At 36.3% G+C, this 72,089-nt stretch overlaps 4 protein-coding genes and 1 long non-coding RNA gene across 5 annotated transcripts; all 5 read right to left on the bottom strand.

The window, feature by feature from the left end:
• Positions 1-10,866: 10,866 nt before the first annotated feature.
• On the bottom strand, positions 10,867-18,656 carry LOC125263953 (macrophage mannose receptor 1-like). The gene is made up of 5 exons (XM_048183153.1): positions 18,626-18,656; positions 17,620-17,991; positions 15,168-15,506; positions 11,747-11,835; positions 10,867-11,234 (listed from the first exon to the last, which is right to left on the bottom strand). The coding sequence occupies exons 1-5, from the start codon at positions 18,654-18,656 to the stop codon at positions 11,097-11,099; spliced, it is 969 nt and encodes a 322-aa protein (XP_048039110.1). The 3' UTR covers positions 10,867-11,096.
• Positions 18,657-42,324: 23,668 nt separating this feature from the next.
• LOC125263952 (macrophage mannose receptor 1-like) lies at positions 42,325-45,365 on the bottom strand. The gene is made up of 4 exons (XM_048183152.1): positions 45,107-45,365; positions 43,825-44,178; positions 43,473-43,567; positions 42,325-42,650 (listed from the first exon to the last, which is right to left on the bottom strand). Exons 1-4 carry the CDS (start codon positions 45,363-45,365, stop codon positions 42,519-42,521), a joined length of 840 nt encoding a protein of 279 aa, XP_048039109.1. The 3' UTR covers positions 42,325-42,518.
• A 5,200-nt stretch (positions 45,366-50,565) lies between these two features.
• On the bottom strand, positions 50,566-55,053 carry LOC125264279 (sterile alpha motif domain-containing protein 3-like). The gene is made up of 4 exons (XM_048183500.1): positions 54,930-55,053; positions 54,059-54,211; positions 53,697-53,789; positions 50,566-50,911 (listed from the first exon to the last, which is right to left on the bottom strand). Exons 1-4 carry the CDS (start codon positions 55,029-55,031, stop codon positions 50,609-50,611), a joined length of 651 nt encoding a protein of 216 aa, XP_048039457.1. The 5' UTR covers positions 55,032-55,053; the 3' UTR covers positions 50,566-50,608.
• Positions 55,054-55,761: 708 nt separating this feature from the next.
• On the bottom strand, positions 55,762-59,152 carry LOC125264280. The gene is made up of 4 exons (XR_007184048.1): positions 58,740-59,152; positions 58,602-58,627; positions 57,151-57,227; positions 55,762-55,913 (listed from the first exon to the last, which is right to left on the bottom strand). It is a non-coding gene; the product is annotated as an uncharacterized LOC125264280 (long non-coding RNA).
• A 1,036-nt stretch (positions 59,153-60,188) lies between these two features.
• On the bottom strand, positions 60,189-69,916 carry LOC125263951 (macrophage mannose receptor 1-like). Its single transcript, XM_048183151.1, has 5 exons — positions 69,859-69,916; positions 66,252-66,665; positions 64,578-64,931; positions 64,359-64,459; positions 60,189-60,506 (listed from the first exon to the last, which is right to left on the bottom strand). Exons 1-5 carry the CDS (start codon positions 69,914-69,916, stop codon positions 60,348-60,350), a joined length of 1,086 nt encoding a protein of 361 aa, XP_048039108.1. The 3' UTR covers positions 60,189-60,347.
• Positions 69,917-72,089: the final 2,173 nt, after the last annotated feature.

Here is a 72,089-nt window from a genome sequence, read left to right as displayed (position 1 = left end):
TATTAACACACTTAATAACTAATTCTATATGTCTAAATAATAAGATGCATAAATGTACATTTTAATATTTTATTAATCATTTACTTACACTTCCTAAATGATCTTATGAACTACTGACAACTCCTAAATTACTGGTTTGTGAATAATGTAATACATAATTTAGAAATGATAAATTGATCATTAATAAAGTATGAAAATACAATTATTAAACACATTATAGATATGCTTATAAATCAAGAACAAAGCATTTATAGCTGTATTTATAAACGCTTACTAATGTCTATTAATGTTTTATAAATGATGAATTGACTATTTACTAATGCTTAACTAATGCTTCATAGCGTGTGTTATTCTAAAGTGTTAACTAAAATCTTCCACCAGTCTACCTGATTATTTAAAGGTCAAGAAAATAATTATAAAGGGAAAATAATATATTTTTAATGCATTTAATAGCCATTTTATTGTTGGAACATAAAATAAAAGGGAGTGTTGAAGCAGACACGTTGTCCTATTTTATTTTCAATTTATATAAATGATCTAGGTCATGAGACAACCACATATGCTGATGATGAATCAAGCCATAGAGCTATTACATGACTCTTTTTGGTCATTACAATTTTCATTGTTTTAAATACAAAAAAATAACGACGGTTGCACTAAAATAGCTGTTCCACCTATTTTAACCTTAGAAGGGGACTGTATAGAAAGAGTTAACTATCTGGACATATGCTTGATGAAAGGCTGGATTTTATTATAGATATTGAAAACCCTTTAAAAAAAGCTCAGACCTGAATTGGGTTTTCTCTTTTATAAAAATAATTGTTTTCCCTTTGAAGCTAAAAAGAGAATCATCCAGGGCTGTTTCCTGTCAGTGTTGGATTATGGACTCTTACTCCCTGCGATCAAACGATCAGCTGTTGCTCTCTGTTCCTTTTGCCCGCACTGAGTTGGGGAAGAAAGCCTTTGTCCACTCGGCTCCTTTTGCTTGGAACATGTTGCAGAAGGACTGGAAACTGACCGAGCTCTTGTCCTTAAACGCTTGAAAGCAATAGAGACTGCCTCAACAATGTGCAATTGTTTTTTTATAACCTGTGTTATTTTAATGTTTCTTTGTATGTTTATAATTGTGTAAATGTTGCTGCCCCTTGGCCAGGACTCCCTTGAAAAAGAGGTTTTTAATCTCAATGGGACTCTCCTGGTTAAATAAAGGTTAAATAAATTGAAATAAAAAATGGTGATGTGATTTATATGCATGCAAAACTATCTTTACTGAAGAAGTTGGACTGTATATATCGTGCTGCATACGATTTGTGACAAATGCTTCTTCACATCATTGCACTTTGTATGAAAATATGCTGCTGCTTATTGCCAAGCCATTATTTAGGCAAATTGCCAACTTATATCTAATCTCTTATATTAAACTTGTAATTATAGGACTATCTTCTTTTAATTGTTCCTAGAGCATATTCTGAGTTTGGCAAGACTCCCATTTTAAATATTTTTAGAAACCTTTTGGAGTCCTATAAGGAAACGTGAGGATGTTATGTCATTTTTTTTTTTTATATGACTGCTGGATAAGACTTTCCTCTTATATGTCTGGTTTTATGAGTTTGTAATCTGTTTATGTGAAACTCCCTGGTAGAAGAGATTTTTATCTAAATGGTATTATTCCTGGTAAATAAAGGATAAATAAATTAAAAAACAAACAATGAACAATACATTTGTGACAGATTTTATTTAATCTTTAATAATGTTAGTGAATACAAATGCAACTGTTCATTGTTTTATCTCAGGACCCTTCAACATTGACACACACAACTTTTGATTTTAATATATTAGTAAATGTTGAAATTAACACAGTTAAAGTATTTATCATTGTTAGTTCATGTTAACAAATTGAAAAGCCTTAACGAATTTCCTCAAGGCAGAATCACAAAGATTAAAAAACATCCACTAAATTTTGCTTAATTGCAAGAAATGTGTTTGTGGTGCATTTCCTAGAAATGGGTTCATTTCCTCCTTTTCCACCCAATATAAATCAGTCAAATGAGCATTTCAGACACTTTCTGAACTCCAGCTCAGACTCAACAGACTCTTTCATTTCATACTGTACAAATATAAATACTAATATCATCTTTATAATGCACACTGTCTTTAATCATCTCGTTTTAATCTTACAACTTGAGGACTCTTTACATCAAAATATTATTATTGATATGAAGATCTTTCAAATTAATTTCAGAAAGTGTGTTGATGTTTTCAAATAGCTTACATCTGTATTCTGACGAATGTTGTAAAAATATATGGAAAATTATTTCGGACAATAATGTGCAGCATAAGGTTTGTTCTTTGTAATTATTGCACAGAAATGTTATGTTTTGCAGTTAAACCCTGGCAATGTGTAAGCAGAATTAACCATTAAACTAATACCTGTTTTAGCTAAAAACTTTTGAACCAAATGGACTCTATCATTTTAAATTTAGTTGAAAAAGTCCTATTTTTAACTTTTTAAGATCTGATCTGCCACAAATTCAGCACAGATCAGCTCATTTTCAGACTGTGCTAATCAAAATCATCATCATCAGGCTAAAATTAAAAGGATCAAATAAGATATTTATCACAGTCACACTGTTGAGCTTACAGAAGGAATGCCTTGACACAAATTAACAGCAACTCTTTAATTGAGAAATAACACTGTAAAACTGGCATATTTCACTGTAAGTTGCCTGTATTGCTTGCATTAACTATAATGAACATTAAAGAAACAATAACAGGATGGCAGAATTACTTAGATAATGCAGAGAGACAGAACAAATGTATGGCACTGGATGCACCTGAATTGAGTCATATTTCGATAAGAACTAATAAACACACTTGTATGCACACACACTATAATACATCAGTAAACTCAGGCTGTCAACTTGCTGTCAGTAAACATAAAATGAAGCAGATTAATCAGGGAAACTGATTATTTTGCAGTGAAATATTGCCACATTAATATTTCTTATTAACTAGCCCATTTCAGCTCTAAGTGTCTGTCGCTCTCTCGTTCTCAGGATGAGATTGGCGGTTCTCCTCATACTCCTCGTCACTCTGATGTTCACTGATGCCACTCGGCCCTGCCAGGAACAGAATAACAACGGTTATGATACATTCGAACGCAGACATATTCTCTCATATGATTTCGACAGAAACTCTCGAGATGCTTGGGCAGATTACATAAGAGACAAGGGACTTTGTGGCAGATCTTTCCAGTCCTTCCTCGAAGAAGACGACGAAAATAAAGTTAAAAGAATCTGCAATGGACGAGGCATCAAAGACAGAGGCAACTTGTGCATCAGCAAGGAAAAGTTCACAGTGTACATTGTTCAAAGCACTGTAAGAAATAACCAGTGTGTAGTTCAGAGTCTAGAAAATAAAGAGCGCTATGTGGTTGTAGCTTGTGATCTCGTTGGCAACCAGTGTTTGCCTGTTCACTATGAGACACAAACTACCAGCCGACCATCCCGAAATGGTGAGATCTGCCAGCCACGGACCAACAGGCCTAGTTACAGAAAAAATAGAGTGGTTAAAGCGTCTCTGCTCTCCAGGAGTAGGGTTGAAAAGTGAAAGTTAGTAGACGAGTAATTTCTACTTAATCTCTATAGGACATTTCACATAGGCATCATTATCAAAACAAAGTCGAATGGAAATGTTCATAAGCTTCACTTCTATCCTCTAACATCACTTCTACAGCTGCCTTTAGGTCTTTCAGGTCTGAGATTGTCATTTATTTTTGTGAACGCTTCATTTAATCTGTCTATTAGTGAATCAGTGAATGTGATGAAAAATGATCAGTGATTTTTTTTAATTTTGATTTTTTTTTTTTTCCAGTGATTTTTCATGTTTCAAAAAACTGAAGAATTTTGTTAACGATTGCTGTTTATTACTATTTTTTAGATAAACTATAGCAATTTCTATGCTTTTCCATGTGTAATTTTGAGAATAAAAAAAAAAATATTTCAAGATTTTTTTTTATTATTATTCTTAAAAAATACAACTGTGTAAATGCATGTGTTGTTATGGTTTGAACACTTGATAATGCTTATGCATAATGAAAGAAAAGTAATGATGGGTATAGCTGACACGACACATCAAGCAGTGTGACATACAAAACCAACCAGGGGCCTCAAAATGACTCATTAAAGTGAGATAAAACAGCTACAAATCAAGATATTTCTATTTAAATTCACCCTCTCATCTACTTCTTTTCTATGAAGAAAAACCAGCATATACTGTATGAGGGAGTCTAATTTTAAAAGTGTGATTTCTTAATCGGGAAAAGTCATGGAAATGAATGAAATCTTAAAACACCATATGCATTTTTATAATGAACATTTATTTTTATAGTTATTCCAATCTCTAGAATATTCTATCACACATAAATGGTGTGTAAAATGTTTTAAATATTTTTATCCATTAAATCATGAGTGTAAATTCATTGGTTAAAAAGAGCCGGAATCCTAAAGAACATTCAGCTTTTAAAACCGTAAAATGTAATTATTGCAGTTTTAATTGTAACTATTTTAGTTTTTTTTTATCTGTGATGTTGTTATTTGACAAACTAAAACACAGTAAAACTGTACCATACTGTATATATCTTTGGAAATAAAGCATCCAACTGAAGCCCAAAAATGCAAGCAGAAGATCATAGAAAATAGTGCTAAATTACCACAAAAGGGGGAAAAATTCATCACTGTTGTTTCCATCGCCGTTTGTAAGGTAGCCAAGACAACAGCAAGATTTGATGCGCTGTGTTACTGTTAGCGGATATGTGCCGAGACAAATAAATATGTTCGGTCTTTGCTGAGACATTATTATTGTTATTTATATTATTATATATTGCCCAAATGTATTTACTCCATCTTCAGCTCTGCTAATGGTCAGCTACCGGAATGTCTGAAGTTCTTTTCGAAATGTAGCCTAGCCAATAAGTCTAGTTATTTCTTTATTCTTTTACTGTAACTACATGAATTTAGTTTAGGCCTACATCATTTGATGCACCGATCGAAATTACTGAAAATTTGCGGCCGAAACAGCAATTTACGCGCTTGTCTAGAAGGGAACCTAGTCTATGCAAATTTGTGTCTAACTTAGAATTTAGACCAGCTAAAATATATTGTTAGACCAAAAATATCTTATCAATTAATTAAGTAATAAAGACATGTAATAAAGTAATAAAGAAATTTAATAAAAACAGAAAAACGTCTATTGCTTCAGCCAAGGCCGCGGAAACATGAGTTAGTTTGTTACGCACTTCAATCCATTCCACACCCGACGTTTTTGGTTTTCTTCCTATTTATCAAATATAGGCAATTGGTTGATGACACATTGATTGAAATTAAAATACAATTTCTACAAAATGAAATTCACTTTAAAGAAAGACTTACTATAAAACAAAACTTAATGAAGCGGTCAAATTCATTTCTGTCCCGCTGCATGTCTGCATGTCATGCTGCATGCGCATCCGTCATGCTATTCACTTTTCATAATCAACATAGGTGACATTTAAAAAAAAAAATAATATTAGGCTATAGCCCAATATTTAAATATAAATATGAAACTAAATTGGCTACATTTTTTCCCCTCTGGCCGACGAAAGCGCCGGCGCGTTCTGATGGATTTTCTCCTCATGACAGCTGAAACAACTTAAAACAGGCCTTCCGTCATTTTTGGCGATAGCCTACAGATTAGTGCAAGACTACAAATGGTCTATTCTTTTTAAATTTTATTTTATATTTACGCTCACAATAACAACAACACCTTGTAGGCTACTTTTGTAAAATAGAATAAATAAAAAAACAGGGTGCGCTTTCAGCTGTCTCTCTGCGAGAATCTTTCTGAAACGTCTCAAAAATTAATTTAAACTCGCTGAATAACTGTACCTAAAAGAAAGAAACATCTCCATGTGATATGAAATTTGTAGGTCTGTGTTAAATAAGAGGCAATCCATCCACTGGAATGTGTTGTTTCTGAAATCATGTGCTCGTTGCGGCTCGTTGCAGGTGTTATCCATTCTCTTGGCACTCCTTTGGTTTTAATGAGTAAATTAGCCTAAATATTTATTCCTGCCGGTATTTTAGTCTGCGATATCAAAACCACTAAACATTATATAGGCCTATCATATAGGCTAGGCTATAATATTATTCGATAATAACATCAAATAAATCAATGCAATGATAATTCACCACATGATTCACTGTTAAATCAGTTTTTGTAAACTGTGGGGCAGACTGACTCAGATGCACAACAAATTTTAACACATGACATCACTTCGGAACCATTGTAACCATTGTACTTTTTAAGACCAATATATTGGACCGACTCACTTTTACCGTCTCTAATTCAGCATTTGTCTAATCCCCCCCAGGTGATGCTACTCCACAAACCACCAACAGAACATAAAAAATATCAAAAATAGAGATAGTTTTTAAAACATCGCCAAGTAAAAAGCAATATGGAGTCAGAGCGCGCAGTTCATATAGAACTGTCTCTTTACGACCACAACAAACGGGACACTTTTCAGACGCGCATTCCACCTTCGCCTCAGCGCCAGGCGCGAGTCACACGAGCGCGGAAAAGGTAGCTTCAGCTGAACAACAGTGAACTGTGGTCAGATGAGATGTTGTCAGGTTATGCCAGTAAAGCTCCAATCAGCCGTTAGGCTATAGCCTACTGTGCTCGAGGCGCGAACTCAAGAATTGCTCGCGCAAATGCGGCGGCGCACGCTGCATATTACTTTAATTATAGCTTAACTAAAGCTCAAAAGAAGCTACGGGCATGCACCGTCGTTATTCTGTTGTAAATGAAGTCATGAAATGACCAAACATGCTATTAAAGCTGCCTCAAAACTGCGTGCATGTATGTGTTTGTTGACATGGTTTTAAAGCTATTGTTATCCAATTTGTTGGCCTTAAAACGTCTTAAAATGCATATATGTACACCAAGGAAATCAAAATTTTCTCGGGGGAGCATGCCCCCGAACCCCCCTAGCATTATACATTTTGTAACCTCAGTAATTATGAAACCCTGCGTACGGCCCTGCTTCTTTTCTATCGAGCGAAATCAAAGGTAAACTAAACTTTGTATGCACTGCGTGATAGATAAAGGTTTGTGTCTCGTTGTTCTATTAAAAAAAAATCAATAACTACCGATTGATTGCCATTTTATCTATCTATCTATCTATCTATCTATCTATCTATCTATCTATAAATTGCATCAAAAAAATTTGGAGGGAGGACCCACCCACATTGTTTTTGCTTCCGACGCCCATGGATCGCCTCTTATTTAACACAGACATACGAATTTCTTATTGAATGGAGATGTTTCTTTCTTTTAGGTAGCCTACAATTATTCGCGGTGTTCATTTTTGAGACGTTTCAGAAAGATTCTCGCAGAAAAACAGCTGAAAGCGCACCCTGTTTTTTATTTATTTTATTTTACAAAAGTACAAGGTTTTGTTGTTATTGTGAGCGTACACGAATAAAAGTAGACCATTTGTAGTCTTGACGAAAGAATTGTTGTTTCTGTCATGAGGAAAAAATACACCAGAACGCGCCGGCGCGTTCGTCGGCCAGAGGAATAAAAATAGCCAATTTAGTTTTATATTTATATTTAAATATTAGGCTATAGAGCCTATATTATTTGGTAAATTTCACCTATGTTGATTATGAAAAGTGAATAGCATGACGGATGCGCATGCAGCTGGTCAGACATGAGTTTGACCACTTCATTGAGTTTTGTTTTATAGTAAGCCTTTCTTTAAAGTGAATTTCGTTTTGTAGAAATTGTATCTTAATTTCAATCACTGTTTCATCAACCAATTGCCTATATTTAATAAATAGGAAGAAAACCAAAAACGTCGGGTGGAATGTATTGAAGTGCGTAACAAACGAACATGTTTCTGTGGCCTTTGAATAAGGCTGAAGCAATATTCTGTTTTTAATGAATTTCTTAAATAAATAAATATAAATTCATTCGATGAATCTGAACTTATGTTTACATGAACGCTAAATAAAGTGATCGGGTTAATGTGCGTAATGAGCGTTTGTCACAAGTTTCAAATCAGTAGGCTATTGATTTTTTTATTTTTTATTTTTTATTTTTTTTTTTTTATGGTAAGCTGACTTTTTTATTTTTATTTATCCATATAGCTGCCTGTTACCATGCCAGGTTATTTCCAAATATGTGATTATTATTATTATTATTAGGTTATTTTTTTAATCAGTTGGTGCTGTTGGTTCAGGTTGTAACTGCAGTTTTGTCTTGTTCTTATCTCGTAGATTTAGCCTACTTGAATTGATATTGTCACGTAATATTAGCCTATATTAAATAACGTAATTTGAACTTGCCATACCTTGACTTTTTGTGAATTGACGCCACTTAGGGACGGTCCATAATTTTTTTCCCCTCCCAAATTAAGCCAGTTGAAAAACATGGGATGATGCGAATTATTCTGTCCCACCCACACTTTTAGAGGCCCACCCACCATCCACTTTCTGCCTCCGCCACTGATGACAACAGATCAAATTGTTGAATAAAATCATTATTTTTTATTTTTGTTTATACAAAAAAAAAATACTTTTAAATATGTGCAGTAAAAAAAGAGACCAATTAGCAAATAAATATGATAGTTAATCAGATTAAGCGCTGTAATTGAATCGCTCCGCCCACTGAAGCAGAAATTTCCAGTCCAGTCAGAGAGCCGTTGATAGGGAGAAGAATCATTGTTTGAAATTAACAGTGGAAATTAGCTGTTTAAACTGACTGAACATACCTATCTTGATTTGTCGTCTTCGAGCCTATAATCAGATATATCATGACGAACTAAACACCATGAAACTAATTTCCCTCAAAACCAGCTTTCCTGCGCAGTGGATAAAATACATTGATCTCTAGTTCCGAAGGGACCGTCTGGTCTGCGAGCGAACGCAAAGTTTCTGAAGGGAATGCAAAAGCATCGAAAAATATTTTATAGATACTGTTACGTCTGCATCAATATGCTATAACAACACGTTATATTCTGTTCTGTTTCAGAGCATGCACTGAAAGAACAGGGGCCCGTTTCAATAAGGAGGTTCAACCAACTCTGAGTTAAAACTTGAACTCTGAGTTGACTTACCCTGAAATGGGAAACTCTGAGTTTTCAGTTGAATTGAGTTAGATCAGTCGACTCTGAGTAGGTTGACTCTGAGTTAAGCTCGTGCACCACGACTATGAAAAGCCATCATCAACGGAGCTCCGATATTACGATTCACCATGGCAACAGCTCGTGACAAAAGGACAGCCGCATACTACAGAGTCAATGCAAGTTTAATTCTTATCACTGTTATAATATCAGTTGTGAAAACTGGCAGAATGGTAAGTTATTGAACTAATATTTATTTTCATGGTATCCCACATGCAAAAAAGGAAGAAAAAAAATAATAATTTAACAGGATGCAATAAAAAGAGTGTAAATGATTTTATCGTTATTAAACACTTGTTAGGCAATTTACTTACACTTTTAGAACATTTTCTTAATTTTTATTAAAAAAATAAATGCCTCTCTGATGTGATATGTGAAGGGAGAATAGCGAGCTCGGCAGAAAGCAGATTCGAACCCAGTCAATCACATCACAAGTTAATTCTCTGCTTCTGACACATTACCTCTGCAGCCACAAGAGAACATGTTCATTTGAACCTGCTCTGACATTGGTGGGCGGAGCTACTGTAAATTTGCACTTAGTAATAGACACTCCAAATAATCTTGTTTTCCATTTGCATTAAGATTATTTTTATTACCACACTGGCAGATATTGATAATTTTACTTAAATAAAATGCACTTCATTTAGACTAAATATCTTATATCATTTTCTTATACTGTATGCAAAGTCCATCTTTATTTAAGTATTTTTAGATATTTGTACTTGAAATATGACAAAAAATAAAGCATTTTTACAGTGTGAACGAATGAATGAACTATTTAAACATCACTTGCACTTTAAAAAGAGGAAGGAGACCGAAAGAAACTCTGGGTTTACAGAAGAAAACCTGCTCCTGACCAGGTTAGGTTCACAGAGTAAGTTACCATGGTAACTGACTCTGAGTATAAGTTACCTCTCTTTCAGAAACGGGCTTGACTTACCCTGCTTTCTCGGGTTTGACATACCTCTCATTCTGAAACGAAAAACCCAGAGTTTCCCTCATTTCAGGGTTAACATACTCAGAGTTTTCAATTAACCTCCTTTCTGAAATGGGCCCCAGGAGACATGACTGCTCTGTTTTGCACTGGTTTACTCAGGAAACTGCAACAACAACCACCAACAGCACGGCAGTGCCACCTAGTGGCCATCAGGTATTGTAACATCAACTCAAATACATTACATATACCACCATGTTCCTTTAGGGGCTCTGTAGTAAGTATACCAGAATAACTAGATTAAACAAAAACATTGCTTTAAAAGAAATCTATATTAAAAAAAAAAAAAACATAAATCAAATCTGTTCATCATATAAGGCTTTTCGTCTCTGAAGACTGATTAAATGGCAGTAAAATTGCTGTATTTCTTTCTCCAGTAAAAGTACTGTTCACACATGCAGTGGCTTTCCGTCTTTTATTGCTACTGTTTAGCACCAAAGTGTCATTTAAATTCTGTGATTTAATTCTTTTCTCATCTTAGATGATCAGTAAATGAATATGGAGTAATTGTTATAACAGTCATTGTGTCAGAATCATCAAACCACTTACATTTGCATAATAGTCTCAAATGTTATTGTAAATCCGCATTCACACGTGTATCTGAATCAGAGTACAAATGCAAATAAATGACTGAAGTTCACTAGTGTTTAATTCAGTTGTTTTTTTTTTTATCGTCATGAAGATTTTACAGTGCTAAAACGTGATTACATTTGTTAGCTCATATTCAGGTGTACATATCTGTCTGCTAAATAAATGCAAAATTATTATATGGAAATATATTTTTGACTAATTACTTGTAAGTTGTGATTAAATCTCGTTTAATTCAGATATCTGTAGCTAAGAATGAAATGAAGCATTAATATGAGAGAAATGTCACTACATGGAAGAACGAGAGCAAACTGGAGTATTGGCATTACTACTTTTTCCCACAGTCTTTTTCTTCTGGAAGACTTTTCCGTTCGGTTGTTTCTTCCATGTCAGTGTGACGTCCTGATCGCCCAGCGTCTGCTGTAACTAAACCACAAAAACAGGCTTTGATTAAACAAGTTTATCCTCAAAATGATCTCTTATATTTTATAAATCTTGCCAAAAGTGCAGAAACTGGTGAAGCTCAAAACACAAAGCATATTTTGTCATTTCGTGAGGAATGACTGACCAACTCATTGAACAAATGCTCGAAAATGATTATTTTCTTAAATCCTATTATCCTGATGTTTTCTGCAGTCTCATCCACAATGGTTTTCATTGCAAACTCCTGTAGGTTCATCATGCATGAGGCTTTAGCGATGGATTATATTTTTCATGAGAGCGGTTTCCAAATCTGAACACATTCGATTGTGGCAAAAGGAATCCAGTGTGTGAATAAAGTCTTGTTGCACATGCGTGATGATCCTCATGAGACTCGCACTACTGTAATACATTAATGAAAATCATCCAGCCAGCACAGATTGATCTTGAGTTGGGTCAGTATTGAATTTAATACATTCCACAATTAATTTTAGTCAGATGAGTTTTATAAAATCCACCTTGCGTAAGACGAGTGCACTCAGTGTAGCGTCGTCTGCGTTCTCACTGGCTTTCACCTGCACTCGGATCACCTGCTGCTTCTTCTTGACTGCAGGACAAGCACACATTATATCTTACTTTACTTTGTTTTACTATATTTTACTTTATGAATATGTAGATCAGGGATTCCCAAACTTCTTGTCAGATGAACCCCTTTGACCTGAAATATTTAGGCTACTTGAAGAGCCAGCGTGAGATTTTAAGTTGGGTGTGTATTAGGGATGTTCATTTCGGTTGATTTTCATGACCAACATCCAACGCTCGTTAACCGACCATTAACCATTAACTGATAAGATCTGAATGTTAAATTAGTGTCTGTGACAAACAATACAAACAATTTTTTTTTTTTTTTTTTTTTTTACTTGTGCAAACAGAACATGAGAATTCATACATTGTCATATTATCACTAGGGGTCGACTGATATGTGTTTTTCAGGGCCGATACCAATTATTACAGATCAAGTAGACCGATAACCGATATTTTGAACCAAATTAATGTCAAAATTAAGAATAACTCTGACAAAAACTTCCTTTAAATGCTTTTAAACATATCTTTTATTAAAAATAACTCTACATAGCCTTAACTGTAGAAATTAATGTATAACTATAGATTAATCCTTAAAGATTTTCTTTTGTTGTTTGATTGTGACAGGCAATAGTAGACAGTTGCAGGTTTATAGGCTGCTGTCTCTTTGAGACATAAAGGAATATATTGTTACACATGCTGTTCACATTCACTGAAGACAACCGACGTGCTTACATGTATACTCACCAGGATGGGCATTTTAACATAACATATATTTGTGCGTGCGTTGGCTGAGAGTGCGCTGACTGAAGACCGTCTCTTGAGCGCGCAAGAGTACTTTATGCTTTAAAATGGCTTATATTTCTGAATTGGCATAACTTAATGGATTAGTCCACTTTTAAATAAACTTTTCCTGATAATTTACTCACTCCCATGTCATCCAAGATGTTCATGTCTTTCTTTTGTCAGTCGAAAAGAAATGAAGGTTTTTGATGAAAACATTCCAGGATTATTCTCCTTATAGTGGACTTCAATGACCTCCAAACGGTTGAAGGTCAAAATTACAGTTTCAGTGCAGCTTCAAAGAGCTTTAAACGATACCAGACGAGGAATAAGAGTCTTATCTAGAGAAACCATCGCTCATTTTCGGAAAAAATACAACTGTTTATCCTTTATAAACACAAAATATCGCCTAGAACGTACTTTCACTTTCCGTATTAGTCAAAACGCTTACGCTGTATGTCCTACGCCTTTCCTATTCTACTTACGGAAAAAAACGAAACTGGCGCCGCGTTCATTCCGTTACGGAAGTACGTTGTAGGCGTTATTTTGTGTTTATAAAGGATAAACGGTTGAGAGACAACTGATGCGTGATCACTTAAGCCTCCAGTTAGCAAGTGCTTTCGGTGTGAGAGTGCAAAACTTTCCGTGCCTTTAGCCTTCTGTGCTGATTGGCCGGAATCGCGACTCCCAATAAATCAGATGGGTGGAAGGCGGAGCTTGCTCTTGGCCACAGAGTGGTGGCTGCATCAGAGCCAAATAATGCATTTAAATTATTTTATCAGCAAATTGGTTTTGAAAATTACCAGTAACCATAAAAATGCTTAATATCGGCCAGGCCGATAATCGGTCGACCCTTAATTATCACGCACCTGCAGGGTGGAAGTGTTACTGCGAGACATGGATGCGCCGGTGCGATCACTTAAAATAACTCCTAAATAACTTAAAATACTCCCTCTTACAGATGAGTAATACATCATAAGAAGGAGAAAAAACTGTAAATATCTACTATGGGCCCTATTTTAATGATCTAATCACAAAGTGTAAAGCGCACGGCGCAGGTGCACTCAGGGCGTGTCCAAATCCACTTTTGCTATTTTAACGACGGAAAAACGGTCCGTGCGCCGGGGCGCATTTTTGAAATGGGTTGTCCCTATTCTCTTAATGAGTAATGGGCGTAACGTTCAATAAACCAATCAGAGTGTCATCTCCCATTCCCTTTAAGAGCGAGATGCGCTCGCGCCATGGCGGATCGCTATTTACATGGCGGAATTTGTTGGCGGAAAAGCTGAATGCTTTTCAAGCGAAGAAACCGATCTGCTCGTGCGGAAAGTTAAAGCGCCCGAGCTGATCATCTACGGGACAAGCAGGATATAACATTATATATATTATATAATTATATATTATATAACATATAACATTATAAAATACACTGACTTATTAAACACACCGATTCAACTGAGGAGTTCAACGAGTGATGTTTTGCTGAAATTACCTGTTAAGTGGCCAGTCAATCTTTCAGTCGTCTGCGTTGGATGCAGGCTTTCAAATAGCTCCGCGCGATGAGTCGGTTAATATATATGTGTGTGTATTGGCACGATTGTTCAATTAATTAGCCAATTTCGTTCATCATTATAAGTAGTAATAGGCTGAATTGAAAATAGGTAGCCTAATTCTAATACACGCAATGACTATTCATCATTACATTTTTATATTTATGTAGCCAACACAATAATATTCTTTTACACTGTAATCCTTTTGTTTTTAATATTTGGCATGTTTGTGTGATGCGCATCCCTGTGTGTAATAAGCAAAGTCAACGCGCACTGTGGACGCGCCCAGAGGCGCAGTTTCTACCAACGCGCTCTAACAAAAAAATATTGCGCCATTTACTTTAGACTTTAGACCAGGTTTGAGTTGGTCTATGGCGCAGTCTATTTTCAGCTCCTTAAAATAGCAATGCGCCGGCAATGCGCCTGAACACACCTCTTTTTTAGACCAGCACGCCCATGGGCGCACTAACTGGCACAAATGCATTTACTAATTTAAGGACGTGGCGCTGAACGGGAAAACGCGTCGCATTGCGCTGGGTGTATTATAGGGCCCTATGTGTGTAAACTCGCTAGAGTTGTCAAAAGTACTGACTTTGGTACCAAGTCGGTACTGAAATTTATTTATTTATTTTTTTAAATGACCCTGTGCTGAAATTCAGGTCCTGTAATAACTATTCAACCTGAGCGAAGGAGGTGGGTGTGTGTCAATTCATTGTCGGAGAGAAGAGAGAGTGAGATTGCACAGCTGGAATCTTTGTATCGATACTGCAGAAAATGAGTATCGGAATCTCGGTTTTTGATACTTATCGTAATATCAATTTCTGACAACACTTATTTTATTTTAAAATGAATTCATATTTTTATTTTATGTTTTTATGATTTAATCAATTATTAGCTTTTCACAGTTCCCTCATGAACCTCCAGTTTGGGAAACCCTTATTAAATCAGCAGTCATATTGTCCTATTCAGGTTTTGTCAAGAAACAACAAGAACAAACGTACAAAACCATCCAGCTCAGACCTACCTGTGCTGCAGTAGAAGTAATGAAGTGCAGTGCAATAGTCATCCTCAATAGTACGATAATAATTTGCAGGAGCACAGTCTTCGTTCATCAAGTTAAGTCTCTGAACGGCAAGTTCAGTTGAGGAAGTAAAGATGGCCTGATCTGACCACTTCCAGCTGTCCCGGTACAGTCCGATCCAGGGCTCATAAATAAGATTTGTTAAGCTTGCAACCTTACTGTTGTCAGCTTGCCTCCTAATGGTAACCAGGTCTGTATGATGCTCTCTGCAGTACTTCTGAGCATCAAGCCATGTCTTTTCCTTTTTGATTAAAATAATATTCTCTGTTGCATTGGCACTTTCTGTGGAAAACAGTCAAAGCATCAAAGGCATGACATTGTTTCCAGAACTCAATTTTTAAATTATATTTCCATAGTTTACTTGGACCAAGCATGGATAAAATTGGAGTTTAAAGGGATAGTTCAAAGTTGTAAATAAGAGTTTTACAAGACAAAACTATTTCAGCTATTCTACTTCAAAATTTCATGTTTAATTTCTTTGTAATTATTTGTGAAATTTGATAGCAATTTCTGAGTGAAAATGTAAAATCTTACATCAATTTGTGTGTGTGTGTGTGTGTGTGTGTACAAGCCTGTGTAATTTTTTGCTTTGTGTTCAGCAAAAGAAATTAATCCAGGTTTGAAATGACCTGATGGTCAGTAATTGATGACAATTCTAATTTAATTTCTCATTTTAAGTTTTTTGTGCCTATTTTGAGAATTTTTTAAATATTTTGAATTTTGACATGGGTTAAAATAGTATGTTGGAGTTTCAATTAATGTCAGTGTGTGATTAACTTACGTTTACTGTAATAAATCTAAGAGGTAACACTTTACAATAAGGTTTGTTAGTTAATGTATTAACTAACATGAACTAACCATGAGCAATACATTTGTTGCTGTACTTACTAATCTTTGCTGACGTTAATGAAAATACAGTTGTTCATTGTTTGCTCATGCTAGTTCACAGTGCATTAAAGGATTAGTCCACTTTTAAATAAAATTTTCCTGATAATTTGAATAAAGGTCTTATCTAGCGAAACAATCGTTCATTTTCCAAAAAAACACAACTGTATATGCTTTATAAACACAAAATATCGCCTTGCACGTACTTCCACTTTCCGCATTCTTCAAAAAGTTTACGCTGTATGTCCTACACCTTCCCTATTGAACTTACGGAACGAACGCGGCGCCAGTTTCTTTTTTTTTTTTTTTTTTTTTCTTAAGTTGAATAGGGAAGGTGTAGGACATACAGCGTAAGCGTTTTGAAGAATGCGGAAAGCGGAAGTACGTGCAAGGCAATATTTTGTGTTTATAAAGCATATACAGTTCGAAAATGACCGATGGTTTCTCTAGATAAGACTCTTATTCCTCGTCTGGTATCGTTTAAAGCTCTTTGAAGCTGCACTGAAACTAACATTTTGACCTTCAACCGTCTGGAGGCCAATGAAGTCCACTATATGGAGAATAATCCTGGAATGTTTTCATCAAAAACCTTCATTTCTTTTTGACTGATGAAAGAAAGACATGAACATCTTGGATGACATGGAGGTGAGTAAATTATCAGGAAAAGTTTATTTAAAAGTGGACTAATCCTTTAACTAATGTTAACAAGAGTTTAATAATGTATTAGTAAATGTTGAAATTAAAATGAACAAAGATTAATAAATGCTCTATAAGTGCAGTTCATTATTAGTTCATGTTAACAAATGTAGTTAACTAATGCAGTTAACTAATGTTAATTAATGAACCTTATTGAAAAGTGTTACCATTGAAGAGAATGTAATTTATACCAGATAAAATGATAAACCGTACGTATATGTAAAGCAGTGATTCTGAATCTCCAGGGCCATGGCATCAGAAATCATATTTACCCGATTTGTGAATGTAATCACAGTCTAAATATGATTGCACACGTCCTTCTAATTAATTGTTGCACATAAAAACAAACACAACTGAAGTGTGGTCCGATTCACAAACAAATGACTCCTTTGAACAGCTTCTTTTAATGATTCATTTTCACTCAAGTGAGTGATTTGAATCAGTCTGAAGAATCTTTCATTGAATTGCCTCGTGATTATTGATTAATCGTCTCATCATGGTTATTTAACCTAATCGCAATTATTTGAGGAAACCGCAATAATTGTGCAGTTTAAATTTCAATAGCATTTTGCAAATAAATAATAATCTAATAATAAAACATTTAAAATGGTTAAAAATGGTGCTTAACAATAACACAGAGTAGTATATGCATAATATCGGATTTGTATCAGTAAATGGCAGTATCGGAAATGCTCGGATCAGCCCATCCCTAATTAAAGCATTCACGCATACTATATTCCTGATAACTAAATAAATGTAAATGTAATAAATGCATACACTGAAATAATGAGCATGAATAAAGAGTGTTTCTCACCGTCGCTACACACGAAATATCTTGTGTTATCACACTTGTAATCTTTCCAGTATTGATCAGAAAATATTGTGACACACTCCTCTCCAGTACCGTAGTTATCTGGCTGACCGGGAAACCAGGACTTAAACTCCAGGCTCTCATCCTGATAAGACCATCGCCAGCTGTTGATGTCATCGTAGAGCCCAATCCAGGCAAATCCATAAAACCCTTTTTCGACTGCGACTTCTCTCAGATTCGTCCAGTCTTCATCGCTTTGAACCGTGGCCAGGTCGATATGGTTTTTCCTGCAGTAATCTTGTGCTTTTTCCCACGTCACTAACTCTTGGATCAGAACATACTCATGTGGTTTACACAGAGTTAGTGACAGGAGTCCTGTCGAGAGAATACAGTGTTTTTAGCTTTTTAGGGGTTCAAGCACATAGCACTGAAACCCTATTGTATTGTTAGGTTTTTTAAAGATCAGCATTCTCTCGTAAAAGTGACAATGCAGTAGGGCTGGGCGATAAATCGATTTTTAACTGTTTTGCACGTTCTATGTTAACCGTGTTGCATATTCTTTTGAGCTCTCTCGTTATGAGAGAAGGGACACAATACAAAAGAGCTCAAAAGAATATCACTGGAATGAAGGTTTATGACTGGGCAAGCACTTTAGGACCCACATTAATATTAGAAAAGCTTTCCAGCGCTGGAGAAAGCTAAGCGGGAAGGCCTGAAAACAGATGTGGAGGGTGCTTTGATCCTGCTTCACATGTGAGTAACACTGTGTTTGAGTGTCTGGAGCTGCTGTGCTGTTTGCGACTAACAACAAACTCTTGTTTGTATTTACTCGTGTGTACAGTATGTTCATTTTATTTGTGTTTCTTTGTCCTTTGTTTATCAACTGCGCTTTATTTTTCGTGAAGCATTTTGTTGCACGTCAGCTGTGATGAACAGACATCCACTCGCATTGCATGTGTAACAGAGACCAGATATCGAGAGTTGTGCAGGTAAACCACTGCGCACTGACGGCTGCTGGAGAACAAGGTGTTTAGCGCCATTGATAGTGCATAAAATATGTATAAACTTAATGCATGACCTAGATTATTTATTTTGCAAAATCTTGTCCTTTAAATTTCATGTAATGTTTATTAATTAGAAATTGTTGCTGCTCCCTTTAAGCTCATCCACATTGAACGTCTATGTAAATATTTCATTAACAGACTTTAAATATTAACTGATGGTTGTCACTTTAAGTTGATCTTTATAAAATGATTAATAACTTATTTTCACAGCCTTAAAGGGATAGTTCACCTAAAAATAAAAATTATCCCATGATTTACTCACCCTCAAGCTATCCTAGGTGTAAATGACTTTCTTGTTTCAGACGAATACAATTAGTTATATTAAATAATGCCCTGGATCTTCTAAGCTTTATAATGACAGTAAATAGAGGATGAGATTTTGAAGCCCAAAAAAGTGCAACCATCCATAATAAAAGATATCCACACAGCTCCGGGGGGTTAATAAAGGCCTTCTGAAGTGAAGCGATGCATTTGTGTAAGAAAAATATCCATATTTAAAACTTTAAAAACTAAAATAACTAGCTTCCGACAGACTGCCGTACATAGATTTACTCTGACCCCATGCATGACGTAATGACGAACGTGGAGGCACAAAAGATAGAGCAAAACAAAACACCGGTCACAATTTAGAAATCTAAAACAAATTTTTACAGAGAAATGTTGGATGATTATGTACAACAGCAAAAATATGCAAATTATTTGGTGTAATTTTTTTCTTTTGCATAATGTTTTACCTGAAAGCGAAAGAAGATGAAGCCACATTTGGTCCATTTTGCTCATAGTTTTGTCACTGAAAAAAAAAAAAGTAAAAATACACACAAAAAAAATTCAAATTAGTTCACTATTATACATATTTTGCAAATACATAGTTGACAAATCGACTTGATTGCATTTTACTTATAATTAAAAAAATAGCCAAATTATGAAAATGTATAAAAAATAATGCAGTAAAATGACAGTCTATGTACAACAAGAACAAGTGATGCTCAAAGAGAAATCATAACACTAGATTAATAACATCCATAAAATCTGTTGATGGAATGTCATTACAAAGTACAACATTATTAGCCAGTCGAAAAAGTATAAACGTGCATCTGTAAAAGTACAATGTAATTACTTTTTCTCTTCTGAATTACCACTAAACAGATAAACTGGAGTCTCAGACGCAGGACTGATGAGGTTTTGGCCTACCTGTAGTGACAGCGAGATATCAGGATGTTCTCAATCTTGTCCTCTTTAAATGGTTTATCTACGTTAAGAAGGAAATCTCACTGTAAGATATGCAAAGTGTGTATTGAATCATTTCTTTGAGGCTCCTCCTACAGGTGTCTTTTGGTAGACCATGTTTGGAAGACTAATTATCATATGAGTCATTCATGGTTATACTTTGAAGCAGATGTCACACATTTAAACTAGTCTGTTAGTTTAATATATAAGAATATTAGTCATCATGCAATCATATGTGTGTTTATTAGTTAAACGGTCTTTGATTTAGTACCTGCAAAATAATGATCTCAGATTGATCCCAGAGTGAACAGGTGATAGTAGTCATGATTCTCAACTAGTATAGCAACCAGAGCACGTCTTTCCTATAATTTTGACATAAATAATAAGATAAACTGAGGAACTTTAATTGTTTGTGGTGGCTTTGTGGTGTTTGTAATCTTAATATATCTTTATGTTTCAGTTTAAATGTCCTTGTGGAGCATGTAAATGAAGACAAAACAATATGCAAAACAGTCACCTCAGAAATGTAGTACTTCATGTACTTCATGTTTTTATTAATGAAATCCATTCTCCTTTTAAATTCCTCTTCTAAAATTAACTCGTATTTTATATTGTGCACAAATGTTTTTGTCAAAGCAATGTTGTTTTAGCACTAGTATGAAAATGTGTTTGGATATGCAAAGCATTAATGATTTGCTCCTTGTTAGTTTTCAGGTCACCTGTATTTGTGTAAATGCATTATGTTTGTGATTAGCAGGGTAAATTTTCTTTGACTCTTCAGCAGTTATTTACCTATGCAAATACAAGAAGTTGCTTGCTTGGCACTTTTCCTTGAATTTTGTAATACAGAAACAAAAAAATATATATTTTTTTATTATTATTTATATAATCTATATTATCAATGTTATCATTTATCAACAAACTGCCTCAGCTAAGTAATTTAAAGTGGACTTTATTTAATTAAAGAGAAACAATGGTTAATTTGCTAAATATTCAAAGGAAAGTCCACTCATGTTGTTTTTGTTAACTTTCTTGGGTTTTATTCAGCACGAAAAGTGGTGTAAAAGTTCATATAAATTTGAAAAACAAAGATTATGATATAAAATTAAACATTCAAGATGTTTAGGTGACTAATCTAATGTAAGTAAATGATCATCAGATGTTCCTCCAATTGAAGCTCTTGAATCATCTCACATTCATGTTCATTTTGACTCCGATGTTTTAAATTTAATATGTAATTTATTAAATTAGAAAAGAATGCCGAAATGACTCAGACTTGGGTATTATAAAATAGAAGACAAGAATTAAAAGATCTTCTGTAATGTTGGGCTCTATATCAATCAGGGGCGTTTCCTCCGAGGAGGCAAGAGAGGCAGTGCCGCCTCAAAAAAACTGGATGAGAAAATAATCCATATTACAGAAATAAAACAATGCAAATATTACAAAATGTGACATTAAGAAGTGTTAAAGTCACTCGTTTTTATAAGTAACACGGTGAAACAGCGACACCTGCAGGTAAAGGTACAGTGGTATGCTTGCCTCCCCTGAGCCCATTGAGTTTAAACAGAACCCTAAAGCATGTGGTGGGTTTGATGGGGGGTAATTGAGAATGAATGGGGGAAAATCACGTGGGAACAGGCATTGCCTCCATTGTGCCATGATTGGATATGATCGGTTATGATTGGTTGATGCAATAAATCCCGCCTTTTGATTTGTGCACGTTTGCGAATCGGTCTGAATGGACAACATTATGGCATTAATGGGAAGACTAATTAAAAAGGAAGTAAACCACTCAGCCACTTAGATTTCACTGCTTTGAAAAATCAAATTTGAAATGGCCTGAACACATGATGGCTGTGGGGGTTTTAGTGAGCAATCAGCTTGGTGAAATTAAAGTCAGATCTTCGTGTCTGTGACCAGTGTTTACCGAGCTTGATGACTGATGAAAATGAGTTGACTATTAAAAAGATCAGCTGAACATCAGTTCACAAATAAAATATATTGTTTAAATTATTATAGCCGGCTTATTTCAGAACATCACTGCACATAACTGATATCAATGTGTTAAGCTTTATAGCATATAGCTATTGATAAACAAAATTTGTGTTGTATCAAACCAGGCAAACATCATTATTACAGATAATGGATTTTATCAGAAATGTTTATCAGCATGTTTTGGAATGACTGCTTCAGTTTGCTAGTTAACTCATTTCCCTAACTCACCCGGCTTGGTGCAATTTAGTGATTATTTGCTTCTTGTCTTTTGAATAAAGCGCCCCAGGAGTGTCCTTGTGAAGGTCAAGTCAATGTGGTCAAGATGGAATTTTTTGTCTGTACGAATTCTCAGCCAATGAGATTGTGGGTTATTTGCTGACTAACAAATGCTGTACAGTACTGAAACACACTGTGCAGGAATAAATGTTTTTAATGTTGAAAAAAAGCAGAAGTCATTAACATGGAATGTACTGCATAATTTACTGTATATTGGCTAATTCTGGGTGTATAAATCAAAAGTAGTCCAACCTCAACTGCATCTAACAATTAAAGTCATTGTGACATAATGTTGAACTGACCAAAAACATTTGTGTGCAATCCACATACTTTTTGTGTCTTTGTTTGTTTTGTTTTTTCCTTGATATTTTATTTCTGTTGTAAAATGTTTGTTTGAAAATGACAAAAAATAGGGTTTTAAACTATGTCCTAAATGCAGGTTATGAGGTTAAATACCCCATACAAAATTAAAACAGAGCTCAAATTATATTAGTTTGACATCCTGAGGTTCAAAATGATGTGAAGTTTCCACCCGAGAGCCTCTCTTCCGTTCAATGACACATAAAATAAATGCTTAAATAATGTTCAGGATAATGCCGAAAGAGCCATTCTGAATGTCAGTGTGTCATGCAAAGAAAAGGACTTAATTCAAGATCTAATATAGTCTTTAGTCTCAAATATACTTTATAATCAAACTATCATAACAGTGTAATTTTGATTACCTCATCTGTCGACATGATGCCAGTGAATCGCAGAGCTGATGCAAACATCCACATCACTATGATCAGATGGTTTCTTAACTGCCATTTTCTCATTTTTGTTGTTTATTTTGTTGTTGAGAGGAAAGCGCGCAGCACATATTTACATATTCATGTAAACATCTCTTTCAGCAGTGTGGACGGTGTAGGGATATTCGTTAACAGTATGTCGCTGCAAAAGTACTTACATCATTTTACTTCTAAACGAAGAACGGAAAAGACTTTTGCTGTGATTATATTGCCGTGAGTATATCGGGGCATTGAATCACATTTAGTTTCCTGTACGTGTGCTCACGCGAGCAGCAAGTTACTGCTGCAGTTCGCTGAACGACCACCGGTGTCGCTGCCTCTTCCAAACACCACAATAAACATTACTTTGCTCTCAGTGAAAGCTCAGTTATTTCTCTAGCGCTGTGTTTATGGAACATACTTCGTCAGTACATGCTATTAATGCTGAAGCCCAAATTTAAAAGCCTATTTGTGTTGATCTTTGTTTTTTTCCTATAGCGCTCTATTCTCCAGGGTTGTGATCTAACAGACACCGTTTGAGATGTGTGCACGCTGCTTTTTGCAAGGGTTTAAACATGAGCAAATTATAAACTTTCGTGAAGATTCAGCACTGGCTCGATCGAGACAGTGACAGTTCCATCTAACGTTACTGTCCTGAGTGTTGGCGATAATGCATATACTGACATTGTGTAAAAATGTGGAGAGTGTTAAAACGAAGGTGTCTCTAAAATATATAAATAGCCCACAGTTATCGTTTTTTTGTTTTGTTTTTGTTTTTTAAATGTACGCGTTGCATCGCTACATCGTATCTTTAGATATTAGATCGATGTATCGATCTATATCAATGTAGAGTTACACCCCTAGTTCACACACCAATCAGATTACGCGCTGTAATTAAATCGCTCCGCCCACTAAAGCAGAAATCGAATCAAATCCTGACGAACCAAACAGTCATCGTCTGTGAACATGGAGAGTTGAGGTAACACAATCAGTTATGGTTTATATGAAGAGTTCTTGGTGAGTTTTTGTATGTTTTCTGTTCAAAATATGTCTGATTTTGTGAAATATCTGTTTGATTTTAGTGTCACTTGGGAAGGTTTAACTTTTAAAGTTGATATATAGTCAAACCGATTGATTTATGTCGTGTGTAGGCCTAGGTTTACAGCTTCAGAATTCTGACATTTAAACTCGCACTCAGAGTTGTCAAAAGTTTCAGACACTCCCGCTTTCAAAATGCTTTCAAATTCAAACACTTCCGCGTGCTTTTAAACACTGCCATACGTTGAACGTTGTAGTCAATCACAGACATATCTGATGAGCGTGTGAAGCATAACCTGATATTGCTGAGTTCAACATGTTCCTGGGTCAACATTTTTGTTGATCCTGGAACAACATTCAAATCAACCAATCAGATTTCAGGGACAAGTTTACAGATTATGTCAAGTTTAGGCTTAAAATCATGAATTGGTGCTTCTACATCAGTGTTATTCATCTATCATTTCCCTCTGATTTTTGTGATTACTTTTGGGTAGGGTTAGGTTTAGGGGTAGGAATAGGGTTAAGATTAAATTTTCAGACTAGAATTTTGTTCCAGGATCAACAAAATATGTTGACCCAGGAACGCATCTAACTCAGCAATATCATGACGTGCAGCGCGGCAACACAATGGCCAATCAGAGGTGTTTACAAATCCACTCAACAGCGCTAAAACCATCACATTTGGTACCAAATTCGGTATTTTTAACACCTCTACTCACAATTGCAAAAAAAGTTAGAATTGTGAGCTGAGTTTTTCTCAGAATTGGTCTTTTGCGAGTTTTCGAGGTGAATTTCGAGGTGTTAACTCAAAGTTGCAAGAAGAAAGTTAGAATTGTGAGAGAGAAATTCACAATTAGCTTTCTTTTTTTTAATTCTGTGGTGAAAACAAGCTTCCATACACAGCAGATTTAAAAAATAAATAAATAAATAAACCTACACTATGTAACTTTAGCATAAAACTAAGTCACTTGTGGAGGAATATTGTTTTGGTCATTTTACATTCTCATGAGAAACTTTGCATCAGCTTGCAATATGTTTGAGTTCTTTTGCGAGCGAACGCAAAAGCAATGAATTATTTTTCCATAACCATGTCCCTTCAGGGGCCCGTAGTAAACAGACCAGAATAATTACAATAGAGATGAACAAAAACTTTTTTATTAAATAAAAGCCTAAATTAAATCTGTTCATCAAATAAGGCAATTGTGTCCCTGAAGACTGATTAAATGGCAGTAAAATTGCTGGATTTCTTTTTCCAGTAAAAGTACTGTTCACACATGCAGTGGCTTTTCGTCTTTTATTTCTATTTCTACCATTTAGCACCAAAGTGTCATTTAAATTCTGTGATTTAATTCTTTTCTCATGTTAGATGATCAGTAAATGATTGAGTATGGAGTAATTGTGGTAACAGTCATTGTGTCAGCTCTGTCACAACCATCAAACCACTTACATTTGCGTAATAATCTAAAATGTTTTTGTGCATTCACACGTGTATCTGAATCAGAGTACAAATGCAAAGAAACAACAGTTTATTAGCGCATACTGATATGAAGTAGCCTTTGTGTGAAGTTCACTAGTGTTTTTAGGTCTTTATTTATTCTTCATGAAGATTTTACTGTGCTAAAATGTGATTACATTTGTTCGCTCATATTCAGGTGTACATATCTGTCTGCTAAATAAATGAAAAATGAATATATGGAAATTTATTTTTGACTAATTACTTGTAAGTTGTGATTTAATCTAGTTTAATTCAGATAACTGTAGCTAAAAATGAAATGAAGCATTAATATGAGAGAAATTTCACTCAATGTAAGAACATGACTCAGCAAGTTGAAGTATTACTACTTTTTCGCACAGTCTTTTTCTTCTGGAAGACTTTTCCGTTCGGTTGTTTCTTCCATGTCAGTGTGACGTCCTGATCGCCCAGCGTCTGCTGTAACTAAACCACAAAAACAGGCTTTGATTAAACAAGTTTATCCTCAATTATCTGCTATACTTTATAAATCTTGCCAAAAGTGCAGAAACTGTTGAAGCTCAAAACACAAAGCATATTTTGTCATTTCGTGAGGAATGACTGACCAACTCATTGAACAAATGCTCGAAAATGATTATTTTCTTAAATCCTGTTATCCTGATGTTTTCTGCAGTCTCATCCACAATGGTTTTCATTGCAAACTCCCGTAGGTTCATCATGCATGAGGCTTTAGCGATGGATTATATTTTTCATGAGAGCGGTTTCCAAATCTGAACACATTCGTCACCAAAAACAAACGTGGCAAAAGGAATCCAGTGTTTGAATAAAGTCTTGTTGCACATGCGTGATGATCCTCATGAGACTCTCACTACTGTAATACATTAATGAAAATCATCCAGCCAGCACAGATTGATCTTGAGTTGGGTCAGTATTGAATTTAATACATTCCACAATTAATTTTAGTCAGATGAGTTTTATAAAATCCACCTTGCGTAAGACGAGTGCACTCAGTGTAGCGTCGTCTGCGTTCTCACTGGCTTTCACCTGCACTCGGATCACCTGCTGCTTCTTCTTGACTGCAGGACAAGCACACATTATATCGTACTTTACTTTGTTTTACTATATTTTACTTTATGAATATGTAGATCAGGGATTCCCAAACTTCTTGTCAGCTGAACCCCTTTGACCTGAAATATTAACTTGAAGAACCCCTGTAAGGCTTTATGTTGGGTGTATGATTAAATCCATAAAAAAATAAAATTAATGATTTTAAAATAAAATGCTTACTAAGGAAAAGATGAAATATTTTGTTTGTTTATATGCATGCCAAGTAGCTGCAAAAGGAGGAAACGCATACAAACCCGATTCCAAGAAAGTTGGGACACTGTACAAATTGTGAATAAAAACAGAATGCAATGATGTGGAAGTTTCAAATTTGAATATTTTATTCAGAATACAACATAGATGACATATCAAATGTTTAAACTGAGAAAATGTATCATTTTAAGGGAAAAATAAGTTGATTTTAAATTTCATGGCATCAACACATCTCAAAAAAGTTGGGACAAGGCCATGTTTACCACTGTGTGGCATCCCCTCTTCTTTTTATAACAGTCTGCAAACGTCTGGGGACTGAGGAGACAAGTTGCTCAAGTTTAGGAATAGGAATGTTGTCCCATTCTTGTCTAATACAGGCTTCTAGTTGCTCAACTGTCTTAGGTCTTCTTTGTCACATCTTCCTCTTTATGATGAGCCAAATGTTTTCTATGGGTGAAAGATCTGGACTGCAGGCTGGCCATTTCAGTACCCGGATCCTCCTCCTACGCAGCCATGATTGATTGTCATGTTTTAAAATGCAAGGTCTTCCCTGAAAGAGACGACGTCTGGATGGGAGCATATGTTGTTCTAGAACTTGGATATACCTTTCAGCATTGATGGTGCCTTTCCAGATATCTTTGAATGATATTTTGCACTGTAGATGATGATAACTTCAAACTCTTTGCAATTTTTCTCTGAGAAACTCCTTTCTGATATTGCTCCACTATTTTTCACCCCAGCATTGGGGGAATTGGTGATCCTCTGCCCATCTTGACTTCTGAGAGACACTGCCACTCTGAGAGGCTCTTTTTATACCCAATCATGTTGCCAATTGACCTAATAAGTTGCAAATTGGTCCTCCAGCTGTTCCTTATATGTACATTTAACTTTTCCGGCCTCTTATTGCTACCTGTCCCAACTTTTTTGGAATGTGTAGCTCTCATGAAATCCAAAATGAGCCAATATTTGGCATGACATTTCAAAATGTCTCACTTTCAACAGTTGATATGTTATCTATATTCTATTGTGAATAAAATATAAGTTTATGAGATTTGTAAATTATTGCATTCCTTTTTTATTCACAATTTGTACAGTGTCCCAACTGTTTTGGAATCGGGTTTGTACTTAAATTCAAGAACGCCATCAAGAATCCTGAAATCCAATCATGAAAATGGAATTTACAGTGTATCACGTCAAACGCGTGATTTGATGGATTGACGAATAAAACGAAAGCAGAGCTGTATAATAGATCAAATCACGACATGGTCTAGGGTCTGCAGACTGCTGTTTAAATATATCTGTTTGTTCTGCTTGTCTCTGTGTGAATGAGCAGCGCCGTTTCATCTACTACATACTGAAGTATATGCGACGCTCATATTGTTTTCAGTGTTTGCTGTCTCACTATCTGTGGACATGAACACACAAACACATCCTGCTTTGAGAGAACTGAGCATTTTATTTTTGAGAAAAACCATTAAATGCACTCTAAAACTCAAAGCTTTTCACTACAACCCGTCAAAATAAAAGTCCAAGATTTATATTACGATTGTACAACTGAATGTACTTCTCAAAATAATAATAATAATTTATTTAAACATTCAAGGAATACATTTTTGTCCATGTTTTAATTTAGTAAATCTGTTGTGCAGCACTTTGCCAAACATAATTTAGCAACTTTTTTTAAAATCCTTTTTTCATTTGATTACATTTTAAAACATTAATTAAATTGTTAAAGCTTTATGCATTAATTTCATTACCACCATTTTTGAGAGTATATTTGTTTTAAATCAAAATCCAGAAGAATTAAGTCAAACCAGAATTTCTTAATTTTATTGAAATTTGAATAAACAAAACAAACAAATGCTTTCAAATTTGTTATAATAAAGCGTTTGTTCAACTCCCAAAAAACTGTTTTCATTCATTTATTGGTCATTATAACTGATGATAATATTATTAATAAAAATAATAATTGATTCTTTAATACTGTTTACCATGATACCTTGGTATATTCTGAGATGGTTATCATACCTTGAATATATTATACCATTACAACCCTAATTTAAAAAAAAAAAAAAAAAAAAAAAAAAATTATATATATATATATATATATATATATATATATATATGTATGTATGTATGTATGTATATGTGTGTGTGTTGTGTGTGTGTATGAGAGAGAGAGAGAGAGAGAAATAAGTACATTTATAATAATTAAAAAAAACATTTGCATTTTATGTTTACAGTTCTCTGATGTTGGTTAATGGTCACATGACATGTAGGTGAACACATTTAATTTTTTAGTGTTTTATTTTAAAATTAATTTAATTAGTATTTTAATTTTGTATTTTTATGATTTAATTATTAGCTTTTCACGATTCCCTCATGAATCTCCAGTTTGGGAAACCCTTATTAAATAAAGTCATATTGTAGTATTCAGTTTTTGTCAACAAACAACAAAAGAACAAACATACAAAACAGTCCAGGTCAGACCTACCTGTGCTACAGTAGAAGTAATGAAGGTCAGTGCAGTATTTATCGTCAGTATTACGATTATAATCTGTACCAGCACAGTCTTCTTTGGCCCCAATAAGTTTCTGAACAGCGATTTCAGTTGAGGAAGTAAAGTTGGCCTGATCTGACCACTTCCAGCTGTCCCGGTACAGTCCGATCCAGGCCTCAGTCATAAAACTTAGCAAGTTGTCTATCTGGTTGTTGTCATCTTGACTCCTAATGATAGCCAGGTCTGTATGATGCTCTCTGCAGTACTTCTGAGCATCAAGCCACGTCTTTTCTGTTTTGATTAAAACAATTTTCTTTGTTGCATTGGTATTTTCTGTGGAAAACAAGAGTAAAGACAGGCATGATGAGCCAAATTAATTTTCTCTGGTTAAATGAGTGTTAAAAATTTTAAATGATATTTCCATAGTTTACATTGACCAAGCAGGGATAAAATGGGAGTTTAAAGGGATAGTTCACCCCAAAATTAAAACTCTCTTATTGTTTACTTACAAACACTGCAAGACTTTTTATTACAGCGTGTAATAAATAAATAAACAAATACATTCATTTCATGTTTAATGCAGTGTGTTACTTGCCATTTCTTTTGTAATTATGTTCGGAATTGTCCATTTTCAAAATTTCCCAATTTAAGTTTTATATTTCTATTTTGAGAATCTTTAAAATATAAATTTAAAATATTTTGAAATCTGGGCTTAAATGGTATAACGTCACGTTGGGGTTCCAGTCATTGTGTGATGAACTGATTAAATATTTAATATAAATGTAAAACAATGTCATTTAGGGGTGGGTGATACTGGATAAAACAATAAACCGTACAAATATGTAAAACTGCGACTCTAAATCCTCGGCTCAATGGCATTAAAAATCACATTTGCCCAATTTGTGAATATAATTGCAGAAGAAATATGATTGCGCATATAAAAACAAACACAACTGCATTCACAAATGACTCCTTTGAGCAGCTTCTTTTAATGATTCACCCACCACTAATTTCACTATAAATGTAAATGTAATAAATGCATACACTGAAATGAGCATCAATAAAGAGTGTTTCTCACCGTCGCTACACACGAAATATCTTGTGTTATCACAACTGTAATCACTCCAGGTTCCGTCAGAATATATCGCGACACACTGCGGTCCCGCACCGTAGTTATCCGGCTGGCCAGGATACCAGGACTCAAACTCCAGGCTCTCATCCTGATAAGACCATCGCCAGCTGTTGATGTCATCGTAGAGTCCAATCCAGGCAAATCCATAAAACCCTTTTTCGACTGCGACTTCTCTCAGATTCGTCCAGTCTTCATCGCTTTGAACCGTGGCCAGGTCGATATGGTTTTTCCTGCAGTAATCTTGCGCTTTTTCCCATGACATTAACTCTCGGATCAGAACATACTCATGTGGTTTACACAGAGTTAGTGACAGGAGTCCTGTCGAGAGAATACAGTGTTTTTTAGCTTTTTATTTATTTATTATTTTACCCATTATTATTGTCTCCTTCTTGAAGGTGCCACTCAATGGATTTGTTTCTAGTTTTTTTTTTTTATTATTCTGACACCATTAATTATCGTCTTTAATTTTTATATCCACAAGTTTGATGTTTAAGAAATTAGTCACTATAGTATTTCTGTTTTAAAGCAGCGGTAAAATATTGTAGATTGATTAATAGGACATCTTGATTTTAAAGTGCCCCTATTATGCTTTTTCAGATATTATATTTCATGTAGTGTGTAATAAAGCTGTTTGTGAATGTAAAAGGTTCAAAGATCAAAATTGAGTTGTTGTTTTTTTCCTCTCCCAAAAGAAAGAAGTGATTCTGAACTGCTGAAACGAGTCATCAGTAATTCAGTCTCACTTTATGCTGAACCTACGTAGGTTACTAATTTGCATTATGCCGCCTCTGGTCTTCATTGGCTGAACAGCGTCTCTTTGCCCCGCCCTCAAACACAGTAGTTGTATCTGAGGCTGGAAGAGTTTGGTTCGTGTTGTTCGTGTCGAGAAGACGCCGTCCAAATCCACTTTAATGAGATTTATACGGTAAAACCAACGCCATCGTTACTGTTCGTATCACTGTGAATCAAGTGCTGAGATTCAGATATGATAATGAGCATTTGGTTTCTGACCAATCACAACAGACTGGGCTGTCTGACCAATCAGAGCAGCTCTCAGAAAGGCGGGGTTTAGAGAGACCGAATCCTTGATCGAACTGTTTCAGACACTGAGAGAAAAGAGCTGATGCTGCAATTTATGAGAAAATTAAAGTGTTTTATGACCTTGTTGAAACCTGTTGTTGGAGAAACCAAGACAAAACTAGGAAACTTTAAAATAGCCTAATAGGGCACTTAAAATATGGTTCGACTAAGATTAAATAAGGATTTAATTTTAATATTGTTCTTTAAAGCGTAAAACAACAATTGCAGTGCATTAACGTTCTCTGGATAAAAAGTTCATCCACCATTATTATTATTATAAACTTCATCACAATAATGATTTAAAATTACATAAACTATGAAACTTGCATTATACATTGTATTTTAACAGTTTTGTTCAATAATATTGTTTTGTTCCTTTTTTGGATACAGACATTGTTGCCAAGTTGTTATAGTGTGCCGGTATACGGTAAACACTTGATGAGAGAGAAGCGAAACGGTATTTCGATTTCTCTGTATGTTAGTACATATGGTGGTATTGACAAACAAAACTTGAACGATATATCACGATAATGAACATGCACGATATTGTCATTGTGGGCACTTCAAAATACCGTCAATAATTATTTATTACGAATTATTCTTTTTTTTTTTAGAATGCATGAGCAGCGCATGGTGGAACAAGCGAAGAAGATGCGCTGACAGCAGATGGCGCTGATGGAACAGCAGAAACGCAGCGGTTACCCTGGTAACACCCATAAACCATACCTTTTTAGTATTTAAATGTTTCAAAGAGCCATTTCTATTTTTGTATTCACAATGGTGCTCATCACAACACCAAATATTTTGGTTAAGGCTATTTATTTTCAAATTTAAGTAAGCAATAAGGTACGAGAGGCTGTGCTGTATCGTGAACGGCTGAAGGGCGTTGTTAGGCACGACGCGAAGAGGAGTAACCCCTTCAGCTGTGACTTATTCACAATACAGCACAGCCTCTCGTACTGTCACGGGAAAACCCTCAACTGTTAAAAGGACAAGATAATACATCTGACATTTAAACAGATGTTTTATTATGAACATATGGATGAAGGAAAATGCTAAATCTGAATGCAGGTAATAAACTCGCTCACTCGATCTCTTTCTCACAACTCTCTTCTACATAATACAGTAACCTTCAATGAACAATATCAGCTGAGAACATACAGTTTACGTTGCTAAGAGTGGTTGCTAAGGGTGTTGTGTAGTGATGCACAGAACCGTTGGGTGACGTGGTCATGTTTTATCGTGAATAAAGGATATCAGAATCAAGGACAGGAACTAACCGTTTTATATACATTTATATATTTTAATCTGGACTACAACATGCCCTAGGTTTTGTTTGCATATGTTCTGATTCTGTTCATTCACACTGTACAATGAGGCTTCATTAGCTAACATAAACTGACAATGAAAAATACTTCTAAAGCATTTATTAATCTTAGTTAATGTTAATTTCAACATTTACTAATTATTAAAATCAAAAGTTGTAACTGTATTATTTAATGGAGCTGAGCTAACATGAACAAACAATTAAACCTGTTGTACTATGACACTTTTTTTGCAAATTATTTCAATATCGTGATAATACCGTATACCGTGATAAAAGCTTAAGCAATTAACTTAACTTGATACCGTCACATGCCTATATAGTGTATATTTTAAGTTGAGGCTTCTTTTATTTTAACAAAGTATTTTCCCTTCTTTGAAATGAATAGTGACAGCTCTTGCTTTGAGTCAGCTTTTTGATTTTTGAGAAGTCATTTTTCTTTGGCTCTTTTTGGTAGATGATTTCTTAGTAGACAACATATGATAGTAGACATCCTGAATTATTATTGGCTTGATTACATTAACCTTGATTCCTCTAGTCTAGAGGACAAAGCTCACTCTCCTCTACAAAGATTTGTTGGACATTTCATCGTACAGTCTCTTGTAACATCACTATGTAAAACAGCAAAAATATGCAAATAATTTGGTGTAATTTCTGTTTTTATATGTTTTTTAATGCTATTTTAATGTTTTGCATAATGTTTTACCTGAAAGAGAAAGAAGATGAAGCCAAGTTTGGTCCATCATTTTGCCAGTAGTTTTGTCACTGAAAAAAACCACAAACAAACAAAACAAAACAAAAACATAAAAAAAAAAAAAAAAAAACCCAAATTAGTTCACTAATATACATATTATACATATGCATAGTTGACAAATTGACTTTATTATTTATTTATTTTTTAGGTTAAATGTATTTGAATAAGGAAAATTGCACATTTTATGGACATGTAGCCAAATTATAAAAATATAAGAAAATAATACAGTAAAATGATATGTTTATCTACAACAAGAACAGGTGATGCTCAGAAAAGAGAAATCATAATACTAGATTAATAACAAAATATCCATAAAAGTACAGCATAATTACTAATTCTCTTCTGAATTACCATTAAACAGATAAACTGGAGTCTCAGACACAGGACTGATGAGGTTTTGGCCTACCTGTAGTGACAGCGAGTTATCAGGATGTTCTCAATCTTGTCCTCTTTAAATGGGTTATCTACGTAAAGAAGGGAATATCACTGTCAAATATGCAAAGTGCATATTGTATAATTTCTTTGAGGCTCCTCCTACAGGTGTCTTTTTGTAGACCATCTTATCATGAGTCATGGTTATACTTAGAAGCAGATGTCACACATTTAAACTAGTCTATTAGTTTAATATACCTCATGCAATCATATGTGTGTTTATTAGTTAAATGTTCCTTGATTTAGTAGCTGCAAAATAATGATCTCAGATTGATCCCAGAGCTTGAGTGAAGATGTGCAGATCAGACATAAATCTGCATCAAATAATTGAACAGGTGATAGTAGTCATGATTCAAGCATGTCTTTCCTATAATTTTGACATAAAGAAATAATGTAAATAGATAAACAGACTTTAATTGTTTTGGGTGGCTTTGAGGTGCATGTAATCCTTAAATATTTATTTTTCATTTTTCAGTTTAAATGTCCTTGTGGAGCATGTAAATGACGGACAAAGTGAAATGCAAAAACAGTGTCACCTCAAAAAGAGAGTACTTCATGTAGAAACATTTACAGATGGCTTTATTCATGAAATCAATTTTCCTTGCAAACTTAACTTGTTTTATTTTGTGCACAAATGTTTTGTCAAAGTGACATTGTTTTTGCACTAGTATGACAATGTGTTTTTTTTATATGCAATGCATTAAAGATTTGCTCCTTACAAACAAAGATTGATATAAAATTCAGAAACATTCAAGATGTTTAGGTGACTAATCTAATGTAAGTAAATGATCATCAGATGTTCCTCCATTTGAAGCTCTTGGATCATCTCACATTCATGTTCATTTTGACTCCGATGTTTTAAATTTAATATGTAATTTATTAAATTAGAAAAGAATGCCGAAATGACTCAGACTTGGGTATTATAAAATAGAAGACAAGAATTAAAAGAATTTCTGTAATGTTGGGCTCTATATCAATCAGGGGCGTTTCCTCCAAGGAGGCAAGAGAGGCAGTGCCGCCTCAAAAAACTGGATGAGAAAATAATCCATATTACAGGGAGAAAAAAAAAACAAACAAAAAAAACGTACAGCGGGATGCTTGCCTCCCCTGAGCCCATTTAGGATTTGATGGGGGGTAATTGAGAATGAATGGGGGAAAGTCACATGAGAGGAGGCAATGCCGCCATTGCGCCATGATTGGATATGATTGGTTGGTGCAATTAAATCCTGCCTCTTGTTTTTGTGTGCGTTTGCGAATCGGTCTGAATGAACAACATTGTGGCGTTAATGTTAAAAAGTAATTAAAAAGTAAACCGTTCAGCCACTTAGATTTCACCTCTTTGTCACATCAAAATCAAACTTGAAGTGGCCTGAACACATGATGACTGTGGGGGTTTTAGTGAGCAATCAGCTTGGTGAAATTAATGTCACATCTTCGTGTCTGTGACCAGTGTTTACCGAGCTTGATGACTGATGAAAATGAGTTGACTATTAAAAAGGTTCAAGATCAAGTATTAAAAAGAAATATTGTTTAAATTATTATGGCCATTAATTATTTTAGAATATATGTAAAACTGCTCAAAATACTAACTTGATAAGATTTATACTTTGTTTTAATAAATAGAACATCAATTATATTAATGTAAAAATACAAAAAAAGTGTTTTTTAATGTAAAATGAAGTAATGTTTATTTAATCAGGTATAATGTGACATTTTCCTCATTTCAGAACACCACTGCACGCCAGTGATATCTATATGTTAAGCTATATATCATTTAGCTTTTGATAAGCAAAATTTGTGTTGTATTAAACCAGGCAAACATCATTATTACAGATAATGGAATGACTGCTTCAGTTTGCTAGTTAACTCATTTCCCTAACTCACCCGGCTTGGTGCAATTTTGTGATTATTTGCTTCTTGTCTTTTGAATAAAGCGCCCCAGGAGTGTCCTTGTGAAGGTCAAGTCAATGTGGTCAAGATGGAAATTTTTTGTCTGTACGAATTCTCAGCCAATGAGATTGTGGGTTATTTGCTGACTAACAAATGCTGTACAGTACTGAAACACACTGTGCAGGAATAAATGTTTTTAACAGTGGTATGCAACATTAGCTGTGTTTCCATTTCCATCAAGTTGCAAATTTAACTTATGTGCAAAATTGAAATATCATAAAACATTTGAGAATAAAGCACCATTTTCATCACATGTTCAAGAGAACAAAATTATAAAAATAATAATAATCCTTACATTTATATAGCGCTTTTCTGGGCACTCAAAGCGCTTTACATATTGAAGAGGGAATCTCCCCAACCACCACCAATGTGCAGCATCCACCTGGATGATGCGACGGCAGCCATATCTACCAGCTGATTGGTAGAGAGGAGACAGAGTGATGAAGCCAATCAGTGTATAGGGATGATTAGGAGGCCATGATGGACAGAGGCCAATGGGCAAGTTTGGCCAGGATGTCGGGGTTACACCCCTACTCTTTTCGAAGGACATCCTGGGATTTTTAATGACCACAGAGAGTCAGGACCTCGGTTTAACGTCTCATCCGAAGGACGGTGCTTTTTGTCAGTATAGTGTCCCCATCACTATACTGGGGTGTTAGGACCCACACAGACCACAGGGTGAGCACCCCCTGCTGGCCTAACTAACACCTCTTCTAGCAGCAACCTAGTTTTCCCAGGAGGTCTCCCATCCAGGTACTAACCAGGCTCAGCCCTGCTTAGCTTCAGTGGGCAACCAGTCTTGGGCTACAGGGTGATATGGCTGCTGCAAAAAAGTAGGGATCTATGTTTTCCATGATGTGAAAAAAGCGGAATGGAAATGGAGTGGGTATGTTTGAGTGTAAAAACCAGCATGCTAATGGTGTGCATGTGCACCCACATCGCCTCAGCAGGGGTATGTGTGTAAGTGCTGTGCTAACCAACAGGGACAGGTCCCTTTGCTGCATCACCTCCCCCCTCTCCAGGCCGCGAACTGATTGGGAACTGAGACAGGTAGTTGGCTATCATATTCTGGGGTCCTGGTCGATGCCTGACTTCAAACTTGGAAGGGTTGTAGGGAGAGATACATCTGGTCACACGAGAGTAGTGATCCTTTATTTTGTGGATCCACCTCAGGGCTCGGTGACGTGGCTTTGCCCACTTAAATTTAGCCAAATTTAAGGTCAGCCTCTTGGATCTTGCTTAGGGTCTTTTTGAGGTGCAGAAGATGGTCTTAAGTTGTACTGTATATGACAACATCATCCAGGTAAGCTGCTGACCACTGACCACTTCACACCCTCACAGGACTGAGGTCTATCAGATGTTGGAACGTCGCGGGTGCCCCATGCAGCTCAAAAGGTTGGACCATGAATTGAAATAGCGTCCGAAACGCAGTGTACTGTCTGGATGCCTCTTCTAGGGGAACTTGCCAATACCCTTTACATAAGCCCAAGGTTGTGATATACTTGGCTTGACCTATCCTCTCCAGAAGATCATCAATATGTGGCATTGGGTATGCATCAAATCTTGACTGGGCATTCAGCTTCCTGAAGTCAATGCAGATCCGCAGGGTGTCATCTTTCTTTGGGACTATAACAATTGGGCTACTCCACTCACACTTGGAGGGTTCAATAACTCCCATCTACAGCATTGTCTCGATCTCTGCCTTCAGTGGTGCCACCAGCCTCTCAGGAACAAATGGCCACTGTCGGGAAGGTGTCTGGTCAAGAAGGTGAATCTGATGTTGTACCAGGTTTGTCCACACAGGCCTCTGACGGAACAACGAAGGGTACTGATCCAGAAGGAGGTGCAGCTCAGCTTGATTGGACTCTTGCTTGCTGTGTTGGCTAAGTTCTCCTTAGCTCTGGATGTTCATCCTCCTGATCCTCTTCCACTTCACGAATCAGCAGCGAGGATTCAGGTTTGTTGGGTGGCTATTCCCACTTCTTCAGCAGATTGATGTGGTAAGTCTGTGTAGCTTTGCCTTTGTCAGGATGATGAATCTCATATGTCACTGGTCCCATCTTGTGAACAATGCTGTAGGGTCCTTGCCACTTCATCATCAGTTTGTTCATAGATGTTGGGAGCAGTAACAAAACTTTTTGTCCAGGTTGCAGTTCTCAGGTTCTGTCTTGTTGGTCATATCATGTCTTCTGTGTCTTTTGTGCCTGTCGGAGGTTCTCTTGGGCTTTCTCTGAGTATCTCTCTAGGTGGTCTCTCATCTCAAGGACATACTGGGCTATGCCCTTCTCAGACTTTGTCGTCTCTTCAGATGAAGCAGTCTCCCAGCTTTTCCGCAGGAGATCCAGGAGCCCTTGGACCCGCCATCCATACAGGAGATCAAATGGAGAAAAGCCTGTTGACACTTGTGGTACCTCCCTGTATAGGCAAACAGCAAGAATGGTAGCCACTTGTCCCAGTTTCTGACACAAATTTGCGGAGTGATGGTATGAAGAGAGAAAGCTTAGAAAGCATAATCGCTGACAACCAGGATCAGGATCCTGTCAGCGCACAGCACTTATTTTTTGATGTGGGGAATGTGGTGCAGTATGTCTGTACATGGAGGGCCAAATGAATCTTGAGCTTATGCGAACATGTTTTCTGGAATGCCATGTGTCCTGCCCACGGAATACTGTGTGGCAACATGCAGGGACAACCAAATGGGTGGAATCTGGTGTTTTCATGTACAAAACATTAATAATATACTTTTCACCACACAAGTCAGCTTGTTTCTCCTCAGACGCTTTAGCAAACAATGGTTTTAAGGATTCATCAGCTTTTTTGCAGTTCTAAAAAATGTTTTCTGGGACCTTGCAGCCAACAGCTTCAAGACCCTCAATTTGGATCTCGGGGCTGAGGTAACGAGACCTTTTTCCATTTGTGGACAACATGTTTTTCTGGGTCACTTAGTTCCGCCTTGCAACAGACAGTGGTGTAAGTCTTGCAATGGCTGCAGACCTGCTTTAACCTGGGCTCATGTTACAACAGGACAAGCAACATCAACTTGGTCAGAAGTGGTTACACAGTCTTTGGCAGAATGCCAAAGTTCAGTAAGCACTGGCAAATCTCTTCCCAAATTCATGTCTGCAAGCAAGTCATCTACAATAGCCACATTCAACAGGTAAGTTCGGCATTGTACACACATTAACTTCAGTTTGGGGTTACAGCTTAATTAATACATTGTAAACTGACCAGGTTAGCAAATGTGACATATGACTTCTTTTGAGCAATGACAATGAGCTTCCAGTCTCCAAGAGAGCATTCATGCATTGTCCATTCAGTCACTTGAACATGCTGTGTTTTCCACATATTGTTTGCTTCAGTGTCCTCCCCTCTTGGGACCAAGCAAAAACCAATCAATTTAGATTTATGTCCCGGACACACTGTTGCTTTGTGACATGGTTGTTGGGAGTAGAAACAAACCAGTCTTTTCTCAGGAGCTACTTTTTGACCATGAGCAACATTAGAGACAATGTGAGGTTCCCTAGAGCTATTGGAAGAACTTCTAAAGCTACCTTTTGTGGGTTGAGAGTGCTGACTACCACAGAGAGCATTGAAATACTGCTGAGCCAGTTTAGCAGCATCAAGTCCAGTTGTCGGCTCATATTCCTTAACCCAGACTAGAATCTAATAGGGAAGAACACGGAGAAACTGTTCCAGGATTGTCTCACCGATCTCCCCCTTTGTGTGCAGCTCAGGTCTCACCCTGCATCGGCATAAGTTCCGCAGTTGATGGTAAGTTTCAGTCAGCAACTCTACAGCTGGTGGTTCTGCAGAGATGTCGGATGTTTCCTAGAGTGCCTCCAGGTCAGATCTCTGTTCAGTCCTCATCCATAGCTAGGTATGCCTTAAGTTTTTGCCAAGTTAACAATGGAATATGATGATTATTCCACTCATCCTCTGGCCACCTCCAGGTTCTGGCAAGATGCTCAAAGCAACACATGAAGTTATCAATGTCCTTCCCCTGTTGGAAGACAGGCAACTTCGGCTCTGATCGTGGCTTTTGCTGGCTATTGGACCCCATGTCAGTTGGTGAATCTCGGTCTCTCTGATAAGCTGTACCTCTGCGCTGAGCTGGCATTGGGAGCTCCATCTGTGGGCTCTTGGCATCACTTGACTCAACTGGTCGGAAAGCTTGCAGAATCGATTCTCGCCGATTCTGTAGCTCCAGTAGATAGCATTGCTCTTGTGTTCCAAGGAAGTTATGCATCACAGCAAACATCACAACTCCAGATTGCAGCAGGAGAGACAGGGCTGGCTCGAGGTGATGGGGACTTGGGATGAAATGGTGGGAGTTCCTCCTCTCTCTACTCCTCTGTAGAGTCCCAGGCCACATCCTTCTCAGTCAAGTCACCTTTATTTATATAGCGCTTTTTACAATGTAGATTGTGTCAAAGCAGCTTTACATTGATAACTGGTACATTATTTTGGCTGCACAGCAGCTCTTAAAGAATAGTGTCAATGCAGGCAGATCAAAGCACTGCTGAATAAATGTCAAGAATACTGTTGAATATCAAATGTCAAGTCAAATGTCAAGTGTCCCCAACTAAGCAAGCCAAAGGCGGCAGCGGCAAGGAACCCAAACTCCAACAGGTGACATCAGGTGGCAAACAGGTGTTAAAATGGAGAAAAATACCTTGGGAGAAACCAGGCTTAGTCGGGGGGCCAGTTCTCCTCTGGCGAACAGTGCTTTGTTACGATTCAGGTTGCTATCATAAGTCCAGTGTCTCAGTGTCAGTGATAGTTTTGGTCTGGGAACGAAGCCCCACCTTAGGCTTCTTGCCTCGTAGCAGTCTTACGAGCAGCCATCCCATTTGTGACACCAAATGTGAGACAACGGGTCTTCACAGGCCCATCGTCAGGCGGTTTGTTTTTATACTGTACTAACTGTATTTTCTATCCCCCTACACTACCCCAGACCTACCCATCACAAGACACTGTGCATATTTTTACTTTATCAAAATAATTCATTCTGTATGATTTATAAGCCTTTTGAAAAATGGGGACATGGAGTAATGTCCTCATAAGTCATCGTCTCCTTGTAATACCTATGTCATACCCATGTCATTATACAAATTTGTGTCCTGATAGGTCACAAAAACACACACACACACACACACACACACACACACACACACACACACACACACACACACACACAAACTCCCTGTTAGATTAATAGATTAAAATCTCAACCATAGGTAGAATATTTGTAGTCTCAGTCATCAGTTTAGAAACAGGCGGCTCAACCCCTGTGATGTTCGGCAAAAGCAGCGCGAGATCTCTGGAGAATGACCAAGCAGTCACAGATCAAGTGTGGTACAAATCATTCTCAGATTATTTATAGATTTCATATTTATAGACATAGGTCAAACAACAACCTCCAGGATGGCTTGAGCATCCAATCATGCGACTTAAGAATCAAACTTTACCATGTATGGCATTTCAAGAAATATAATAAGAAATGTATGTGCGGAAATGTGTGTGTGTCTTCAACTTCTGGTTGCGTGTGAGAGTGTCAGTGTGTCCAAGGACTACTACTTCTTGTTTTGTCTAGGTAGGTACATGATGTGCACAATGGAAAAAGCCCAAGAAAACAAAGAAAGTCAGAAAGAAAGAAAGCCCAAGAAATAAGAAATTATTTAACACTCCCCTAAAGAAAGACAGAGTGAGCTACTGTGGGAAAGGTACATGATCCAAGTTGACTAAAACATGAGACAGATTAATCGATTGTCAAAATAATTAGTAGAAGCCCTAGTTGAGTTCAAGAAGCAAAAGATCAGACACAGTGCCCTCTAGAGTACTCAATTAAACAAACTATAACATTCATGTTATTCTTCATTGATTCTTCATGGATAAAAGTCACATCTTGTTTTTGTCACTGAATATCTTCTTGTTTGACTCTTGTTTATATGAAGTATGTTTAATTATGACATCTCACTTGCCGAACACAAGAATCACGATGTTAGTCATAACTGTGGTGTTGTGTTGTGTTGTGGTGGTGGTGTGGTCCAGACACACATTTACAGCAACACTTTCTACATGTTACATCTTTACATCAATAGGTGACTGTTTTTTATAAGTATGTGATTGAGCTATTTGGGCTCTGTGACAAATTGCTTTTGTAAGTTGCTATGGATAAATGCATCTGCTAAATGCACAAATGTAAATTATACTTATAGAAAGAATTTAGAAGCAAAATGCTGTTTGGAATAATAGTATATGCCTGTTATCTGGTTAGTTACATTTTATTATTTGCATTCAACATTGTTTATTTTTTCAACTTTTCATCCCATTTTGTATCTGGACACAAGACCATGAAACATTTGAGACAATTACTCCCATACTTTATTACAAAGAACAACCGTAACCAGAAATCATAGTACAGCACTACATTCGTTTTAAATATATACATACAGGCCTGCATGTGTCATTTCATAATCTAACAAAGTTATTCTAAATCTTCACAGATAGTAAATAAATGCAGCAATACCATATTTTAAGACTGTTTACAAGTACGGTAAAAGAGGCCTTATAGTTCATCTCTTCTTTTTTGTCTGCTTTACACTTATTTTGCTCTGGTTCTTCTGAAAGACCGTTCCGTCTGCTGCTTCTCTCCATTCCAGTCTGGTGATGTTCGCCACTCCCAGTTTCTGCAGCTTCTGCTCGATCTGAAAGTCACGACATGCTCTGTTACAGCTTTATACACTAGCAGATATTTGGGGTCGGTAAGATTTTTAAACATTTTTTAAAGAAGTCTCTTCTGCTTACCAAGTCTGAATTCATTACATCAAAAATACAGTAAAAACAGTGAAATATTATTACAAACATTTGAACATTACTGTATATAGTATATAAATCTTCAATTTTTAACTTAAAATACTTAAACAGTTTTATGTATATTTTTTCATAAAAAAAAAAAAAAATGAATCAAAATTAAAATATTTATCAATTGATCTTGGTCATATGACCCTGATCGCCCTTAAAAATGTGACAGAAGTATTGGAAATATAGCTAGTTACAAACTGTACGCAAATACTAAATGAAAACATTATTATTTTATTTTTTTTAAATGCTGTTTGTAGCATATAAACGGGTTAGTCTAAGGTCTGATTTACAATTGGGATGTAAAGTTTACAGTAGGGGTTTAGAAATGACTAAACTTTGTTCTTAATTTGGTTGCTCCATTAGTTTGTAAGGAAATACTTGTCTTGTAGATTTTAAGCACATCGTAAAGTAATGTGAAGTTATGAAATGTGCATTATAGTTATGAATTTAAACATGGAATTGCATCTTATGAGGTTGACGATACTGACAGACAGAGGTTTCTGTAATTTAATTTAGGCCTGGGTTGTTTCGAATTAGTTTAATGTTGCAGTGGTTAAATATTTAGTAGTGCACAAGTACATTTTACACACATTTACGCCACCTTTAGGTGAAATTATAAGAAGTTTGTGTTGTGAGGGATTGTTGTCTGTGCTAAAGCGACTCACCTCAGTTAAGATGGCCGTCTTTATATCAGGATCATTCACATTCAGACCAGATTTCACCTCCAGTCTCAGTATTTGCCTCTTCATAGCAACTTCGCCTGAACAAAAGCACACAATCTCAAAGTTTTCACCCTGAACAAAACATTATAAAGCAATATTGACAAAAAAAAAAAAATAATTGGATTGTATCTATAGTTGTTATTGATCATTCTGTCATCGTTTACTCGCTCTCATGTCATTCAAATTTGTATGACTTTAATTTTTCTGATATAAATGATGGCAAAATAGTTTTGACATGGTGCATAACATTAATAGTTATAAGTGTCAAACCATTTGTAAATGCCGAAACACTCACTGCGATAGCAGAAGAATGGTTTCAGTTTTCCACAGAGCTCAGTTTTCCAAAATCTGTCCTCCAGTATCGCAACACAATCTCCGAGGAAATCTGGCTGAAACAAATCCCAGTTTCTGAAGAAAGACCTGCTCTTGTCGGACCAGATGTAAGGGTCTTTGAAGAGGCCGATGTATGCGAATCCTAGTGTGGGAATGAGCTGCTGGATCTCTTGGTTCTCCTCCTGGTTCCTCACGCTGACCAGATCTGTGTGATACCGTCTGCAGTATCTCTGAGCTTCTCTCCATGTGTACAGAAAGCTGATGTAGAAGTATCGCTGCTCAATACTGCTCTCTGTAGGAGCAGAAGATGCAGGTTAGCAGTGTATAGCAATTAAACTAAAACTAAAAACATAAAAAAGCACATTTGTTACTTTAAATAAACTTTATATGAAAATGAGAAATGATGAAATATTTCAGTTTAACTAAATAACTAATACTATGCAGACATAAAAAAAAAAAACTCATGTGACAAATGACAATTAGTAAAACTTTAACAAACATTAACATGTATATAAAATAAACTAATGCAGAATATTAATAAAAGCTATAAAATCTCAATATGTTAATCTTTTGAATTGGATATTTATATTCTGTTTTCATTTTAGTTAAAGTTTAAGTCATTTTGTTTTTTATCATTTTTATCATTATTATGTCTAGATAGTTTTTAGTTTTAGTTATTTTAGTACTTCAGGTTGAACTAAACGAAAATTAGAAGTGTTGCCTTGGAAAGAGCTAAAATAAAATCTTTATTTTTATTTTTTTTGTTTATTTTATTAAGTAATGAAAATTGTTTATTTTTAGTTAATGATAATAAGAGTTTTTTTCTGTTTTCATTTTATTTTTAAAGTTTAAATATTTAGTTTTTAACATACCAAATTTGTCTATATTAAGTTTGATTTTAGTTTTAGTGTATTTAGTTTTATTTAATTCAGTACTTACATTTTTTTTTGTATTCAGGTAATGTTTATTTTATGGTTTTGGTTTTAGTTATAGTTAAAAAATAATAATAAAAGTGTATTGAACAAACATTTTTTAAATGTCATGCTCTACTCCAAAATATGAAATGGGATTGTTTTTCAAATGTGCTTTTGTTTTGTTTTGGAGGGCTGTAATTTTTCATCAGGGAAATTATTTTGGCTATACTGCTCAACAAAATTGTCTTGACCAACATAAAACACAATCATGATCCTGCGTGTAAACAATCCTGATATATTTTTTTTGCCATAAGGCCCACCTTTACTCACCATCATAACAGATGAAGTTGAAGATATCTAAGCAGTTGGTGTTTTCAAACTGTCCTTTGTAAGTCATGATGACACAGTCTTGATCGAGAAATTTGTCGGGCTCGAAAGGTGCCCAGTTTCTGTATTCTCTCTCTCCTTCTCTATAAAAGCGTCCGTCTGCCAGAGCCCAGTTCCAGTGATAAGTGCTGCCTTCCGACAGCCCGATCCACGCGCCGCTGTAAGGGACCTGTCCGGTCGCAAGTAAACTCAGATCATCCATGCTTTCAATAGTTGCCAGGTCTGTGTAGGTCTCTCTGCAGTACTGCTGCGCCTCAACGAATGTTTTTAATTCTGGCACAAAGTAGTAGACGTTTATAGGCCACTGATAGACTGGTAAGGTGAAAAACCCTAGAAAAAAAAGGCCAATAATAATCGATAAAGGATAAAGATAAAATTAACGTTGAGGGAACGTTCTGGCAAGGTTCACTCAAAGTTATGAACAAACTTTCTTCCAGTAATGTTAATAGAACATTCATTCAAAGTTATGTTCTTTAATAATGTTCTCAAGCACAATGAATGTTGCTACTTGTTTCAGAACATTAGAGAACATTAAAAAGTAACGTTCCTATAATGTTTGAAAAGGGAACGTTCCATTAACATTCAAAAACACTTAAAACATTTAAAAACTTTTGAATGTTCTGAGAACATTTCAGAAATAAACGCTCTTAGAAGATATTTTTGTACGTGCACGTTGAAGGGAACCTACCAATGAGAACAAGGAGTGTAAATAGTTTGTGCTCCATTATCTGAAATGACAAGATTACGTTTTTTTTCAACATCAGAAAAAAATGCATTAACTTCTACTTGATTATTGTCCAATATGTTTTTAAAAACACAAACCTGTGTGATCTTCTCCTCCTCTTTTCTTCTCTCATGGTTTTATGAGTCTTCCTAAGCTTTAATATTCTCTTTAACTGCATGCAAAGCATCAGCTGTCCTCATGTCACCTTTATTGTCAGTGATGGTTTAAACCAGTTAACTGGACCATTTCGAAACACAGTTCTGTTGTTCATAAACTATACATGTGGCTCTTTTCAGAAAGTGTCATTTTTGTTACTCCGTTTTGTAATTTTATTATTTTTATGGTATTTTTATGTTCATCTCCAATGAATGTAAACTTTATAAAAACAGCTCATGCACAATCTACACAAGATTATTTTTATAAATTGATAGATTTTTTTATAAGTTGTATTTGTATTTCTTCATAAACATCAGAAATAATATTTAGAAAACGCTAAACTAAATCATTTTCAGTCTTCTTAAATGAATAAAGTGAATCAAAATAATTAGTCTTGAGCGCTGTGCTTACCTCATCTGCCCTCCATGTAAAACAAAAAGCCTCACTTTCACTTGTCAAAACACATTTGTATAATGATGAGAAGTTGGCACCTGCCTCTCGCCATTATGCAAAATCACAGGTGACTCATTCTGATACACTAAATTGTCAAGTCTGATACACTTTTTCAGTTTTTCAACTTCAAAATTCCACTTTTTAATGTGCTATTTGCTGTTTCTTTGTAATCATTATGAAATTTACTAGCAATTTCTGAGAAAAAATGGTTTCAAAGTATAAGCCCTACACCAAATCATTTCCAATGTATGACGGCAGTGATGGAGGATGGTGAAACGCTGTGTTACTTTTAAAGTAGAATGTTACATTATTGTGTTGCTCATTCTAAAAAAAACCAAAGTAACAAATGGTGTTGACATTGTTACTTTTAATGGAATGTTACTTCCTGCATCTGAGACTCTTCTCCAGACAATTATTTGTATCTGCAAAATCCCTTATTGATCGACCTCTAGTGTTAAAACCTGTGGATACAGTGGGGAAGGAACAAATCCTCCACTAATAGGAAGTGACACCCGCTGACTGTTTTTGCTGAAATCTCACCCTCTTCTGTTGAACCAGAATTATGTTGTATGAAAAGTGATAAAAACCAAATTCAAGATACACCGACAAGGCATAACATTATGAGCACTGACAGGTGAAGTGAATAACACTGATCATCTCTTCATCACGGCACCTGTTAGTGGGGCAGCAAGTGAACATTTTGTCCTCAAAGTTGAAGCAGGAAAAATGGGCAAGCATAAGGATTTGAGCGAGTTTGACAAGAGCCAAATTGTGATGGTTAGACGACTGGCTCAGAGCATCTCCAAAACTGCAGCTCTTGTGGGGTGTTCCCGGTCTGCAGTGGTCAGTATCTATCAAAAGTGCTCCAAGGAAGGAACAGTGGTGAACCGGAGACAGGATCATGGGCGGCCGAGGCTCATCGAAGGCTGGCCCGTGTGGTCCGATCCAACAGACGAGCTCCTGTAGCTCAAACTGCTCCAGAAGTTAATGCTGGTTCTGATAGAAAGGTGTCAGAATACACAGTTTGTTGCGTATGGAGCTGCATAGCTGCAGACCAGTCAGGGTGCCCATGCTGACCCCTGTCCACCGCCAAAAGAGCCAACAGTGGACACGTGACATCAGAACTGGACCACGGAGCAATGGAAGAAGGTGGGCTGATCTGATGAATCACGTTTTCTGTTACATCACTTGGATGGCCGGGTGCGTGTGCATCTCTTGAAACCTTGGGTCCTGCCATCCATGTGGATGTTACTTTGACACGTACCACCTAGCTAAGCATTGTTGAGACCATGTACAGCCTTTTATGGAAACGGTATTCCCTGGTGGCTGTGGCTCTTTCAGGAGGATAATGCTCCTGCCACAAAGCAAAAATGGTTCACGAATGGTTTGAGGAGCACAACAACGAGTTTGAGGTGTTGACTTGACCTCCAAATTCCCCAGATCTCAATCCAATGGAGCATCTGTGGGATGTTCTGAACAAACTAGTCTGATCCATGGAGGATCCACCTCGCAACTTATAGGACTGAAAGGATCTGCTGCTAACATCTTGGTGCAGATACCACAGCACACCTTCAGGGGTCTAGAGGAGTCCATGCCTCGATGGGTCAGGACTGTTTTGGCAGCAAAAGGGGACCAACACAATATTAGGAAGATGCTCATAATGTTATGCCTGATTGGTGTATATTTATACATCGTTCATCAAACACTTTTTTCTGAAATGTGTGTCTAACATTTTTAAATGTTTGAAGAAGAATGGAATGTTTACTTAACATTCGCATTACCAAGAAAAAACGTTGTTAAAAAATGAATGTTGAACATTTAGAGAACATCCAGAGATAACGTTTCCATAACTTAATGAGAACGTTAGCAAAACGTTCTTAGAGCATGTTTTTGTTAGCAGGGCCTGGTTACCAATTCTAAAATGTAATTTATCTATATAGTCTTATCAGTTGCCTAAATTCATTTTTTTTATTATTATTACATAATCATGTATATTAAAGTATAAGTGAAGCTGTTGTCAAATTACACATTTCTCCTTTATGATGAGTTGATTCATTTATGCCACGTTTATGTTTGTGTTCAACTTCTACACCCAGTGATTTAATAACTGTGTGGTGTGACTTTTACTTTTGATATTTAAATTCATTTAAAAATTAATACTTATTTCACTCAGGTAAAATAAAGTATTTGTATTTTTATTAGAGTAACATTTCATTAGAGGATCTGTACTTAAATTCAAATACATAATTTGTGTACTTTGTCTGCGTCTAACTAGTTGATAAGCTCTTTGTAAAGTATTATTTTGATCCTGTAAAAGCCTTCAAACATGTAAAGACAAATAGTGTTGCAGTGCCATTCATTTCAGTACAGCTGACTGAAATGTATTTTTTTGCCTGAAGTAACTGACAGTGGTAATTTGTTCTTGAGTTTATACCACATAAGGCATTTTGTAAGTCCTCATGCAAAGCGTTTTATAACCAATGACAGTGATGGATGTCCTCTTTCCTACCATCTAAAGGCCATTAGGCAAAAGCAAAAACATGGAAATGATGTCTGATCAGATGTTCATGGCCAGTCAAGTGAACTCATTTGGTTGTTCTTAATCAGGGGTTTATAATGAGACCTATTAATAAAATGAGTTTATTCGATTGTTTACTATGGAGGCCAAATGAACTGGACAACTCACTGGACAAGTATTATGTTGTGCAACTTAACTAGTGGCTGGTGAACTGCTTCTTTAGCAGTGTTGTGGTTTGGTTTGAGTTTGATCACTTGGTTTGAACACTTGATATGAATAAGTTGTTTCTGAGAGTTGTTTGAGATGAGATGAGGATCTCAGGTGCTGACTTTGCTTAGGGCCCCCAATGTGGTAAACCCTGTCACATGTTTGGTTCAATGTTTGGTCTTAATGAATTCCTGCGTATGACCAGAAGATGGCGCCCACGGATGATTCATCATCCATTTTCCAAACCACTGGTCCAATAAGGCTACAGCATAATATCATACAGGTATAAATTCTGTTTTAATTGATTATTAAATTGTTTAATTACATGCTAGTTTCCATGACAGAGTTCCAGATACATCTTCCAGTTTGCTTTCAAGTTTCTAATGATTATTAAACAGCAAACACAAACTATGAAAAAGCAGCAGCCCTTCCGGCACACTCAGTGTCTGTTTTCATTCACTCCCTCAAGTATATTAGTGGACTAATGCACTCTAAACCCGAATAAGTTGAGTTTACTTAAAAAATTTGAGGAAACTGGTTGCCCTAAAAAATTTAAGTAATGTTTACTTGATAAACTTGAGTGAAATGTACTTAAAAGATATTAGCCGTTCTAATAATTATTTTAAGTTGATTAGACTAAATACTTTAAGTTTACATAATACCTCTGTTCACTTACTCCACTTGCCTTTTTAATTGCATTAAATTATATACAAAAGCAATGAAACAAAAGATTTCTTTTCTTTTTTTATTTAAAACTTTTTAAAATGCAACAGTACAATTAAGACAAGTTTTAAACAAGTTTGCCCTTAAGTTTAAAAGGTTTCCACCTTTTTTCCTCTCTAAAAGTGCATCTACTCAAACAGAATATCAAGTCTTAATCAAAAGCTTTTTTGAGCTGTTCCCCTGAGAACATGACAGGTTCTTTAAACATCTGCAATTAAGCACATGAACATGCTGTATGAACATAACGTCACATGAACGTACTGTACATATATAACAAACTTTTTTTTTTTTTTCACACCTCAGTTCAAAATACTTTAGTTTTGTTATTGCCATCACTCACTCTCTCAAAAAAAAAAAAAAAAAAAAAAAACATTTATAGACTCTTTTACCCTTCTTCAGGTCTGCTGAACTATCAGAGTGAGTGCACAAATGTGTGCTTGGATTATTTTCAAAGTGCAACACTGCAAAGTATTTAAAAATAAATAAATAAAAATTAAAATAAATTAAAAAAAAAGTACAAGGCACCTTATTTTTTACTGTTGTGAATAAAAGCACTTATAACAAAATCTGACTTGAGGTTTTTTTTTTTCCACGGAACACAGAAAAAAAAAAAAAAAAAAAAAAAAAAAAAAAAAAAAAATGATGACTAGTGGACGACACCATTTTACATAATTGTGAGCAGATTTTTTAAGGATTGAATTTTTGGTGCCAGCTCCACCTTTCCAAGATTAAGGAACACCTGCTGGATGAAATTAAAAGTGTTTCTCATGCACTTAGGATAGTCCAAGTGAAGGCCATAAATAAGTCCAAAAGTTAGACAGAAGGCCTGAGGCAGGTTGTCTGGTTCCATAACGGAATTCCCTTCCAAGATGATGGCCACTTGGGAAGGGTTCAGTTGTGGAGTTTCTGCATCAACGCAGAGGATTCCTACTGGAATTTGCTGGAATGAGTCCTCGTCAGTGATATCCTAACAATGAAAGAAACAAGATCATGCAAGTTAAATAATTCTGTGTTGACAACTGAAACCTATATCCAACACACAATCAATACCAGTCTAAGTAAGTCATGCACAAAACAGAACAAATGTTCTCCTTTAATGTCAGGCCACATTTATGGCAATTTTGCAACCAATACTTGCAATGTATAAATTAAATTAGCACTGTCCTTCAAAATCAAAATACAATGAAGTTTTCCCTTCACATACGCAGAGTTGGGTTCACCCAAAAATGTAAATTTGATGTTTATCTGCTTACCCCCAGGGCATCCAAGATGTAGGTGACTTTGTTTCTTCAGTAGAATACAAATGATGATTTTTAACTGCAACCATTGCCATCTGTCAGTCTTATAATGCATGGCAACAAAATCTTTGAGTCAAAAAAACTTCCATAGACAAATCCAAATTAAACACTGCGGCTTGTGACAACACATTGATGTCCTAAGACACGAAACGATCGGTTTGAGTGAGAAACCGAACAGTATTTATATCATTTTTTACCTCTAAAACACCACTATGTCCAACTGCCTTGAGCATCCGGTGCGTGAGATGTGTATGTGCTCTGGTGTAGTTTAAAGGGTTAGTTCACTTTCAAATAAAATTTCCTGATAATTTACTCACCCCCATGTCATCTAAGATGTTCATCTTTCTTTCTTCAGTCAAAAAGAAATTAAGGTTTTTGATGAAAACATTCCATGATTTTTCTCCTTATAGTGGACTTTAATGGCCTCCAAACGGTTGAAGGTCACAATGTCAGCTTCAGTGCAGCTGCAGAGAGCTTTAAATGATACCAGACGAGGAATAAGGGTCTTATCTAGCGAAACGATCGGCCATTTTCTAAAAAAAATACAAATGTATATGCTTGATAAACACAAATGATTGCATTGCACGTGCTTCCGCTTTCTGTATTCTTCAAAAAGCTTACGCTGTATGTCCTATGCCTTCCCTATTCAACTTTTGGAAAAAACGGAACTGGCACTCGTTACGCAAGTTGAATAGGGAAGGTGATCATTTGTGTTTATCAAGTATATACAGTTGTATTTTTTTTTTTAGAAAATGTTTTGCTAGATAAGACCCTTATTCCTCGTCTGGTATCGTTTAAAGCTCTCTGAAGCTGCACTGAAACTGACATTGTGACCTTCAACCGTTTGGAGGCCATTAAAGTCCACTATAAGGAGAAAAATCATGGAATGTTTTCATCAAAAACCTTAATTTCTTTTTGACTGAAGAAAGAAAGATGAACATCTTAGATGACATGGGGGTGAGTAAATTATTAGGAAATTTTATTTGAAAGTGAACTAACCCTTTAAACTACACCAGAGCACATACACATCTCACGCACCGGATGCTCAAGGCAGTTGGACATAGTGGTGTTTTAGAGGTAAAAAATGATATAAATACTGTTCGGTTTCTCACACAAACCGATGGTTTCGTGTCTTAGGACATCAATGTATCGTCACGAGCCGCAGTGTTTAATTTGGATTTGTCTGTGCATTTATTTTTTTTATTTTTTTTTATTTTTTTACTTTTTTAGATTTTGTACCCATTGACATGCATTATTTGACTGACAGACAGCAGCGGTTGCAGTTAAAAATCATCATTTGTGTTATACTGAAGAAACAAAGTCACCTACATCTTGGATGCCCTGGGGGTAAGCAAATTAACATCAAATTTTCATTTTTGAGTGAACTATCCCTTTAATTACTCACCCTCATGTCTTTTTTTATTTTTAATGAAATACAAGTTGTGTTCTTCCACTCACATCCTATGCAAATAGCACATTTAAGGTCCAAAAAGGTTGCAAATATATCATTAAAATAATTCATGGGACTCCAGTGGTTATCTAGTGGCTTAATGAAGCAACACAAAAACTATGTGCCCAGTAAAAAAGATAATAATAATAATAGTTATTATTATTATTATTATTATTATAACAACAATAACAACAGCAACAAAAATATTATTATTAAAGGATTAGTTCATTTTCAAATAAACACATGATCGCCTTCCAAGTGGTTCCACCAAAAACGCACTTACATATTCTTCAAAAAGCTTACGCTGCATGTCCTACGTCTCCCTATTCTACTTACGGAAAGAAAGCAGCGCCAGCTCTATTTTTTCTGTAAGTAGAATAGGGAAGGTGTAGAACATGGAGGGCAAGCTTTTTTGAAGTGAACATTTGTTTATATAAAGCATATACATTTAAACATGGGGGTGAGTAAATTAGGAAAATGTTATAATTTTATTTGAAAGTAAACTAATCCTTTAACAAAATATTCCTCTCTGGCACATGTTCACAAGAGCACCACAGGCATGATTAAAGCACTGGAGTCACCTGGATTTCTTAAATGATGCATTTACCCTTCTGGACATTAAAAGTGCTAGTTGCATAGACTGACAGTGGAGGAACAGACAAACAGATATCATTAAAATACATTCATGTTCAGAACACAAATTGAGGTAAGTCATATTGGTTTAGAATATGTTTGAATAACTAATAACTAATGATTTTCATTTTTTGGTGAACCAACAATTTAAACTGGGGAAGAAAAAAAAAAAAAAAAATTACTTTTTTTTTTTAAATAAATATTTTCAATCTGTCCCAACATTAACCAGTAATGCAACTATTTAAAAATGGTTAAAATACTGAAAATAAAATTTTGGAAGATAATGAAAATTAGCAGCAGGCAATCTTCATTAATGAAATAATATTTTACTTTGTACCTGGAAAATTTACCAAAAAAATTGAATAACTTACGGAGCAGGTCTTAAAGAAGGTGGAAGGATCATCCCCCAAAATGACTGGCAGTCCACGAAGGCAAAGGGACCGAACATCTGTTGGCTCAGTGGTCTGGAAGATATGGCAGATATTGTAAAACAGTTTGGTTGGAATACACAAATGCATTTAATTAATAATTTTTAGAGTTTGGGAAGTAAAGAAGAGGACAAGACGAAATGACAAACATAAAAGGAGAAAGGGGAGTAAAGGGAGACAACAGAGAAGAGAGAAACAAGAGAAAGAAAAAGTAGAAACAAGAGTGGACAGACAAGTAAAGAATACAGAGGAATGACAAAAAAACAGGAGGAATAAGGTAGACTGATGTAGACAAATAAACCCACCTTTGTCTTACGTAAAAGCTCAGCCAAAAGCTGACCAGCAAGGCCTTTCTTCTTTCTGAAGATGTCCATTAGATTTGGAGAGTAACGGTCAAGAGCATCAAAGAAGCTCTCTCTGAGATTTTTACCCACTACTCGGTTGAACTCGTAATAAACCTAAAATATAAAACGTCAAACCATATTAAGCCATGGTCAATGCCACATGATTTGTGTCACAGTGCTGACCACCCCTAATGGTTATACATGCCCATTGTCATTTATACCTATTTGTGTAGTCCAGTGGTGTTCAAACCTGTCCTGGAGGCACCCCAGCCTTGCACATTTTGTATGGCTCCAGTTTCAGACACACCCAATTTAGTTCTTGCGGTCTAAACTAACAAGCTGAAGAGTTAGATCATGTGTGTAAATGAGGGAGACTGTGGCAGGGGGGCGTGGTTTAGCGGGGTCTGCACAGGAGGGAGTGTCTGGGGATGTGCGGTGATTGAACGGGTTGAATTAAATCACGAACACCTGTTTCTCGTTCCAGTAATTGGCATGGAGCGGTAAAACGCCAGGAGAAGCAGGAGCTGAGAGAGAGAGAGGGACTGCTGACAGTAACTGAGTGAGCTGTGCTCGTGCGTGGAGTGAAGCCCGTCCTTGGATGTGGAATTATTAGTGTGCGTTGACCGTCTTTTTGTTTATGTGTTTGATATTTTTCTCTGTGAGATAAACTGTCAGCAGCCCAAAGCCGATCCCTGTCCTCTTCCTTCCCATTACACAAAGAACCTTCATTACAGAGACACAAAATGTGGAGAGCTGGGGTGCCTCCGGGACAGGTTTGAAAACCACTGGTGTAAGTCAATACAATAAAAAAAAAAATTCTTGCATACTGTACCTGACTCTCTGTAAACAGAGCTGGCCATCGAAGAATCATCTGGCTGATGTGAGGCTTCTCATTAACAACTTCTTTTCTGCGAAGAGCAAATGTCATGTCCATGTGTTGCTTGACAAGGGATCCATTTGGCTTTGTCTTCTTCATTTCATTAACAAGAACCTGACGAACTCCTTCTAGGTTCTTGTCATCCATCCCCTCTGGATTTTCAGGTAAGAAATTTATTTCCCCTTTCCTAGGCTTCTTGATGTCTTTGTTGGGAGGGTTGCCAATTGCAGTGTGCCTCCCACGTTTACCAGCATTGATAGTGACTTCAAGTCGACCCAGCTGGCGCATTTTGGTCCTATAATTACCCATCTTGAATTTTAAACTATTTTTCCATCCTTCCCAACCAGAGGATGACCCTGGCTCTTTCAGACATGGGTGTGTTTGTACCAAGGATTTTGCAACAGCATCAAATTCTTCCTTCGTTGGATATGCTTTAAATTCATAGATGGCCTCAGCAAGTTTCTCCAGAATATCATGTTTCATCTCTTTTGGGACTTTCAGATTGGTTTCATCCCTCAGATACAGCAGGTTGCCTTGACGAAGTCGATACTCGACATCAACTGAAAATTTTGGAATAGAAAATACATCTGGCCACTGAGAACTTCTATCCATAGAAGAGACAGACAGGATCTCTGTGTCTGCCAGGCTGCATGTTTCACTAAAACATTCACTTTGTGAAGCAAATAGTTCAAGCTCAATTATGGGGATGATTTTGATGGTAGGCTTATCCGGAAGCTCAGAAAGATCTGTAAGATTGCATAGTTCATTGTTAAATTCAGGATCTTGGTACTGTAAAGAGAAGCTGTAGTTCGTTTGGAGGGTGGATTTGAGCCATCCAATCAAATCTTCAAGTCTGTCAGGCCGTGTTGTCATAGTCATTTTTCTTATATCTCCATCAGTGACAATAACTCTCATGGTTAGTTTCTGTTGGACAGCCATCTGGGAAAAAATAATAAAGACATTTTTAGCAGATAACATATCGTCTCAGTGTCACCATAAGTTCTCCTTGCACCTTGTATGCTGATAATGGGAAGACATCATTCAGCTCTGAAACCCTAACCACACACATCGAGGTGACATCACTGCAGAGAAGTTGGTACGATCTAAAGTGCTCAGAGTACCATGCTGTCATTTTGTGGCAAACAAACAAAATTTCTGTGTTAGCCACAACAATCTTCTCAATTTGGGCATATTCAGGGAGACCTGAGCAAGAGCCAGTACAGAGAATCATGCCTGGATTATACTTGATTCCATCTAAACAGACAGACGATGCATTAAAAACAGATCCAGAATGATCCTGAATGTTTTGAGTGATTACACTCTGAACATTCATGGGGAAAGAGGCAAGCAAAATTGGGGTGACCTTTGAGACTTCAACTGATGGTTTGAAAAATGAGCTACAATCAAGATGGTAACTGTTTGCTTTCTGGTGTTTGGTAGCAAGTGTCATCGCAACATTTTTGAAATTCTGTGCATTGCGAATTGACCTTTTAAAGAATTTATGCTTCCCCTCGAAGCGCATTGTCCAAACTTCACACAGGGGCCCGAATTTCCTTATTAGCTGAGGGTAATGTTCTATATAGTGATGTTTAGGCTTTAAACGGAAATCAGGAAATGTTGACTGCAGCAGCTGTCTGTGGTCTGCTATCTTACATTCCAGGAAATGCAGTGTCTCTTCAGTATGCCGTGGTGCCACAACTAGCTCAACAATGTCCTTGAGAAGCATGAGAATTTCCCAAGTGTCGTCACCCTCAGGGACATAGCTACCAATGAGAAATGGAAGAAGCCTTATGAGACACCAGTTCTCATGGGCATTTCCACCAATGGTACCTTTGGTGGAAAATCCCTTTCCAATCACTTGTGGTCTGTCTGTTTTGTCAGCAAATGTGTAATGAAAGTATTTGATGGCATGATTTAACATGTCCAGAGTGAAATAATTCTTGCCTATCAGGTCTGTAAGGCACAGGGACAACTCGGTTGGAACAATCCCTTCTAAGACATCATGCATGATGTCAGGAGGGTACCCACTGACCACATGAAAGTGATCAAGATTCTCAGTTAGTGGGCAGGCACCTTTGACACCATAGGTTCGACTCAATTCTGGGTTCTGTCTAACTTCCTGCACCTGCCTATTATGGGAGTCTTTCTCTCGGAGCTGGAAGGAACCAGAACGTACCTCTTGCTGCTGAGTGTCTCCACTGCTCGCCAAACAATATCTGCAAAACTTGTCGACAGAGAAGCTCTCCAGGAATCCTGCAAGAGAGTGGGCACCAAGATTATCAGCTGCAACAAATAATGCTGTACCTCTCACAGTTTTACCAAGTTTTTCGAGGTAAACCCCATTTTGCTCCAATATCTTCAGATCATAAATAAGTGGTTGCAAAATTTTTGCATAACCACACTTTTTGACTGTTGACGAATTACACAGCAAAGCAAGCTGGATTGAGTTGAGGGTTGATCGATATTTTGCTGGTAAGTTGGCAATGACCCAGTACACAGCACACATTTTGTGTTTTAGCTTTGATGTTCCTAGTGGGTTTGCAATTTCAAAGTCATCTATGTAAAGTCCCAGAGCAATTGTGAAATCATCTCTTGTAAGTAAAGAATTTTCATTAAAGTACTGCCCATCTACATATGATCTGTATTCCTGCAGCACATGGACCTTTTCTGACATTGCTCGGTTTAACACATCAGTTTTGTTAAGCAACTTCTGTAGCATGGAAAGAATGGGGACATATGCAAGTGCTTTTTGTCCTTTCTCCACAACATATTCAATGGGGTTTACTAGAGGAAACTCTCTGCGTACATAGGCTGCTCTTCTTTTAGCAGTTCCTAAGGGTCCATCTTTTGCCAAAAAATGCATAATGTTACCTTCTGACACAACACTTGTAACCTCTCTTACAAGAGTTTCATCCATGTCAGGATATTTACTTAACACAGCCCTGACTCTGTTGTGCAAAAGTGGCTGTGATAGTTTATGAATCTGACAAAGCTGTTCTACGACTTCTTGTACAGAACTCTCTGGTATGTTCAAAACACTTTGCATCTTTAACAGAAGAGATGCCAAGTTGTGCTCAAGCTGTTTTTCTAAATCAGGAAGATCATTATTGCTGTCTTCTTCACTCAGGGCTTCTAAATCTTCCAGATCTTCAGCATGTGACATTTGCTCTTCTGCAGCATCACTGTCAGGGCTTGTGTAATAATGACCAATGATTTCTGATTTAAATCTTTTCCAGTTCTGTTCCTTGTGTAACTTGCTCTTGTGCGCTTTGAATGTGGAATAGACACTGCTTTCAAAGTTACACTGTTTGTAAGGGCACTTGACTTTATGATTTACTTTTAAATGTGCAGTGTGCAAGTGAATTAAGTAATCAGCCTCAGAACAATACTCGGCAAACCCACAAGACAGACAGCTAAACTTAACTGGTACATCTACACTCTGCTGACCAGACGGTTTGGAGTGAAAGCGGGATAAGTGCACTTTTAAGGCATTAAACGATTTAAAAGTGCATAGACATTCCTGATGCAAACATGGAAATGGCTCATTTCTAGCATAACTGCCATGTTTCAGTCTGTAATGTTTAAATAACTGTGATCTTTTTTCACAGTTAAAAGAACAATACTTACACTTCCAGTGCATGCCTTCCTGCAACCTGAAACACAAAACAAATTTACTGTTAGAGAGCGTTCATCTGTGTTTGCATTTAAACATTAATTCAACATTAAATAAAACTTGGTTTTTAAAGTTAGTTTAAATTCACTCACCAGATTTATTAAATTTGTCACGCTGTTGAACTTTCTGCTCCACTGGAAACACGTTTAAAACGCAGCACTTCAGATGGGATCAAACGGGACCGTGTCTGCTGCAGGCCAGTGACAAAAACAACTATATGACATCTGGAAATAACATCGTCTGTTTAAAGTATGTTTTCTACGCTCGCAAACAATCCCTCGATGAAACAGCGAGAACAATACACAGACGAAAAAGGGCTGCGGAGCTCGCCTCACGTGAGTTCAGGCTTGGCGCGATGAATTATGCGAGGCGAACTCGCACGGGTAAAACGGGACCATGCCCACGCCAACCACGTAAAAAGCCTAGTCGGTGAAAATATCGCAACCCGTTTAACAATTTTTGTAGTGCTCGCAAACAGCTCTTAAAAAATAAAATGTAACAATAAACAGACTACAAAAGGCCGCGGAGAACGCCACACAAGATAACGTTATTCAAGTGGTATCGTGTTCACTGCGCAAGTGAATAATCTTGCAAGTTGGCCAGGGAAATTCCTTAAATTGTGTTTTTCATTACTCCCAATCACCCAGCCGATGTCATGACTATGCCAGCCGAATTTGCCTGTCGTGTCAGATGTTGAAGTAGCCTAGGACCCGAACACGAGTAAAAAATGCGAAACACACTTAAAACAGTGTTTTTTATACTCATAAACAGCCTCTCAGCCTCTCAACAGAACAAAAAGCTGATTTAAATGATTATATTCTAACTACTCACCAACAACTCTACGAAACCACATGCAGCTGCAACCACATGAAAATGGCGTCGTCTAAAACTTCTCAACAGCTAACTGGGGTGGGTGGATGGGTGTGGTCAGTTGAAAAACTTTTTAAATTTAATCCATTAAACTTAAAGTTATTCACACATTCAACTATGTCTGCAGAAGTAGTAGAATTTACTTACATTTTTACAGTATTGCACTAAATCTTAAAAAAATTAAGTATGTTGCAATTAAACTGTTTTTGTAGATATTAAATCTGGGCTAACAGTGTGTAGGGAATAATGAATGAGGGTATAGGGTGATTTTTCACAAATATTGTTTCAAAGCAGCTTTACAGAACATCATGATCTTAATATCTTCATGCCAATTTCCATAATCTAATTTACTAAAAGACCTTGATGTCTGTTGTTTATTAAATATGATACACATTTCAAAGAATACACTTTTTGTTGAATGCATTGATAAAAACAGAAACTAGAAAATAATCACTTATTGTCTAAATCATTACTTATTTTCAAATGTTATCCAGTGTTTCAAAATAATTAAACACTAAATTACTTTAAGGTACTTGGAGGAGCCTAAGACTAGATTGTTGTTTTTCTAAACAAATGATACATTATAGCAATATATTGAAACCAATGTATGCATGAGCACTAAATATATTTAAGTTTTCCATTAAATAACTTGAAATGCATTTGATCTTATTTGTACATTTTTATTTTTATTCATAAATATTTGTGCAGTATGTAAAGCATCAAAGCAATAACATTAAATGTGATGTAGTTAAACATATTAATCTCATTTATTATATATACCTCTAAAGTTTCATAAATGTTTATAGAAGTCATTGCACGTTTCAGAGTGTCTAACTTTCCATCGGCTCTTTCTCTTCACATGCTGCTGTTGTTGTTGTTGTCTTTTGTGTGTGATTTTCTTGCAAATGGAAGATCTTCCCATCAGGATGGACTCGCCATGTTACGTTGGATCCAGTGTCCATCATTTGCTCTGAGAGCATCTGATTCACCTGTGACAAGAGTTCAGGAGTGATTAGTGAATATACATTTATACAGCTGATCGTGACAAACATGATGCAGGGCAACAACTCGCTGAGTGATGAAGCCTATAGAATGCAGTTATATTGACCCTAAAAATCAAGATATCAGGGCAAAAATGCCCCTGTATGAGTTTTTGTCGCATATTTATATGATGTAGTTAAGCAATATCACACAAGTGCTGTTTTTGTCTTGAATAGCTCAAGTTCAAATGTGAAATTGATTTTATACAACAGTTCAAGAAATAAAAAGTTAATATTGTTATTTTTAGAGATGTTCCGATACCCCTTTTCCATTCCCGATACCGATTCCGATACCTGAGCTCAGGGTATCGGCCGATACCAAGTACTGATCCGATACCTGGGTGCAGAGCTCTGAACCGGTTCAAGGAACGAAAACCGGAAACGAACAAAGTTTTGACCAGAATGGAAACGAAAACTGAATCAAAAAACTTTAATCGTTTTGAACAGAAATGCTCATTTGAAATGGCCATTAACCGTTAGTAACATTATTTTTTTGTTCTATTTAAAATTTTGATTTGGCAGTCAACCAATCACGAATTCAAATAGTACAGCCTATGCAAATGTGACGCTGACGCATCCAACGAGTGAAATGCCCGCGCTCGGGCTCTACAGTGAGCTCACGCGCTGACGCGCTCAGCCCAGCTGTCAAGTCATCATAGGTTAGTCACAATGGCAATGCCCTTGCATTAGTTTTTCTGATGATATATGTCACCATTAGGCCTACATTTAAGTGAAAATGAATGTCAAGTACGCTAATATGCAGCTTGTTGTGCGTTTTGAAACCAGCAAAAATTACAGGATATGTAGAACATGAGTTCACACAACGCCACATCACGCACATGCAGCGGTTCAGAATAAAACTATAGGCTAACATAACACATATACAATAAAAGGGAATATTTAGGCCTATAGGCTATGGGAAATATTTCACCATATAATTAGGTCTACAGATTAACAAAACAAAAGTGGTTCATTGTGGCGCACTCCAACCATCTAGGAAAGGAAACAGACATTCTGCTTGTTTTCGTTATTTAAATGTCTTTTGTAAATGTATGAATTATGTCTGGCTTTTAAATTACGACCATAAACCATAAATTATGGAGTACAGTTTAGGAAAAAACGTTCCAGAGGTCGCGCCGGCGCCTCATGCGCGCGCACACAAATTCTTGCATTGCTTACTTGATATCGCAGCTGTTAAATATTCAAATAAAATACAATCAACCAAACATATAAAACTTTACACTGCTCAATTCAATTCTGTGAAACAATCTGCCGTCCCGTGACCACGCCTGACTGTGCTGTTACGTGAAGGATGTTGTCAATAATGCGAGTGAAGTACAAAGCTTAGGCTACATAATAAATAGCCTAATAGTTTAGCATTCCTCTCAAAAATGGAAACTGCCGAATGAGAAAGGTAGGCTTCAGATTCACTTTAAAATAATTAGTTTAGCATCTTATTTAGTTTTATTTCTAATAAATAACCCTGTTTTTCACTTCTTCGCTGCTCTAAAACAGTGGTTGCTTATGGCAACACAGCACAACTTCCTGTGTTTGCATTCTGAGAAGAATTGATTTCCGATTTGCTGCGTTAAGCAAAGATAGCGGGCACAACTAGATATTGTTTAAGAAAATGGTATCGGATCGGTACATGAGTTTAATTACTCGCCGATACCGATGCTAGAATTTTTTCTGGTATCAGTGGTATGTCCGATACTAGTATCGGAATCGGAACAGCCCTAGTTATTTTAGAGACAGAATTGTCTGATTTTGCTCAATTTTGCCAGTGAAAATATTACCTTTAAAGTCAGAGAAGATATTGTGTGTCTCCGAGGCGAGCAGCACACTACGCTGTTTTGTTTCTGAATGAGTCCAATTTGAGCAAATCAATCTGGTTGAACCAATGATTCAATGGCCCATTCATAAAAAGAGCCATTTATTTAATTCCTGAATGAATCAGCTGTTTGAACGAATCGAATGAATGAATGAATGACTCAATGGGCATTTCTCAATACCAAGTATGCAAAGTTCGGACTTGTGCTCTTCGTAGTTCAGACTTGGCAAGTTCGACTCAGGAAAATGGACTCCCGAGGACGGGAGAACACAAGTCAGGTGATTCTGCAAATGGTACAACAACATTCTTGATTGCGTCACTCAGCTTGCTCTGGCTTCTCCGATTATCTCTGTATGTATATTTTTAGCAGCAATAAAGCAAAATAAGTGATAAAACATTGCTATATTTTCATTTAAAAAATCTTAAAGCCTCACAAATGTGGTTTAGGCAACGCGTTCATGATTATCTTCACTGCATGTATAGTATTTCGAACAAAACGAAATATAAAACACTGCAACCCTGCCTGTTTACATTTTAAAAATATTAAACATTAATATGTGGTTCAGGCAATATGTGCATTCTCTGATTATCAGTTATTAATATAATATATAATATATATATAGTTATAAATATCAGTTTTAATGATAATAGCCATTATACTGTAAAAGTATAAGTAAAAGGTATGAGTCAAATAAAGCAAAAAATTTAGTCAAACGTACAAGTCAGGACTTTAAGTAGGTTACGACAGTAAATTAAATAGCCTAAATATATAATGTTATGAACAAATGATAGATTGAGACCAAAGATCGCCTGTTAGATGAATTATCTCATGTATAACCACTACAGAGACATCAGAGCCAGCGGCAAACTTCAGAAGAACTAGCCGAGGTATGGCTGTTCTCAGCGGGTACATGAGCACCCGTCGATCACCTGGATCTCACAAAAACGTTAGATCAAAATTTCAAATAGGCGCTATCTTTATCAATAAACCACAGATTTGAGCTTTAAACCAGTACATTCTTGCCTGAAAAACTACATATCATGACATAAAAAATAGTAATATGTTTAAATTACACTATTATTATTGACGCTTGCTGGTTAGTGCGAAATGCATTCTGGGATACCTGGCTGTCTCAAGTCCGCACAAGACACATCTCGATGCATCCTCGATAAAATGAGCGGATTAAGAACACATCCGGGGATTTTAACTGTACTTGGCTAGATGTGAACATTGAATTGGAACAGAGGGCAGTGACTGATGACGTTTCACAAGTTCACAAGAACACATATTGAGAAACGGCTAATGACTCACTCTATTATACGTTTACCACTACCTACTGCCAGTTTTAGTTTCTTATTAGGAGTACCACTTAAAAAAAAAAAAAAAAAAAAAATTATTTATATATATATATATATATATATATATATATATATATATATATATATATATATATATATATATATATATATATATATATATATATATATATATATATATATATATATATATATATATATATATTTATTTATTTATTTATTTATTTTTTGCGGAACATAAAAGAAGATATTTTGAAGAATGTTGTAAGTATATCTAAATACCAACTCAGGTTGAGTTGTTTGTGTAATAAATTCTCTGTTGAATCACATAAAATATTTCTTTCTAAAGCTACTTTTGTGATGTCTATTAGACGCTTTTCTCAATTAACACAATAATGACTTTAAATGATCTCTTGGGTGTAATTTCTCAGCCAAATATGATGTGCGGTTAATTAATAGGCATCATGTAATTAATTAGATTATACATTTTAATCACAGTTTAGTTTAAGGTGGAGTACTAAAATGACTAAAATTGAATTGTGTGTGTGTGTATACAAAAAAAAAAAAAATTACAATGGAAAATATATAAAATAAAATCCAGTTCAAAATGCTCATAAAAACTATTATGGTATATTAATAATCATACATCTCACCTTCTTTTCAATGGCTGCCATTACTGCATATTCGTTCAGATATCCAGCTGATTTCACCGCAACTCTGACAAGATTTATTTTCCTAACTGGTGGATCATCAGCTGAGAGATACAAACATTAATTATTTTAATTAATAATTAATATTGCAAGCAGATCAATTACTTTGCCAACACTGCAGAATGGAATTGATCTGCAGATGAGAGAAATACAGGAGCTCACGGGCTTTGCAGTAGAAGAACTGTAGATTTGAGCACGAGACGTCAGCCATCTGTCCTTCAGTACCTGCACTCGCACACTCTTCCCAACCATCGATGTTGTCTGGCTGTCCGGGCTCCCATTTGACCAAAGACCATGACACGTTGGTCTGGTCTGACCAAAGCCACAAGTTCTTGGACAAGCCGATCCATGCGTCCTCACCGTTATTGTCAGTAATGATGCCTGCGAGGGCCTTGTTCTCCGTGTCGTCTGTAATCGTGGCCAGGTCTATGTAATTCGTTCTGCAGTAAAGTTGAGCGTCACGCCACTTCATGCTCATTTGGATATACTGAAACTTTTCTGCGATTATGCTCTTGTCTGTAAAGGATTCAGATTTGTGGTCAGAAGTGCTAAAGAAAGTGTTTGTGATTAAAACTTGTCCTCAAAAGAAAAAGCTTGCTTAGAAAATTATAGCTTTGTTTTTTTGTGTGTGTGATTAGTGTTGAATGGTCTGTTTTTTTTTTTTTATTCACCTGTAAATCCTGATTAATTGCTGTGTTAGATCAGAAGCATCTGATCTTTTATACTAATCGAGCTTGTTTTTGCAGCTTGACATTGTGCAAATATTGTAAGTTCTCATGATAAATTGCTTGCATCAGTTATAAGTTGCTTTGGATAAAAGTGCATGCTGAATGTTTTTAATGCTTTAAAAGCATGTATGAAATCCCAGGTGAAAAAAAGGGTATGTACTTAAAGTGCTCTATTTTCGCGCACTAATTTTGTGCTTAATATGCTAAAAATTCTTCTTTAGTACTTCTTAAGATCATCTTAAGAAGTGTACTCAACTGTGCTATTTTGAGACATCATGAAATATGAACTTAAATGCGCTTTTAATATACTATCTCTGTATTTAAAAAATGTATTTAGATACCACTTATAGTACATTTGAACCCATAGTGTACTACAAATGGTATCTAAATAAATTTTTTATATACAGAGATAGTATATTAAAAGCATATTTTATGCTGTCTCAAAATAGCACAGTTGAGTACACTTCTTAAGATGATCTTAAGAAGTACTAAAGAAGAATTTTTAGTATATTAAGTACAAAATTAGTGCACGAAAATAGAGCACTTTAAGTATATATTATAGAAGTGTACTTTTTTTTTCACCTGGGATGACATGCTACTGATTCACGTTGCTGTTTGTTTGCATGAACCTTTTGCCTGATATGAGGATGCAAAGTGGGTTTTGATTAATATTTCAAGCATAACTCAATGAAAAATAAGACACAAAAGGTGAAGGTGCAGGCCTTATATTGTGAAACTTGTACTTATTCAACAAGTGTTAATTTGCATTGCAAATTTGCTTTTAAGTTAAGTGTATGTTAAGGATTTTTTTTTTTACTGGAAAACAAGATTCTAGTGAACTGCCTTTTTTTCACTTCAAGCATAAACAAGTGGAAAATTTGAATTTATTTGAGATTGTCTCTGAAAATAAGTGTTAAGATCCAATGCAGTTCTACTTCTGAATTAAATGAATCTCGTTATAAGGATGTTTTGCTGGAAAACAAGATTTCAAGAACACGTTCGGGTTGGGTTAACGTGTGCGAGGATGAGTATTATGAGGAAAACAGCTTTGCACAAGAGACTAAACAGACATCCAGATTATAAGTGAACATGTTGCATTATTTCTTACCAGTTTGACAAAAAAAGTATTTTTCTTCAAGGCAGGTTGTATCACCCCATAGTTCGTTTTTCTTTATAAATGCACAGGCCTCGTGTGTGCGGTACGTGTCCGGCTCCAAGGAGTCCCACTTTACATAGCTTATCGCCTCATTTTTATAAGACCAACGCCAAGTAAGGATGCCGTTGTAGAACCCAGTCCAGGCAAAAGAGTCGAAGTTCGCAGCATCTGCTGCCTCCTTTAGTTTGACTCTGTCTTCATCGCTCTGAACCGTAGCCAGGTCCAAGTGTTTCTCTCTGCAGTACGACTGTGATTCCAACCAGGTCTTCGGCTCTTCGATCAGAATAAAGCGATATGGGTCGCACAAGGTCTTCGAGAGAATTCCTGTTGATGGGATCAGACGTAACAGCAGGAAAATCAGTTGATCTGACAAGTTTCATTCTGTAGTTCCCCACACTAACACTCACCGAGCACAAAAACAAGCTGAATCATGTCCAGCATCATCTTGTCTTCACTCTTGTATTCACTGAAAGAAATAAACAACAAGTATACAAAATGCTGGATAGTTTTCTGCAAATGAAAGTGCAATCATTGTTTCTAGTCAACACTTTTAGGCTTGTGTTTCATATGTGAACACCTAAATGAACCAGCTTCATTCAAGTCACAAAGATTTTTTTAAACAAAACTACAGTAGTCAACATTTGAAGTGGATCAAAAAAGCTAATCGAAGTTGTCCTAAGAAGAAGGTTTTAGGACAACTTTGATGAACTTTTTTGATCCACTTCAAATGTTGACTACTATATTTAATAGTCAAAAAATCACAATGGAAATCCATGATAAAGAGGTTTTCTTCATGTCATTGTATACATTTTAATTCAAAGCCTTGTATTGATAATATAGAAACATTATTAAATTTGACAAATGCAAAGTAGAAATGCAAAAAATCCCAACAGACCCCGATTTACCTGCTACGGACGACTGAAGCTTGATGCTTCCAGCTGCTCCTCACAAGTATATTAAGTTTCTGCCCTCAAAATTCTATTTACTCGCCTTTTACTTGCTCTTTATTCATTACGTTATGCAAAACCTTTTGTCTAATACTGTATATACTTCAGTGAGACTGATTACTGATTTACATTCTGATTTTGCTGCAGTATGAGGCTCTTCATTCAAATAGCATCAGAGAGCATGAAAATAGTAAAATCAGAGTTGCTTTTTTAAACAATTATAAAACAGGTATATCACAAATGAATGTATATGTAGGTGCAGTGTTGGGGAGAGTTACTTTTAAAAGTAGTGTTACAATATTGCGTTACTCCCTAAAAAGTAACTAATTTTTTTACTTTTTTTTTTTATTAAAAGATATGCGTCATGTTACTTTTGCATTACTTTTTCTCTCCTGGGCTGGGCTGGCTTGTTTGTTTGATTTTTAATAACAACCAAAAGGGAAATGAATAGGCACTAGCATCTTCCCTTCTGTTTCAGTGTTGAAAAGCACTGAATATATGCACACATAATTTGTTTATTTTTGTGGACAGCAATGATAGCATATATTGAGTTCATATCTACCTTGAACCATCCATTTACTTTGCATGAGCACTTGAGGCTCATTTCCCTGTACTTTTGCATAAGAGAAGAATTTTAGTGGTGTAACATTTATCACCATTATACAAAAAAGGGCCTAGTGAAGGTGGAGATGACAACATTTTTGTTTGATTGTGTGCCATTTACATGTCTCAGCTGGCATTAGCAATACAAATAAAAATAACTTTGATAAGACATTGACGTTTAACTACACTGGCAAAATGTTTTGTAGAAATTACTAATCAATTTTACAGACATTTAAATAAGCGGCAAGTAACACATTGAACTAAAGTGGAAAAACTGAAATAGTGTGTTTTTTTTTGTAAAACATTGCATTTATTTGCAGTCTTTATGTGGTGAAATTTGATCAACATCAGATCTCAACAAATGAAATATTGGTAATACTTTACAAGTTAATATATTAACTAGCATGAACTAACAATGAGCAATATACACCGATCAGGCATAACACATGAGCACTGACAGAAGTGAATAACACTGATCATCTCTTCATCACGGCACCTGTTAGTGGAGGGATATATGAGGCAGCAAGTGAACATTTTGTCCTCAAAGTTGAAGCAGGAAAACTGGGCGAGCGTAAGGATTTGAGTGAGTTTGACAAGGGCCAAATTGTGATGGCTAGACGACTGGGTCAGAGCATCTCCAAAACTGCAGCTCTTGTGGGGTGTTCCCGGTCTGCAGTGGTCAGTATCTATCAAAAGTGCTCCAAGGAAGGAACAGTGGTGAACCGGAGACAGGGTCATGGGCGGCCGAGGCTCATTGAAGGCTGGAAGGCTAGACAAGCTCCTTAATGCTGGTTCTGATAGAAAGGTGTCAGAATACACAGTGCATCAGTTTGTTGCGTATGGAGCTGCAGACCAGTCAGGGTGCCCATGCTGACCCCTGTCCACCGCCGAAAGAGCCAACAGTGGACACGTGAGCATCAGAACTGGACCACGGAGCAATGGAAGAAGGTGGCCTGGTCTGATGAATCACGTTTTCTTTTACATCATGTGGATGGCCGGGTGCGTGTGCGTCTCTTACCTGGGGAACACATGGCACCAGGATGCACTATGGGAAGAAGGCGAGCCGGCGGAGGCAGCGTGATGCTTTGGACAATGTTCTGCTGGGAAACCTTGGGTCCTGCATCCATGAGGATGTTACTTTGACATGTACCACCTACCTAAGCATTGTTCAGACCATGCACACCCTTTCATGGAAGCGGTATTCCCTGGTGGCTGTGGCTCTTTCAGCAGGATAATGCTCCTGCCACAAAGCAAAAATGGTTCAGGAATGGTTTGAGGAGCACAACAACGAGTTTGAGGTGTTGACTTGAACTCCAGATTCCCCAGATCTCAATCCATTGGAGCATCTGTGGGATGTGCTGAACAAACCAGTCCGATCCATGGAGGCTCCACCTCACAACTTACAGGACTTAAAGGATCTGCTGCTAACATCTTGGTGCAGATCCCACAGCACACCTTCAGGGGTCTAGAGGAGTCCATGCCTCGACGGGTCAGGACTCAAAAGTGGGATCAACACAATATTAGGAAGGTGCTCATAATGTTATGCCTGATCGGTGTATTCTTACATTTACTAACCTTTGTTAATGTTAGTTGATAAAAATGTTCATTTTTATATATACAACTTTTGATCTTAAAAACGTATTAGTAAATGTTTAGATTAACATTAGCTACGATTAATAAATGTTGTAGAAGTATTATTCGTTGTTAGTTCATGTTAACTAATATGTAGTTAACTAGTGTTACTTTTTTTATTAGACATTTTGTGCATTTTAAATGCTTTTATTGCAGCGTACTGCAAAAATAAGCTCAACACAGAAACTGCTTGCAAAGACGGATCTCTTTTTGTTGTCAAGCTGAATATGCTGGTGTATGTATGAATGTTATTTTTTGCACATTTTAAAGATTATGCCTCTTCTAACATTTCAGACCTTGATCCCATCACCCCAAATCTGCTCCTAATGAGCCAGTGAGACTCTTCTCTACCCCAGGTGATTTACATCAACACTGACCTCCTTGGCCGTAGATCTCGGTGTCACAGCCAGGTCCTTGTTGACCAGTTTTGGACATCCTCTATTCGCCAAGTCAGCAGTTCCGTCAAGGTCTATAAGTAGACCTCACGTCCTTCCTTTGTTTTGTTTTTTTTGGTTGTTTTTTTGCATTGGTGAGGTGTGGGTGTTTGAGTGGACACCCAACCATGTCCTTTGAATCCTTTCCTTAGGATGCATTAATGACTTAAGACCATCTGTCAACATCTGTCCATTTACATCTTGTGAATCTGTTCCATGTGAATCCATGAACTTCATGTCATGTGATTTACTCAAGATGGAAGCTTACTGAACTCAATGAAATAAAAGACACCAACGTTTCTAACTCCAGTGAACTTTGGATACATTTAACATCTGGTATCCAACAATACTAAAAGACTTTTACTTGATAATGTCCAAACTATCAATCAGACGACAGAAGGACTGTAGTAGATTGTGTGCGACAGCAAAGTTTTGATCATGTTGATAATTTAGAGGCCTTATAGTTTATTTTATCAAATATAATACAGTAGGCTTCACAGGGTTAAGATGCTAAAATAAAAAAAAATCAATATGTACTCTTGTTAATGTGTGATTGCTTTTACTGAGGTTTTGCTTTTACTGAGGTGTTAGATGAAAGTTAGTTGTGACAAAGTTCAGCTCATGACCTCTGATTTGACCTCTGTTCACGTTAGGGGTTGCACGACTACTGATTTCTGCTAGTTGATTTCTTAGCAAAACAATACTCGAGTTACTCGACTACTCGTGGTTCATGCTACTGTAAATGAAAAGACATGAAATAGTTCTTATCAATAAATGTTTATTAATTCATAGCCTAATGCAACAATTATAAGTAAACTCTCAAAACATTATAATTATGACATTACATATTTTAATTTTCATGTAACAGAGTAAAGCCAAATAAACCAGCGATAACCCAGGTTGCGTCAACAGACTATGATCATGTATCGATGATATCCAGAGATATTGTCAAAAGCATCAAATATTGGGAATATTCAGAGGATTTGGCATTTCCAAATAATGTAGGCCTGTTACATTCTTCTAGTCTATTATTATTACTATTAGATTAGCCTACTTTTATTATTAAATTAATATTAATAAATTTGCCCCGCAGTAATTTCATAGCGCATCACCGCATAACTGACGTGCTGTGAGGATAATAAAAGATTAGGCTATTAGCTCATCTTATACAATGAATTATAGGCCTATAATTAAATATTAATATATTAATATATTAATAGTCTATAAATTTCCTAACACTGACTGCAGTGAAACTTAAGAGCAACTTCAAGCACCGACTTAAAAAATACAACCTATTTAACACGAAATACTATTATTCTCATTTGTTTATACGGCCCACAAGAAAAATAATGGAATAAATTAAGACAGTTATATACCGTTATCAGCATATTATGTTGAAATTCGTCTCTGAGAGAATATGGTCCATTAATGCAGCAGCAGGCAGCCTTTTACATTCACTTTGAATACTGACCGAGGTTAAGCTTTCACCGACATAACTCTTGCGCAAAGTTTGCACGTTGCTTCTTGTGTGATATCAATTGGCTCCCCTTTTTTGTTTTTTAATGCACGCTCGAGTAGTCGATTGTTTCCGACAGCGCCGACTAGTGGTTGAAGTAGTCGATCTCTCGACCACTCGACTAGTCTATGCAAGCCCTAGTTCACGCACTCATGTTGATTCTCTGTTTCATCATACAGTATAGTGCACTATATGACACTCGCTTCATGGGAATAGTGATGCTGCCAGCGGTGATTCTCATATTGAGTCGGGGCTGAAACTTCTCCCAAACAGGTGTTGATGATTTCCCATGCAAATCACTCCTTTCTTTTCTCTGAGTTTCTGCATTTGTGTAAAAACACATTGATGTGCATCATTTGCTGAGCAAATTTTGTACACCATGAATTTCGAATATTGCTGCTTTAGACTAAAAATGATGCTGATTTAAATATTCAAATGTAAATGGGTGTCTTTTCACCCCTCAGTCATGGTTATATTTCAAAACATCTTCAGAAACTTCAAATTTAGCAGAAGATGAAAGGAACTCGCTAACATAATCTAACCTCAACCATGATAGAACAAAGATTAATTCAGCTCTTCCTGTTTTCAGGTGAGTTTTTATGATTGAGATGATTATTTTGTTCATATTTTTATTTTATATTTTTCAGTAAGCACTTTG

The sequence above is a fragment of the Megalobrama amblycephala genome, linkage group LG3 (assembly GCF_018812025.1).
Source record: "Megalobrama amblycephala isolate DHTTF-2021 linkage group LG3, ASM1881202v1, whole genome shotgun sequence".
NCBI classification, from domain to species: Eukaryota; Metazoa; Chordata; class Actinopteri; order Cypriniformes; family Xenocyprididae; genus Megalobrama; species Megalobrama amblycephala.
Note: the sequence above shows the minus strand (reverse complement) of the source record. Positions and strands in the feature narration are given on the sequence as shown.

Coding starts and splice junctions, on each gene's coding strand:
- LOC125263953 (XM_048183153.1), bottom strand. CDS start 18,656: ATGGCGCTAAACACCTTGTTCTCCAGCAGCC. Junction 17,992..18,625: donor CACCTTGTTCTCCAGCAGCC/GTCAGTGCGCAG, acceptor TTCTCTCGACAG/GACTCCTGTCACTAACTCTG. Junction 11,836..15,167: donor TTACTTCTACTGCAGCACAG/GTAGGTCTGAGC, acceptor CTTGTCCTGCAG/TCAAGAAGAAGCAGCAGGTG.
- LOC125263952 (XM_048183152.1), bottom strand. CDS start 45,365: ATGGATGATCTGAGTTTACTTGCGACCGGACAGGTCCCTTACAGCGGC. Junction 44,179..45,106: donor CAACTTCATCTGTTATGATG/GTGAGTAAAGGT, acceptor CTATACACTGCT/AACCTGCATCTTCTGCTCCT. Junction 42,651..43,472: donor AGACGGCCATCTTAACTGAG/GTGAGTCGCTTT, acceptor CGTGACTTTCAG/ATCGAGCAGAAGCTGCAGAA.
- LOC125264279 (XM_048183500.1), bottom strand. CDS start 55,031: ATGGACATGACATTTGCTCTTCGCAGAAAAGAAGTTGTTAATGAGAAG. Junction 53,790..54,058: donor AGCTTTTACGTAAGACAAAG/GTGGGTTTATTT, acceptor CATATCTTCCAG/ACCACTGAGCCAACAGATGT. Junction 50,912..53,696: donor CCTTCTTTAAGACCTGCTCC/GTAAGTTATTCA, acceptor TTTCATTGTTAG/GATATCACTGACGAGGACTC.
- LOC125263951 (XM_048183151.1), bottom strand. CDS start 69,916: ATGTCCAAAACTGGTCAACAAGGACCTGGCTGTGACACCGAGATCTAC. Junction 66,666..69,858: donor CGAGATCTACGGCCAAGGAG/GTCAGTGTTGAT, acceptor GAAACTTGTCAG/ATCAACTGATTTTCCTGCTG. Junction 64,460..64,577: donor GTTCTTCTACTGCAAAGCCC/GTGAGCTCCTGT, acceptor TGTATCTCTCAG/CTGATGATCCACCAGTTAGG.